Source organism: Salvia splendens, chromosome 21, assembly GCF_004379255.2.
Source record: "Salvia splendens isolate huo1 chromosome 21, SspV2, whole genome shotgun sequence".
Taxonomy (NCBI): Eukaryota; Viridiplantae; Streptophyta; class Magnoliopsida; order Lamiales; family Lamiaceae; genus Salvia; species Salvia splendens.
Window position 1 is genome coordinate 21,481,576 of NC_056052.1, and position 56,812 is coordinate 21,538,387.

Below are 56,812 nucleotides of genomic sequence, written 5' to 3' on the forward strand. Positions count from 1 at the left end.
CTTGCTGCATTTACTAATGCTAGAGCAATCTTTTCCAGAGGTTGATACCTGGTTTCTGGACCTCTTAATGCTCGGCTTGTAAAATAGATGGGAAGCTGCTTTAGGCCTTCTTCTCGTACAAGCACCGCGCTGATGGTTTGATCCGATGCCGCTAAGTATAAGAATATTACTTCGGCTTCGGTTGGAGCAGAGAGAATAGGAAGCTCGGCTAGATAACTTTTGAGCTCGTCAAAGGCCTTTTTCTGCTCGGCTCCCCACTCGAACTTTGGTGCCTTTTTCAACACCTTGAAGAACGGCAGTTGCTTTTCGGCTGCTTGGGAAAGGAATCGATTCAGTGCGGCTAGACATCCGGTTAGCCTTTGCACGTCATGTATGGACTTCGGCATTGCCATGTTCTGAACGACTTGAACTTTTGAGGGGTTTGCCTTGAGTCCGTCCTTTGAAACCCAACAACCCAGAAACTTTCCCGAATCTACCAAAAAGGTACACTTTTGGGGATTAAGTTTGAGGTTGGCTTTCTTGAGCACGTTGAGAGTGGACTTGAGGTTGTGCTCGTACTCCGAGGTGCTTTTGCTCTTGACGACTATATCGTCAACATACACTTCGACCTCCTTTCCAATCAGGTGCCGAAAAAGCTTGTCTACCATCCTTTGATAAGTGGCTCCGGCATTCTTTAAACCGAATGGCATCTTTTTATAAGCGAAAATGCCGAAATCAGTAATGAAGGCCGTTTTTGAAGCGTCAATCTCATCCATTAAAACCTGATGGTATCCTTTGTATAGATCAAGAAAACAAAAAATTTCAAAGCCTATCAGAGCTTCTACTTTTTTATCTATGTTCGGAAGGGGATAGCAATCTTTGGGACAGTGCTTATTTAGATCGGTGAAATCTATGCACATCCGCCATCCTCCTTCCTTTTTCTTGATCATGACAGGATTGGCCACCCACGAAGGATACTTCACTTCGAATAACACATCCGCCTTCAATAATTGACGGACTTCGTCATGGATGACTTGACTTCGTTCTGCCGCAAAGAGTCTTTGCTTCTGTTTTATCGGCCGGACCGAAGGATCAATATTTAAACGATGAGTGATTACCTCGGGGGGCACTCCGGTCATGTCCAACGGAGACCATGCAAAGACGTCTTTGTACTCCTTGAGGAGCTGGATGGTTTTTTCCCGAAGTAGGGGCGTTCCCGCGAAGCCGATCTTAACCGTTCTGGATGGATCGTCTTCGTACAGCTGAACTGTCATCGAATTCGGCTCCGGTATGACTTCGGTCATTGCCTCTGACTCCGGCTGCTGTGATTGCTATGCTTGGTGGTGCCGATCTGAATGCTCGGCACTTCTAAGCGCAATTTGCAGACACTCCTTTGCTCTCTTTTGGTCACCTCGGATGACCGCTATCCCTCCTTTAGTAGGGATCTTGATGGTGAGGTGATAAGTGGAGCAAATGGCCCGAACTGTGTTGAGCCAGTCTCTTCCCAGGATGACGTTGTACGGGGACCGAGCTTTCACCACGAAAAACTCAATCATCGTACTGGAGCTAGTAGGCGCTTTCCCCACCGTGATCGGAAGGCTGATAATACCTTCAGGGCGGGTGTCCTCCTGGGCGAAGCTCTTCAGGGGAAGCGGAGCCGGGCTGAGCCGAGCTGGGTCCACTTCTAGTTTGTCGAAGCACTCTTTAAAAAGAATGCTGACTGACGCTCCTGTATCCACAAACACCCTGTGGATCAGTTTGTTTGCCACTCCGGCTTGGATGACAATGGCGTCTTGGTGAGGAGAGATGGCCGGGACGGGATCAGCATCCGAGAACGTAATCACTTCGTCCTGCTTCAGCCTTTTATGCGTTGGCTCCTCTCGATTGGAGCCCCTGCGCTCTGACTTCAGGGACGACTTGGTCTTCCCGGCAGGGAGAGCGTCAATAGTCAGGATTACTCCATCATATTGCGGCTCGTCATCGTCTTCGGGATCCGGCTGCCTTTTCGGATCCTGAGGAGCGCAGTTCGCACCTCTCTGCTTCTTATTCTTCTTTGACTGCTTGCTTTGGTATTTTTTCAATGTCCCTGCCCTCACAAGAACATCGATACCTGCAGCCAAGTTTCTGCACTCCTCGGTATCGTGACCGTGGTCTTGATGGTAGGAGCAGTAGTTATCCTGGGGTCGGCGCGCGGCTGATTTCGTCATCCGCTTTGGCTTTTCGAACAGGTCAGAGTGCAGTTCGAAAATTTCCGCTCTCGGCTTGTTCAGCGGTACGAACTGAGCGGGCGGCTTCTCGGGATTGAGACGGGGTCCCAATCTGTCTTGCACCGGAGTCCTTTGAATCCTTTCAAAAGGAGTTCGGCGAGGATGTCCCTGATCGCCAAAAGGAGTTCGGCGAGGATGTCCCTGATCGCTATGATCGGGCTTCCTCCTGTCTCCTCGGGACGATGAGCTGTCTAACGACCGTTTGCGACGGTCTGCCTCATCGGCCCGGGAGTACTGGTCCGCAATGTCCCACATTCCCTGAGCTGTCTGCGGACCGCACTCAACGAGCTTCCTGTAGAGAGCTCCGGGCAGGATTCCATTTTGGAATGCCGAGATGACAAGCAGATCGTTGAGATCGTCTACTTGCAAGCATTCCTTGTGGAATCTTGTCATAAAGTCGCTGATTTTTTCGTCGCGACCTTGACGAATGGAAAGCAGCTGAGCCGAAGTGATTCGGGCTTCCGCTTTCTGAAAGAACCTCCTGTGGAAGGCATCCATTAGATCTCGGTAAGATCTGATGCTGCCCTGGGGGAGGCTATCGAACCACCTTCTCGCGTTCCCGATGAGCAGCTCGGGAAACAGCTTGCACATGTGGACCTCGTTGAGACCCTGGTTCGCCATGTTATATTGATAGCGCCCCAAGAAATCGTGAGGGTCCACGAGCCCGTCGTAAGTCATCGGCGGAGTTCGGTAGTTCTGTGGTAGGGGAGTTCGGGTGATGTCGTCCGAGAACGGAGTCTTCAGTGCTCCGTACACGGCGAATCCGATATCTCGTCGGTATGGAGGAGATTGAGTTCTCCTGTGATTCCGGTACCGAGGAGGAACAGGAATATGTCGGGGTTGAGGATTCTTCTTCCTGGAAGACACGGCACTACTGCGGTAGTGACTTTCATGTCTGGATGAGGAAGGAGAATCCTCCGTTTTCGTCTTCGGCTCTTGGCTCTTTTGCAGGAAGGCTAAGAACTCATCCTGCTTCTCAGCCAAGAACAGCTTGACAGCCTCATTCAAATCAGGCTGCTGGGAAGACTCAGTGGGACGATTTTTGGAGCGGCCTGTTCCTTCGCCATGAGAACTGGTGGTGGATTTATCCCTAGGCTGTTTCCCAGACCTATGGGATGGATTGGCTTCCTCCTGGTTCTCACGGGCAGGAATACGGGTACTCTGCGATCTGGTATGCATTTTTTGGGTGGAAAAAATGGATCAAAAATTCGCTTTATCACAAATTTTGTTCTCTGGTTCCCACAGACGGCGCCAGTGATGGATCCGCGAATTTCTGATGTTAGTAAATGCTGGTAGAGAAAGAAGACTACGACACAAAGAATTTACGTGGTTCGATTTACTGAAGTAAATCTACGTCCACGGGAAGAAGGGAGGGCAAGATTGTATTGCTTGATCTGGGATTACAGCTTACAACACAGACTTGCTATATGATATCGTATCTCTAGAGAGCTTAACCTTTTTTCTATCTGATCTAAGTTCTATTTATACATTGAACTAAGATCGTGGCTTGCATCACCACTAAGTCGTGGATGTCGTGTAGGTCATGGCCTAAGATCGTGGATGTAGTGTAGGTCATGGCCTACGATCGTGGCCTGAGTTGACACCACGTGGTAGTGGGTGTGTTGGAAGTTGTGGAAATCCAGTATGGGTCCAATAACTCCTTGTTCGGTCGAATGCCGAGACCGAACTGCTTTGGTTGCCGATCTGAGAGTAGAGCTTGATGCCGACCTGATAGCAGAGCTTGATTGGTTGGCTTTTACCGAGCAGTAGGCTGAGGCCGAACTCTAGCTTGATGCCGACCTGAGAGCAGAGCTTGATTGGTTGGCTTTTACCGAGCTGTAGGCTGAGGCCGAACTCCTTGGTAATGCCGAACTCATACTCTTCCTTGGGCTTTGGGCTGATGGGCCGTCATTGCTGTTGGGCTTGTTTGGTACGCACCCCATCAGTGACAGATATCAACCATCCTTAATTATCATGTAAATTCAATGTTCTGATAAAGTAAATTCAATGTTATAATGAAGTGTTTTATTGAATTTGTAAAATGATCTTGGTGAAAAAAATGAGTAATTTTGGAGAAAAAAATTCTAATCCTAATTTTACCTCCATAACTATCGACTTCTTTATATATAACCTCTAGGCTCTAATGCTAAGTACTACCTCCGTCCCATAATAGAAGTCATATTTGGTACGGGTACAAGTTTTAAGAAATATAAAGAAAAGTGAAGTTGAATAAGTTATTGGACTATAAGTTCCACGTATTAGTTTGGTACTATCTTTTTTGCTTGGACTTTCTTTTTTCTAAAAGAGTTATATTTATTTTTTTTAAATGGTAACCGAGAAATATACATTCTTAATTTATCTATTTTTTTTTAAAATACTCTGATAAATGAATAGTGTGCATATAATGCCACCATATATATACTCCATATATACAAGTGCTTCAAAATCACAATTTTTAAAATAATAACCACACGCAATCTTGTCGTTCTAATAATAACCAAAATGCCACCATATATATACTCCATATAATGCCACCATATATATACTCTAATTATTTGCATTATTTATTGTATCATCAATTCTGAATACGCTACTGATTAATAATGCATGTATTCTTGCAAAATCGACCTTTATCATAACATTAAAATAGTAAAACAAAAACTAAGTAAATTGAATTCATTTGTTTCTGCTATGTGCTTTAGCAAAAAAATAATTGTGAAATGGGAAATTAAATAAATATATTTCCACAGTATTCCTAATTTAGGTGGAGATTTAGTTTGCCGTCGCTTGCACTTCCACACAAATCAGAAAGAGAGACTAAAATAGGGAAAAAAAAGAACGAAAAAAATGAAGCATATGTAGTTTCCTTTCGGCAGGTGCAAGTGTTCCCAATTTGTCATTAATATTAATAAAATATATAAAAGGAGAAAATATAGCTATTTTAATAATTAGATCAAAATGCTCTTTCGGTATTCCAAATGAGAATACTTTTATTCTCAATCAATTATCAGATTCGTATTCTGTTTATGACTCTACTCTACCTCTCATTACTAATAAAACTTTGTATAAAGAAATACTAGATTTATTAACCCAAAAATATTATAATTATGGGTATACAGTCTGGTAATTAAATTGACGGTACTCGTTAAAAATAACTAAATTAAATTACGAGATAGTATTTGTTATGATATTAATTGTCGAATGCTTACGCGATATTTGATAAATAATTATGAAATCAGCAAAGATAAGAAAAGTACGTGTGTGCTGAGTATTGTTTAGATCACATCTAATTTATGAGCTCTCAGTTACATACCTAATTTCTTACTTTGAAACCACAAAATTTATAGTATTAATAATATTGAAAATGGTAGCATAGTTCTTAGATTGGATTGGAGGCATTTTGTCAATTATAAAGAATGTCAAACATAGTTCTTAGAGCATTTTGCAGCCTTATTGCATGAGAGTTTATTTATTTATTTATTTATTTATTTATTTATTTATTTTTTCGGATGCTCCTATTTCAGTAGTAAGCTAGGCTGCCTGCCACTCCCGACGGCTGAATGCTGCCTTATTACAAGCCGGATTTTGCAGCCACGTCGATTTTCTATTTTTGTCAAAATTTTATTTTTATTTATTTATAATATATTATTCTAACTATAAATACTAGGAGTACTACATTTTTCTTCTCATTTTACCATCCTCTTTCACGAGGAATGTAATTACGCTCAACTCCAACAAGATTTGATCGAAATAATTTAGATGCGTAACGATTGAAGTTTTTAATATAGAAATTTTAATCAAGCCAACGCTATTTTTATTGCAATAATTTTTAATTTTTGATATTTTAATCTATATTAGTTTTAAAATTTTAAAAATTAATATCGATTATTTAAGTTGTGATTGAAATAAGGCTGACGTTATTGCAAGTAGTCTGGTTAAATAAAAATTGCTAACGTAACAGGAAAAAAAGGAATTGGAGTCTGAAAATGAGGATGAATTTGAGGGTTTTATTGGTAATGCCTATTTAATAAACTTGATGGGTATATGATCTTCGCTCCAGCCTCCAAAGTCTCTAACAATATAGTATCTTGTTTAATAATATACACTTTAAATGTCGATCAAATTTATTAATGAACCATTTAAATACGTTGGGACAACATCAACCTAAATGAATAACGAATTTGTCACGCCCTCACCCAAAATCCTTTCATATAGTATTTGATAGTAATTCATCTTGAGGTATATAAGCACGCATCAATTTTGATTAATATGCATTATACGATCTATTATACTCCCTCCGTCTGCGTTACTTGAACGTTTCCTTTTCGGCACGGAGATTAAGGAATGAGTGATAGACAAAGTCAAATATTACGGCTGTAGGTGATAATTTTTATTAAAAATGGAAAGAGTGCAAATAACTTGGGACGCTCAGAAAGGAAATACGTGCAAGTAACACGGGACGGAGGGAGTACCATTTTCAATCTAAAATTCCGACATTCAGATAGATTATCTGACACAGAATATGTCTAGGTCCCCACATTTTCATTCCGAACCTACATAAAGTATTGAAACATTTGATATATTTCAGAATACATCATCCACTACATTAATTTCTATATTAGTAGCAAACTAACCCACCCCAATTGTGATTAGGATAACCTTCAAATTCACTAAAATTTTAACTTTAAATAAATTCTATCGTTGTTTAGGCCCTTGATTTTGATCTGGACTCAAAGAGAAAATCATTTTGACATACTGATGACTTCTAATACTACTACTTGTTAATTGTCATAACTTCAACAACTTTGTAATGGAATGATCAATATTGAGTCAAAATTTAACTATATCAAGATTGCTCTAACTTCCAACATATACTCTATATAATAGTGCATTTCCAATGATTTCTACATGTAAAAGAGTGGCACATTTTGTTTTGTGCAGAAGAAGCTTCTTTCCACTTCCAGTTATTAATAACAAATAATTAAGCTAATGTTTAGCATTAACTCGGTTGTAAGTAAAATACTCCTAAGAAACACACAAACCCAAAAAAGGGGAAAAGCACATAAAGATTGATTGATGAAAAGGTAAAGAGACAAGTCTGCAACAAGTGATTCTGTCCCCCTATGTGCCACGTTGGAATTTCTTTCTTTCACGTGGTAAAAGTGTAATTAACATTGATTAATCCTTGCTACTCTTTCATTAACAACATTAATCTTCACGGTTACATGCATTCAATACAGTCTATTTTCTAAAAAACTACTTATATTACTATAATAATTCATGTACTGATTAATAGTATTACTATCATATGTATAAATAATGGCATAATCCAATATTAATAAGTATTTTTCAGAGAAGAAATATGATACCGTGTGCATTTGATTAAACCAAACTATATACGTAAAGCATGTAAGGTAAACACATAGCTAATTATAATGAGATGATTAATTTAGGTTGGATAGGGATATGTGAAAGGAACATGTTCTCTTTCAGTTGAAACAGTTAAAGAAAGCCGCCAATTGGAAATAGGAATTGTGTGAGCAAGCAGCAGCAATAGATTGTTTCAGTTGGGAAGAGATCAAAAGATCCCTAACCAAACATATCTCAGGTGGCAATGCATCGAATTGCACGCCACCACGTGGACAACGCAACCTCAGATTCCCCTCCTTTCTCTCTCACATACCTATACAAATTTACTGTATTTGCATTTTCTCTATATTATGTCTATTTATCACATTATTTCCAAAAATGGTCCAAATCCATCGTCATCTTACTATAGTTCAAAAGGGCTCACCTTTCTAACCCGTGAGGCTAGATATTAATTAGTGTGTTTATGGTTAAAATCAGGGGCGGAGCCCGAGCCACGATGGGGCCAGGGGGGGCCCTTGGGCCCCTCAGCCATTTGGATAATACATGTATATAATATATGTATGTTTAACATATTACGTTCTAGTGTAGTTGGTTAGGGTGCCGCCCTTTTATCTGATGGATACTGGATTCGAATATCCCTTGCAAGCATTCTACTTTTTAGTGAACTGTTCCTCTTCTTTGGATTCATATTTTATTAGAATTTTTGTTGATTTTCTCATATTCACTTATATTTAATGGATTTTTTTCCATTAAAATTTTTTATTGATTTTTTAAATAGTAATTTTGTATAAATCATATTTAAATTGCATAATAAAAATAATTTTTATAATTTAAGAATAGATAATAATTCTTTGATTCTATAAATATTTTAAAATACTACTATATGTTATGAATAATATTAATTTTAATGTGATGCCATTTATATAAAAAAATTCTGAAATACTAGAAAAATAGCTTGGTTCTAATAAATCGTGCTACGCTCTAAAAAATCTGTTTACTAATTATTTTTTTCATCATCCATTTCTCACGTGTGGTTTTTTATATTGTTCGCGTTCGAGTCGTTTCCGTGTTGTTAGCAATTGAACACAATCAACAAATTTAATGGTAATTTGCCCCCCCCCCACCGTAAAATATCTGGCTCCGCCACTGGTTAAAATATAGGCCAAATAGCCAAAATAATCATGTAATTTGGTCAAATTGTAATCTATTCTGCAACTTTGAAAAATGACCAATTATATCATAACTTTGTTAGTTTTCCAATAGTCACATAGTCTAAAGAAAATTATGTATGATTTTGACAAACGAAAAATATCATGTGAACCGAACATTCAAATATTTAAACGACGTCATTTTATACATTTAGTCAATTATGTTTTAATTTTTACACATGTATGTATTACATTGATAAATTTAGAAACATAGCATGATTAAATTTTCTGCTATGGGACAATTGAGAAAGAATATCACAGTTATAATTGGTCATTTTTTAAAGTTGCATGGTAGACCAAAATTTGACCAAACTTCATGACTTTTATGGACCATTGCCTTAAAATATATTACAAGTTAACAATAATTTAGATCTCCTATGGGATATTAATTAGAAATGAGTCACTCATTATCCTAAACGACCTTAAAAATGAAAGGTTATCCACTCATTTAGAGAGAAATTAGGATCACCAATTTGTTGATGTGGGACAGGGAGGGTTTCAATAATATTTTCAGTATGATAATTAATCCTGCTTGTGCGCCGAGTGCACAAGTTTATCGCATTATAGAAAAAAGGCTTACCCTAACTTTCAATACTAATTTTGTACAATTAATTCAAGTTATTTTACTTCTTGGGATCGGGACATCAACAATCATTTGTATAAACTATAAACCAAGAGGTATAGAGACTAGATAGAGTAAAACCCCATCGCTTCTCTTTACGGGAAAATAAGATTCTACCAATGATTCCAATTTATGATTCTCTATACATAGGTTTCATCATATGCTGGTTAACTATAATTATGTTTATTTTGACAATAAGTATTCCAAATTCAACAATAATTACCTTACAATTCTAAACTAATTACTAACCCAAAATTACAAATTTCATAGCTGAGATTGAAAAGTAGCGTGGTGTAGAACTAATTGATCGAACCTTGTCACATAATATTCTATATATGTATAAATATAATGTGTACGTATTTTAAAAGAAAGGGCTTGCGAGGAAAGACTAGTAAAAAAAGCAAGATATAATAGGGAGCTAGGATCGAAATAATATTAATTTTATTAAAGATAAAGTGAGGGTGGTAGGGGTGGCCGCCTCCCCACATTGCTTTTTCATTATTTTAATCCCTATTCCATTTTTCTTCTCTTATCAAAACCCCCCCTCTCACAACTCCCAACCCCTCAATCTTCCTCTCCTTTCATTTCTCTGTGCCATTTCCTTCCTTTGGATCTTCTTATCAAGGTCCCTCTCTTTCTCCTTCCACCTCCCTCTCTGATCATCAACTTGTTGAGCTAATTGGGGTTTTCATCTTTATGCAGTTGTGTGATTCTTGATACTACACATTTTGATCAAGAATATTTGATCAGAAGTTCCAAGGGAAAGGAGATAATTAAAGGGAAATGGCACCAGTTTCTCTGCCTCCCGGTTTTCGATTTCACCCCACCGATGAAGAGCTCGTAGCCTACTACCTCAAGAGAAAGATCAATGGCCGAAAAATCGATCTTGAAATCATCCCAGAGGTTGATCTTTACAAGTGCGAGCCATGGGATCTTCCAGGTATGTATCTTAACATCATCAACTTGATATATCATCATAACTAGGAATTAACATGCATGTTAAAAGAATTAAAGGTTGAATTTTTAAATGAAGTAGCAATGAAGAAAGGTATAAAACATAAACAATATGCATGTCGGTTTGCAAACCCTAGCTTGTGGCGTACATGATTAATGAACTAATTGAATTGATATTAATTATCATTAAATATATATGGAATGCACATAAACACACACGCGCGCGCGCACACACACACACATGTTTAGGATTGCACATAAACACACACAATGTTTGCACTTTTGATAAATATCTTTCAAACTTGAGTCAAAATATAAGAATATTATTGAGATTTATTATAATATATGTTGCCACAGCATCTTCCATGCATGAAAATTAAATGATTGGGAATGGGGAAGCTTCATCATGGTCTCTACATCTTTTAATGTCTTATTGTTTACAAAGATATATGCAAATATTTTCTCTCCAAGTCATAAAGCAACAGTTGAAGCATAATCCCACTTTTGTACCTTTTTGGCTTCATCTTCTTTATTTAATCACACAAAATAAAGATTAACAAGTTGAAGACAAAAAGAGGTAGCTAAATACATTTAGTATGTTTGAAGCTAAACAATACAAGTAAAAAGATGTTTATCTATGAATTAATTTCTTCATTTGAAAGTATAACCAAATAGGAAGTTGGATAAAGAAATGTGTCATCTCATTTCAAGAAGATAGATTCCTATTCAACTCTCTTTCCACATTCAATCTGCTAGTTATTTCAAGCATAAAAGAAAAGAGTCAAAAGTAACATAGATCCTCAAAAATGAATATCTACTACTACTACTAGGTAATAAATTAATTAAACCACTTTTATATTGTACTTAAGGAAAAAAGTGGATGATGAATGAAAAACAGGAAAGTCATTGTTGCCAAGCAAAGACCTAGAATGGTATTTCTTCAGCCCCCGAGACCGTAAATACCCCAACGGATCAAGGACGAACCGGGCCACAAAAGCGGGGTATTGGAAAGCGACAGGCAAGGACAGGAAGGTAAATTCACAGACGAGATCGGTAGGGATGAAGAAAACCCTAGTTTATTACAGAGGCAGAGCTCCTCATGGAGCTCGAACCGATTGGGTCATGCACGAATATCGCTTGGATGATCGCGAATGCGACACTCCCTCTTCCGGCCTCCAGGTAAATATACATATCCATCACTATATATTGGTTCCATGACTTAGCTTGGCTACAATGTATAGTAATGCATCTTTGGCTTTTGTTGGAACAGGATGCCTATGCGCTTTGCCGTGTGTTCAAGAAGAGTTTAAACATACCAAAAGTGGGAGATAACTATGTTACTTCTTGCAGTGATCGATCCTCGAGCATCGACCCCAAGTACGAGGAACTTGATGCTTCCGAGTATCAATTTCCCTCATCCTCCACCCTTAACATGGTGGCCACATCAAGCTCTGATCCGTCTTGGTCGCAATACTTGTCGGAGGAGGCTTTTGCCTACACAAATAATCCATACCCTCCCAACTTTAACCCTCCCTCAAAGGTATACTAAACTTATTTTCACTATTTCTTATTTCACCCTTACTAAAAAGTGTTGTGTCGTTATCAGGTTGACATAGCACTTGAATGTGCCCGGCTGCAGCATAGGTTCACGCTGCCTCCTCTAGAGGTGCAGGATTATCCGCCAGCTGGTTTTCAGATGGATGCGTATTCGAATGCATTCCATGGAAATACAAACCAGCCGGCGGATATAGTGCAAGAGATTCTTTCAGTTGCTCAAGCTTCTCAACATCTTCAAAACCAAGAGACATTCACCGGAAACTATGCTCTCTCCGATGACTTCTCCTTTCTTCTCCAGGCTCCCGACATCGGCTCCTCTAGATATTTTGGAGAAGAACACAATCAAAGGTCAATTGATATTGGAGACAATGACCAAATGTTTCAGACAGGGAGAATGGTGGAGAATTTGAGATGGGTTGGAATGTCCAATAAAGATCTTGAAAAGGTAGGTCATTTCTCTCTCCTCTCTTTAAATGAAATTTGCAAGACCTAAACCTAACTCATTTGTATTTGATCATGACAGGCATTTGTGGATGATTTCAAGACAGTCCCAATAGAGAACATTTCCAATATGCCAAGAGAATATCATGATTTCCAAGGTGTGTTATCATCCCATTCAACATTTTAGCTTCATATCCATGAAAAACAATTAGTAGAATATTAATTTTTTTTAATTAGTAGAATAATAAATGTAAGTTGATTGATTTTAGGAGAAAGTAGCAACCACAACATGAACACATTCACTAGTGACAACTTGTTGGATGAGGGAGAGATGGAGGATTTCTCGAGCACCCCGGACATGGAGGTATACGCGAAGGTGGAGGTCAGTCACGGATTAATGGTCTCAACGCGACAACTGCCTAACACATTCTACCACAAAGTGGTGCCTTCCAAGACTCTGCAAGTCCAAATCAACCCTATTGTCATCCCTTTTTCCAAATCAACCCTATTGCTCACATCTCAAGATGAAGAAAATGGAGGTTCTAAAGGGAGGTTGTGTGGTGATGAGGTGATCAAGAATATTAGGTCTTATGTAAAATTTGCAGTGGCATTGTGTGCTGCTTGGCTTCGAATAGTTGCTTGAATTCGTTATGTCTACTGATAATTGTTAACATGAAATTAGGGGGTTAAGGTTTGTATACTTTTCAATTGAATTTTCCATCTTTTTTTAGGGGAGGGGGGTATCGGATATACGAATATTAAATTGGGGTGGGGGTTGGTTAATTGTAACTCAATGTAATTGATATACTTATAATTGTATAACTTCGAAGATCTCGTTCTTGAGTGATCTTTTATAAGGAATCCAGGCAAATTGTTCAATGTTTCTTTCCTTTTGAATTTTGATTTTTTTTTTTTTGTTGATATTCATTGCTTTGTGTGGAAGTAAAGCCTAATTCAACATGTTCCCCTTCAACTCTAATCAAGTACCTAAAAATAAAAATTAGTTGCAATGCGTCTTTAATATTCCCAGATATAGATTAAGATGTACTTGTAATTGTTTCTTAATATATGCGTAGCACTCATATTAATATAATAAAGTAAAAACATATACGTACATAATTTTCAGGTTAAATAGTTAATGTCTTCCTACCTTATATCAATCTCCAACTGCAATTTTGAAATAGATAGCTATATTTTCAAGAGTGTGGGCTAAAAGTGGGCCAATTTAAAACGCAGTAGTTGACCCAACTATATGATAAGGAAACTTGGAAGGATGAATTACATCGTCAAGGACTCAAGAGTATAGTAGAGAATAAAGTATCTCATATAATTGAAAGTGTTACTTAAATAATTTCATTCTATGTCCAAAATTGAGAAGCACATATTTGGCACTTTCAACTGCGAGAAAAATTGGTCCCCCATTATTAATTATTAAGTGCGTTCTATATTTTTTTCTTGCTTTCAAGAATACTGTATTATTATAATAAAGAAATAAACAAAAAATTGTATATATACTATTCAATTAGTTAAGTTGAAACTGATGAGGGGTTCTTTAACAAAATAAAAAATTGCATTTTCAAGATGGTAATTTTTTCAAGAGTTAACGATACAAATGGTCCCTAAACTGTGCGAATAAACTATACGTTTCGCACGCAAATGATCCCTGAACTTTAAAAATATCATGAGTAGTCCCTAAACTAAAGTATAATCACATCTATGACACTTTTTACTATTCATCACAATTTGCACCAAAAATGCCCCTCAAAGAATGTATGGATTTTTGGACTTTCATTTCTAAGTACTGGATCTGATATTTTTGTTAGAAATAATGAGATAAAATTCTCAAGCCGTGTACAAGCGGTACTTTAACTATTACAATCGAAAGAAAACTGATAACAAAAAGTGGAATGAAAATTACAACGGAAATAAAATAAAACAAACCAACAATAAGTTGAGTCGATGGAAGCCCTCTTTCCACAAGATAAATTACGCCCCGGCTAGTGCTCACGGAATGACGTATTGTCCCCAAAGATAAAACGACTTCCTCCTAGCGTGTAGAAGCACCTCAAACTCGCTAGCCACCGGCGAACTTGATGGAGTTCCGAGAATCGAGCTATGCAATGTTCCTATATGCGAACTAGGATGTATAGAGCTAGAGAGAAGAGATAATGATTTTGTTGGTGTATTCTCCACTCCAAGATCAAAGCCTATTTATAGGCTAGAGAAAGCACTTGAAAGGCCTTACAATCAAGATTATCTCTTAATGCATTTGGGGGTTACCTAAGATGAAAGGCCATAGGTCTTGGCCACATCAAAGGTCTCCCACATTTTCCACATGTTTTTTCCACAATCCCCCACATTGGTTAGAGCACTGCAAGCTCAAACCAACACAAGACGTGTATGCATGCATGCAGACTCTTTGCTCAATCCTCGAAAAATAATATTGCATTTGGAATAGTAGCTTGGGGCTTTGAACTTTCCATAGTCAACACTATCGGACATACCGGTGGCCTGGTAGACGTGATGCCTTGAACCATTCCTCCTTGGTGTATACCGAGACAATAATATTGACACAATATTATTTACAAACTCATCAGTTCTCACGTTTGTGCCTTTACTGGCCATGGAACACCACTTTGGATTCATAAGTGATTCACATGTTGAAGCGGCTCACACTTCTTCACTTACATAGGTGATTCTTTTCCTAGTCCATAGGTCAGTTGTGTCTAGTGTGGCTGAAGGAACAACAATTGAGTCAATGAATGCTATATTCTTTGAAAATGTTTACCCTTGCAAGAGACATGAAGATCATTCTAGTGAAAGAATGATGGATGAATCCACTAGTTCTAATCCTCTAAAAAAGGACGAGGTCAAGTCCTGAGGATGTAGAACTAAGACATGGTAAAAGAATTAAAGTTGCTAAGACATTTGGTCCTGACTTCATAATTTTTATGTTGGATGACAAACCAAAGTCGTTGGCGGAAGCACTGTCTGGCCCAGATGCGCCATTCTGGCAAGAAGAGATAAATAGTGAAATTGAATCAATTATAAAAATTTTAAATATATTACTTATAAAAAATTAAATTATATATTTAATTATTAAAATAACTTGTAGCTAAATATATTTATTTTATAATTAATATATTTAAGAATTTCATAGTAGGATTTTTTATTCAATAAGTGAAGTGAAAAATATTATTTCAGGTACTCAAACTTTAAGAAATTATCATATTCAATACTCAATAGAGAGATAGAGAAAATATCAAATCCAGCACCTATATATGAAAGTCTAAAAATGCCCTCCATGTCTTGGGGGACATTTTTGGCGCAAAATTGTGATGAATAGTGAAAAATTATCATAATATTTTTAAAGTTAGGTATCGTTTGCGTGCCAAACGCATAGTTTATGGACCATTTGCGTAGTTCACTCTTTTTTTTCAATATTCCATGATGCAATAGAAAGTGGAATTCCAGGTATTGAAATAGGCATGATGTTGAAGCTAAAATGTTAACTGCTTTTGGCTTTGCTTTTTTTGTCTCTGTGTCTTGCTTCTGCAAACAGCCACTGCACCCCTCCTTTTCCCAAGATTTTAGCTAAAATCTAAATACGCATGGTGTTCTACACTTATATATATTCTTTTATTTTGTTATGTTTAAGTTATTTGAGTTCTCCTTTCTGTTTGGCCTTTAATACTTGGTCATATACGAAGGTACACATCAGGGAATCTACAAGCCTGTGGTTTTGAGAGTGTTCAAATTTCTTTTACTAAAGAGAAAGCTATGATGTTTGAATCTTAGTTCTAGTTCCAACATACATATAGAGGAGCAGATCGATGCAGAAATGAATATTAGTAGGGACTAAATTTTAAAAGTAAAAATTAAATGATTTAGATTATTAATAGGGCTTTTATATAATTATATGTATAAAATATGAATAAATTTCAAAACAGAAAAGAATAAAAAAAGTGAATTTAATAGGGGCTTGCGACCTTGCCCCTTCCATGTTCATGTTCCCATTGGGGACATAATGTGTACAATTATATACTATTAATATAAGACTACTTAATATCCAAATAAATACATTATCATAATTAATAAGAATAAACTCAACATTACGTACATTAATTTGTTAAATCAGTGTGTAGATATCACATTGAACATCGAAGGATTTTTAATGTGTTATCATGTGCTGGAACTTTTAATGAATTCTGAATAATTTGTGAACTAATTTAACAAGCAAAATTCAAATTTGGGAAAACGTTCCCTGAAAGAGAACTGTTTTTTTACTAATATTATTAAAATTTAAACTATATTTTGTACAGATCAAATTTAAATAGTATAGGAATGAATCTAAATTATGGTAATTTTGTACAGAAAGGTGCGCATCACATGGTGATGGAGCAACAAACCAAACAAACAAAAAAAGAAATGAAAAAGATGACAGAAAGAAAGGCAAATTTGGGTTCACGGGTGTGTAATGGATTAACAATTCTCCCTCTGCCTTTTACTGATCCCAAACAATTCTCTCTTCAAATCACTATTCCTTTCTAATTTCTCTCTCTCTTTCAAACACTATCAGTGTGAAAAAGACGTTGAGTTTTATTGTTGAAAGGATGATGTTGCATTTGCAGATTTTGTTGTTTTCAAGCTGCTGTTTGTGGGTGTGCAGTTTTGTTGATGTTGAAGCAGCTACTCCAACTGTCAAAGTTGGGAACATTTCACAAGTAGTTGATGCAGCTTATTTTAGGATTTATTATGGACACACCTTCAAAGTCATCAAGAATAGTTTTGATGGCAACAGCTATCTTCTCATTCAGGTCTGTTTCTTGCATTCTCTTTTTCACAAAACAAATATGTTCAGTTTATACTACTACTACTACTAGTTTAATTTTTGGGTTGCAAATTACAATCATTTGAGCACAACCATCAGATTTTTTTTACCATATATTAATATTTCTTTCTTTCGAACTAAAGAACTTCATGTGCTTTGCTTTGATTTCAGTGGATAATGCGTCACATTATATTTTGTGAAAAAATTGCTGAATTAATGTTAGGAAAGCACATATAGGAATCCCAACCGAATTACTACTATACATTTCAAAAAACCAAATTCGTTATTGGGAACTTGTGGTTGTATAAACAAGAGGTTAGTTTGAAAAGATCGAAGCGCAACTTAGATAGTAAGACGTTTCCCTTTCATTCAATGGGTCGGAGATACGAGTGGAAATTGAGATATTATTGATATTTTCTTTAAGTGAAACAAAAAACAAGATGTTAGTTTGAAATAGTTGCAGCCGTTTAATTTGAAATTGTTCTTTTCACTTCTCAAACACCTATTTAATTTATTAAAAAAAAGAATTGTCATTTATTTTTTACAAAACAATAAAGATCCAATTAGTTGGTATGGGCCTTTGGCTTTGCTCATGAAATGGCCCAAACTGCTTCCAGAGAGTACTTCTATATTACTCCATCCATCCGACCCTTTTTGTTATTTTGGTCCGTTCTCCAAAATTAGTACTTTCTTTCTCTCACTTTTTATCAATTCTTCATTAAAACTCACATCATTCACAAATTCTATATTTTTTATGTTTTAATTTATGCAGAATAACACAAAGATGGCAAGTAAAACAAAATACTGCACGTCAAGGATAAAATCATTTGTGGTTCCATTAGCCAACTATTCAATAGACGCTGATTATTTTCCAGGTAAATTAATAATCATGCTTTTGATAAAAATGTTGATTCCATCCCATCCCATCATAACTTGATTCTCCTTTGTTTGTTGATGCAGTTTCATTTTTTGAGGTGAGCTGCATGATCATAGTATTCACAAGTAAGTAGTAATCATTCATATGGAAAAGTGAGTAAAATTGTGTATGCATGCAGCTTCTAGGATTACTTGGGAGCTTGAAGGGCATCACATCTTCAGACTATGTTGTCTCTGAATGTGTGCTCAAAGTGTATGAAGAGGGACAAGTGCAACTCATCAACAAAAGCCAAAGCCAGCAGTTTGCAGCTCATTTCATTATCAACACAGATCAGCCCCAAATCCAATCATGCAACTTGGCCACTTTTCTCTCCACTGCTGAGGACTCCCCTCTTCAGAGAGCTGAGTGGATCAAGTATCTTGCTGTCTTTGCCAATCTTGAATTCAGAGCCAATCAAGTCTATGATATTGTAACTCAAACTCCTCCATTTCCTTTCCTTTGCTTTGCTTTGCTTTGCTTTTGTTAGCTATCATAGTATAATTTTTATCTATGCAGATCAAGAAGAACTACATGTGCCTGAGTAAAGTTGCAACTAGCAAGAAAGCAGACTTCAAACCAATAGTGGCTTGGATGCAATACGACGATGTATGGTGATAGCTTCAATTCGTTTAAATTGAGCAACACGTTTGTTAATCTTGGTATCGTTTGCAGGGCGTTTGGTCTTTCACGGAAGAGGCCTTGAAGCTCAAGGTAGTTAGTTAAGTACTAGTAGTAATTTGGTGGTTAGCAGATAATGAAAATTGTTATTGATTGGATATTGGTGGTGCAGTATGTGGAGGATGCAGGTGGAGAAAATATAGATGAGTCCATCAACAAAGCCACCTACAACGTCTCCATACCAGATGAAGTAGAGGCGTTCCACGCCATCCTCTGCACCGTTGATGTGGTAATCGATGAGACCTTCACCTCCGATCCAGCGTCCTACACAGCCTCCACATTTCTTGACAGTCTCAACATCCAGGATCAGTCTTGCTTCGCCTTCATGTCCACTCAAAGCCTCTGGAGATACGACAAACGCCTTCGTAACTCCACCCTTGGTAACTAACTAACTAACATACATACATACATTAATTCTCTCTTGCTCCCATCATTAATGCTGATTCTTGTTCGTTCAAGATTGGTACGACGGAGCTATTTCACAGCCTCAGCTAGTTCTTGCCGATCTAATTCAAGCAATATCTCCATCGACAAACTACACCACCATTTATTTTAGAAATCTAGCCAAGGTCAGTATCCATTCAGAAACTATACATACTATAATTTCTTGTATTTAATAATTGTTATATATTGCAGGGAGAAGAAGTGATAAGCATTGGCCCTGAAATGTGTGACAGGGACACCTCACTTCCCATGGAACCTTCAACTCTCCCTTGCCAATGAAACTTCATTCTCTCTATTATGGCTACAACTTTGTTTTACTTTTAGATTAACTTACCACTTCACACAAATATAATATCTTCTCCTGATATTTGAAATGATGAATCTCTTCATTAGTGATCTTACAATCAATTTAGGTAGTGAATTTGGCTAATATCATATGATCAATACTTTCTTATTTGTATTCCTTTCTTTATTGAGTTTACACATGGGTTGCAATCTTTGTTTGCAGCAAATTGTAGAACATGTTAATTAAAGATGTCATCATCTTTTCTTCAAGCTGTTGATCTTAGTCCTGCTTTGCTAGTTTAAGCTCCAAATAACCTTCACATTGAAAACAACTCATTTTGTTATTCGTATAAAAGTTTCATTATAGATCTCAGATATGAATTAGTATTCTTACTTCTGCAATGTGGACTGAGACCTCCTGTGGTAAAGCAGACATTAAATCAGTTCAGTAATTAAGATTAGTAGTGATATAATTTCTTTCAAAAAATTTCAATTTAACTTGCCTTAGTGAGGGCTGTGGCTTAGGTTTCTGCTGCTGTGGAGGTTCATCCTTTTTAGTTGGCACATTCTTGGCCTGCATCAGTTTTCATCTCATAACTTTGTTTTCTCAACAAAAGCAAAATTAGTAACTTAACATCAAATGTGACTTCAATGTACCAAGCTCTTGAATTGAAGATTGTAAAATGTCTGAATATATCTCCTTTTCGCTTGTTTCTCGGCCTTGTAGAGCTGTCTCCAGAAGCTATAGACGCACCCCATATTCAACACTTTATTGGCATAAATCCTCCATGTATAGCTTTAGAAAACAAGACAACTCAACATCAGTGTCTAGTGCTTTTATCAAACACAGTTAGTGCCAATCATGCATCATACCATTCATTTATACGTTGCAGCCCTTGAAGCGAAATCCTGTTCCAAAACTCCGGTTCTTCCTTGCACTTTTGGAAGAAGTCAGCAATTTTGTTGCTAGACTCACCACCATTTTTGGGATCAATGTGAAAACCAGAGACTCCATCGACTATTATCTCAGCAGGGCCTCCTTGGTTGGTTGCAAAAGTCGGTAAGCCACAGTTCATGGCCTCGATCACTGTCAGCCCGAATGCCTCATACAGAGCTGGCTGCACGAAAGCCCCTTTTGTATCAGCAATGGCACGGTACAGCTCACCGTTCCTCTTTCTGTCGGTTTGAGCAGCTATCCACCTTATCTGCCCTTTGAGCTGGTGCTTCTCTATCAACATGTGCATCTTCCTTATCTCGGCCGCCTCTTCTCTGTCTTTGGATTTGGAAGGATCAAAGAAGCCACCAACAATAACTAGATTCACTAAGCTCCTAAGGCGCTTGTTGTTGCCATACCACTCCGTTAGTCCAGTGATGTTCTTCACTATGTCAAGCCTAGCCATGGAAAATATGATAGGCTTCTTCTTGTCTTCCAAATATCCACTGTTTGATTCAACAAGAAATTGATTAAATTTGTGATAAGAAGTTGGCAATGATGCTGAGATACAAAAATAGGAGATGATATGCAGACTAACATGTGCTCAGCATTGTCTACTTTGCTAAACAGAAGTTCGTCAATGGCTGCACGAAACATAGTGAATCGCTTCTGTTTCTCCGTATGAGGGAAGTACACGGTCTGATCGGCTCCAGGAGAAGAAATGTTGAACTTAGGATCAAATACATTGATACCTGACACCACTCTACACAGCCCTGGCAGTGTGAACGCGGTGTGGCTTTCGTACTGTCCTGGCCTATCTTTGCTGCAACGGGACAACGGATTTTTTAAGGTTAAAACTATGACATGTATCCAACAATGTAGAAATAAAGTGATCTAGGCAGTATACCTTCCAGCAATCTCCTGATATGTGCTTGCAATAATGAAATCTGCTGTGTTCATTGCAATTAGATCAGCTGAAAATTGGCATGAGAAGTGATACTTGGCATCCAACTCCTTCCATTTCATGTCCGAATCTTCGTACTTTGTCTTCTCCAAAGCATGCGCGATTGTTCCCTATTCGAAGATAAATGATGTCAGCAATCTTAGATTTTGATAACAATAGAAAAATGTTGTGTATTAGGCAAGTTACATACCAAGGTTGTGTCTAGTTTACTAGCCATGAGTGATGCCACCAGGTTTCCATCAGTGTAGTTTCCAATGATTAGGTCTGGTTTTCCATCCATGACTTCCATTATTTTGCTCGTGGCGTCCTGTTAAATCACGAAGAAAATTAAAACAAACAACAAGATAAGGCTAGAGTTTGTAAAAAAATGAATCATGTATGATCCAGCTGAAACCTGAGTAAACTTCTCGAGGTAAGGATATATATCGAATCGAGAAACCCATTGCTGAAGAACTCCGGCTTCTGTGTTGAATGGGACTCTGAGGATGTGGGAATGCTTTGTGTTCATGACCGGCTCCAACTCCACGTTGCATTTAGTCCCCTTGGCATCAGGGATGAGTCGCGTCACCTGCATCATCACCAACAACGCTATTGTTTCGGATTTTGTTGCTCAGATGTTCCATTTTGTTGGAATACAACTTACCACAAGAATCTGAGGTTTCACATTTAGGCCTTGCTGCTTAATTCTTAGAAGCATTTCTTCCTCCATTGCAACCACTTGATCCAACACATAAACCACCTGGCCACCGGTGTCGGGCAAGCCAAGAACATCAGCCTGCCCAAAGTATCCGTGAACAGAAAAGAGCACGACATTGAAGATTATAGGAAGCCTTCCAAAGAATTTCTCCATATGCAGTGGATCAGGAGCCTGAAGTATTTCCGAGAGTGAGTGCATTGTCTCCTCGACTCTCTGAGCATTATCGCCCCATCCTTTCTCGAATCCCCACTCTTTGAACCTGCATTCCAAACACACATCATTTCCTCATTCTGTATAGATGAGATTAAAAAAAGAAGGCTGATTCAAGCACCTCATCCCAAAGCTCTGATAAGGCGTGTCCTTAGGCAGAGAAGACAGCGCTGCTTCAGCTATTATCAACGCGCCTTGAAGCTTGGAAACCGTGTTGAGGTTCTCATTTATCATGAGTTTCTGCAAATTCATCACCATATACAATTTGTCAACAAACTTATAAGTACTATAAGCCTGAACATGATGAGATTGCGATGATCATACTTCTCCATGGTGGTCGAGCGTGAGCAAGTAATCAACGAGCGACTGTGCCTTCCAAGGGCTGCCATCCAGCTTTGAGGCCAGAAACTTGGAAATGTAGCTCACACCATTACCAACAGAGGAAGGCAGAGTCAGGTGAGGCAGAGTGACGTCAGTTGCTCCAAAATCTATCTCCAACGCGTTGTCATCACTCGCCCTGCAATGCATACACAAAATTCCATGAAGAAGACATACACTTTCTGGCCATGAAAATGGAAAACAATTATCATTACCAAGCCTCATCAACTGTCATCTCTTTGTATTTCAAGTAGTCCGTGGACGTGATGCCCTCCACAGACAGATCACTCGCACTGACTTTAACGTACTCCCAGAACCCTGGAGACGGCCTAATGGCAAAGGCAACACACGGAGGAACAACCGCTGCTTCCTGCAAACGAATCAGAATACGCGTAAACAAAAAAAGAAGAAATGAATGGAAGCAAGCATAGGAGGAAGAAGAGAGGTCATACTTGAGTTGTGCACAAGATGTAACCGAGCAATCCATCCATCAACTGGCTTCTTTCGGATTCATCATCGACGACTTGCTCCATCTCAGCCATGAGGTGGGGGAGCTTCATCAGCCGCTTCCCTTTCTCGATAAACTTTGCGAAGCACCTCTTCATGTGGTAGCGGCTCTGCCTCAGGGCCTCCGGCATGCTGTCAGCTACGGACTCCGATGTCTTCAATGCTGCTGCCATTTTTCGATGTTTCGTTCACACAATTTTCTGCCGTTTAAATATAGATCATCTCTGTTTGCTCATGTGATGGAATGGAAGCAAGAACATTCTTTTCAGAAATTGGAAAAGAAAAGAATCTTGGTTTTGGTATCATTCTTTTCTCTTAGTTTTAGACCAAAGACAGTAGTATATTACATATGCCAAATAAACAGAAAGAATTAAGAAAAGTTGTAGCTCATCAAGCGAGCAAAAGGCCTTTGCATTTGTTTGTCAATAATTTTATGAGGTGAAATCATATTTTCCATATCAGTGTCTAATTCAATGTATTTAATTTTTTTACGACAATGGAATATAAATAGTCACCAAAACTTGTGAACTCCCTTCAAAAAGTTTCAGCTACGAGATACCACACCAATTACGACAAATGTTTTAAGAAATGTTAAGAAAGGTGGATGGAAAAAAGTTAATGGAATAACAGTTTCACTTGTATATATTAGTTTTAAATGAAAAATGAGTGAAATGAGTTAGTGTAAGGTGAGACCCTACTACTATTTATGGTAAAAATGAACTGGGACTCCTATTCGCGGACAAATGGAGTAATTGTTTTAAACAATAAAAAATAAAATATTACTAATATTCTCATGATTACAATTTATTTCTATAAGAAAAATAATACTACTAAGTCATTGATACAAGTTGAAAAGATCGATGGGCTTTCTTGTTAATTAAGAAAAATAATACTACTTGGAAAAGATCAATCATTTGATCCTTGATTATGAATCTTTTACTTAGAAAATCCTAATAAAAATAATTTTTAGAAAAGCAGAAATTAAAAAAAAAAAAGACTTGCGTTTCGGACCAAGGTTATCATCCGAAACAAGCCCATTTGAGAATTTTGACAAAGAATTGTTACCGTTAACCCTCGCAATCGGCCAAGCCCCAAATTCTAAAATTAGGGTTTTGGCAAAATATTAGCCCCGCCTCCTTCTTCAACCCTATATATAAACATATCCCTCTTTCTCTTACCCATCACACAGATTTATAGTTCCGCCGCTAATAAACCTCCTTGTCTCTGAACGATTTCTTATTTCGAAAATTTCAATTTCTGTGCTAATTTTCGCTATCTTGTTTGGTTACGTTCGTCCAATTACCGATTGAAGTTTAATTGAAATTTTATTTTCTAAAGTTTTCTTCTGGTTTTCTAAACGATTTCTTTTGAGATGGAAGTGATGAGTATTTCCCCAGATGATTCGACGCTGAAATATCTGAGCGCTCCTTTCTTTTCTCCCTTTGTGGAGAAAATCCAAGCCAATACTCTGATCCATCTATTTCTATCAATACAATTTTTATTTGTTTTCTTTTGTTTACATATGAATTCTTAGTAATTAGTGAATTGCACAAATTGTTATTGATGGAGCTGATGAATTTTTCCCCAGATGATTCGACGCTGAAATAACTGAGCGCTCTTATATTTTCTCCTTCCGTGGAGAAAATCCAAGCCAATATTCTGATCCATAAATGCAATAATATTCATTGTTTTAAGATTAAATTTCGCGTTTTTTTCCAGTCTAATGGTTTCCATGTTTGAATATGTTTCTCTAGTTAATAAATTGCATATTTGTTGGATGGAATGGAAGTGATGAATTTTTCCCCAGATGATTTGACGTTGAAATAACTGAGCGCTCTTATATTTTTTCCTTCTCTGGAGAAAATTCAAGCCAATATTCTAATCCATCTCTTTACTTAAAATTCACTCCTTTGTCTATTTTATTCAAACGGATTTCTCTTTCTGGTGTAGTTATTTGAAAGAGCTAATTGACTAAACATTATTCACTGAAATTTTGGTTATCAACGATTTATTAAGTACTACTGAATAATTGGTCCAGCATACTCTTATTCTAATTAATATTGATATAAAATCCTAAACATTTGTACTACTATAACCCTATTAATTAAAACTGATTGTGGAGAGGGGTAAGTAGTGTATATCATTGAAGGATTAAGGATGTGACATGGATTTTTTTTTCTATTCATTCAAATTCAGAATTTGAGTACTCTAGTTTTGTTCACAAGATCTTAATGCAATGTCAATAATTTGCCGTTGATCAATTTTGAATGTTTAAATACTGTAAATGTCGAAAAGGATTTGTTAACCAAAAGTTTACTTTGACTTTCAACAAATTGAAGGAATGAGAATTCTAAATTATTGACACCGTTCCCTCTTTATTATTAATGGATCTGCTTACTTTAATTATACTCCATATGTTCTATAAAAATATGTTAACTTTTTATTTTCATGTCTCATAAAAATATGTGCATTTTATTTTTAGAAAGTTATATAAATTTAATAATGTAGGTCTTAAAGCATCCCACCATTGGTGCTCGTCAGTTAGGGCGGCATTCGTGCCGTTGTCGTGGCATGCAGGTGTCCGCTGCTGTGCTCTTGCCGATGGCATAGCCCTGCTCGATGCATAGAGCACGTCCATGCAACAGCAAGAGCATGAGTAGCCGACGTGGTATGCTCTTGTTGGCTGCTGGTTTATTATTATTTATTATTATTTTTTAAAAAATTCAAAAAAATCTGAAAATTTCAGATTTAATAAAAAAATATTTTCCCACTTCCTAATAAAATATATCTGTTTTTTCCACACTTTTAATTTATTTTTTCATTATTTTTACCCTAAAATTCATACTTTCATCTATAAATACTCTCATTTCAAACACAAAAAATGACATTACCAAACAACTCTCTCAATCTCAATTTTTAGGATTTTAATTATGTAACTTTTTATTTTTAGGATTTTAATTATGTAATTTTTTTAGTAATTTGTAATGGTATCTCGTATTTTTAATGCGTTTTAATATTGCAGAAATGTTTTTAGCAATTGAAGTATTTAAATTGAATAATGGAATTGTGAGACCCTTAAGCATGCTCTTGCGGAAGAGTATGAATGCGGGTGTTGTGCTCTTGCGAAAGATCAGAAAGTAAAAAATTAATAAATGTGGATCTGGGTCTACCTCCATGCTCTTTGGCAAGAGCATGGATGCGGATGCTCTCACTATCTACTAACACTACTTTAACTACCATTCTCCTCTCTTTCTCTCTCTCTCTCGCTCTCTCTCTTACTTTACCATATCGTTCTCCTCATGTATACTTTACCAATTTTCTCTTAATTTCCGTGCTATATCATTGCTCATATTTTTATACGACGGGGGGAGTAATATGCAAAAACAAGTGATTGTGCATGCAAAAAAGACGTATAAAGTAATTACTCAGGAACCGTGGTTTGTTGAAAAAATAATCGCGAGCGAGCCTTTATTCGGCTCCCTCCCAATCATGATGGAAGTAGCGTTAGGTTCTTCTTGGTTGCGTAGCTACGGCGGTGGCTTGGTTGTCATTGTATTGTTAATAATACTCTTGTTCTACTTATTCCGCTGAACTCATTCGGATTCATTTCGTGAATTGATGCAAAATATAGTAATCCGAAGTATGAGTGAGATATAGTTAGGTTTGGTGTAAAAAATTGGGTGATGATTGAGAGTATTTGTAAATGATTTGGATGAATTGAGGATGAAAAAACGGTCATAAAATGGCCATATTTCAGTAATTGTTATTTTTTTGAATTTTATCTAATATTTTGAATTTTTATAAATGAAAAAAATTCAATTAAGTGGATAAAAACGTCGTCTACTCGCCCACGGAGCGAATGGGCGTCACACCCCGCCCACAACCCGCCATGTGGGTTGGCTGCGTCTGCTCTTGCCGCTGAGCAAAGCTCGCGCAGGTGAGCATGCTCGTCGCGATGGCTACCGTTGGGCTTGCTCTAAAATCTATTGTTATGTAATATGATGAGGAACTATAAATTTCTAATATTTTCATATAATATTACTTACGAGTACTAGAAAAAGCTTCTATTTTTCAAAATTAAAATTGGAAGTATTACTCTCCCATCCCATAAAGTTTGTTTCAGTTTGACCTGACGCAGATTTTAAAAAATTTGTTGGACTTTGTATTACTTGGAAGTGTGTAATGAATAAGAGTCTTATATTGAGGAGATTGAGGAGTGTATGTAATGCCTATTTTGGGTAGATTTCAAGTGAAACAAACTTTGAGAGACAAATAAAAATTATAAAATTGGACAAACTTTGTGAGACGGAGGAATGGTATATATAAAGTATTTCTGATTTGTATAATACTTAAAAATTCGAGCTGAATCAAAATAAGACTATTAGTTTCGGATATATGAAAAAGATTTCCGGTAATACCATGAAACTAAAATCCGCACTATGCCACTATCAATATAGGAGTACTTTTTCTTTTATGAGTGAATTACAAAAATGGTTCCTAGACTATAGGTTTATCTCGCATGTAGTCCCTGAACTTTAAAAATATAGCCAGACATTCATGGACTAAGGGTTTATTTCGAAATTGGTCATTTTGGCTATTTTTTATCCAAAAATGCCCTTTTGAGCATTTGGACAATTTCGTCTTTTCACATTTTAACTGTTTCAACATGATATTATTTCAATGATATACTAAATCTGATATTATTTTAAAATTATCTTCTTCTTCCCTTTGCCATCATTCTCTTTGTTTTTTTATTTCAATATTTAAATTTCATATTTTTATAATAATAGAAGTCATAATCTCTACTAGTAATCACTTGGTGGGTTACTTACTTTTGTCTTGGAAATTCAATCTAGTTAACCGTATAGAATTACAAATTTGGCCTCGAATTGTCTGCGGCACGGCACCCTTTCTGAAATATTTTCCCTACCGGCCGTGAATCGATTTTGCAGTTCGAACTCATATTTTATTAAATAAATTCACTTTAAAAACTAAACACAGTGACACACTGCATTCTAGGAATATAGCCCAAATCAAAGATACTGGTTCTAGGTAAGGGTATAAATATAGCCGCGGGTTGGGGCGACGGCGGGGCGGTTTATAGTGTGTGCAACGTCCGCCCCAAGGCGGACGAACTTTGCGGGTCGGACGGCCATCCGGCGTCTTCAGGGCGAGGACGCGCCGGTCCGGCGGGGGCGGGGCGGAAGCGGGGCAGCCTATAGTGGGGGGCGGGGCGGGGCGGACGTTCTTCATTTTTTTATATATTTTTTTATAATTCAATTTAATTTACCTATAAATATACCCCATTTCACTCATTATTTTTACACCATTTCAATTCTTTACTCATACTTTCTCTCACTCAAATTTTTGGATTTCATTTGTATTTAAAATGGATAATTTCTGGAACGACGCATGGAATTTCCAGTACTTTAATACGACGAAAATTTAGTGTTTAATTTTAATTTCTTCACGTATAGCCGTTTTCTTCTAAGTACGTATAGTCCGATAAATTTAATTATAATTGAATTAACATAAATGAAAAAAAGATTGGGGACCATAGTGGTAGAAACAAATTTTTGGGCTATGGACAATAAATTTGGGGCTATGGAGAAAAAAAGTGGTAAAAAAGTGTCTGCCTTATAATGGACCCTCTAAGAGTGTCCACTATGGGACGCCCGCGGCTATAGCGAGAGCTTGTCGCGTGTTTGCTTTAAACACGCGAGAGGAAGACGCGTCTCTTCTTTAATACACGCGAGAGGAATATGCGTGTTTTACTTTAAACACGCATTAGGCTGATGCGTCTACACTTTTAAAACACGCGAGAGCTTCACGCGTGTTTAGTTAAAAGACGCGAGAAGCTCTCGCGTCTTTACCATGGCTGGAAACTTTTTTTTTCAGGGTCCAAATGGCGGATACATTTTGCCATAACGTCCCTTTTTGGAATTTTGCCGTTCAACTTCTGGAGAGTATAGAGCTGCAGCCTTCTCCACAATTTCTCTTCTTTCAGTAGCTAAACCGATTACTTGAAAGGTATTTCATGATTTCGCGTCGCTATTCTTGATTGTTACTTTTTTTTGTGTTTACTGCTGCTTCCTTCCAATTTTATTTGGTTTTATCTAGTGTTACGTGTTTAAAAATTGAATCTTTGCGATATGAAGATAGCCATTTTACGTGTATGGCCAGCATAAAATATGTTAATAGTTGCTCAGCAGACTAAATATAGAAAGTGCTCCTACCCCATTACTTATACAATCTTGACACATACTCATTTTTACCTTATTTTATATTGAGTTGTTTCTGAGGTTTATTTTTCTGTTTCTTCTTCTGGTAGCTTCTGTTGTTAATGGGAGAATGCCTTTTTCTTTAATGGGATTTTAATGGAGCAAATGTTGTTGTTTCCAATTGTTGTAAATGTTATTGGCTGACTGCTGTGTCTCTACCTGAATTTTGAGTTCATTTCAGAAGCCAACTGATTTATCAGCTTTTAGTTGGACAGATATTGGTGGCTGAATATGCCAAGACATTTTACCTCGGTTAGACCACTTTGTATATTCTCTTTTAAACATCGACAGCTTAAGGTAACATCAATCTCCTGACTATTTATCTGCCTGCTTATTTGATAGGTACACTGTTGATGACCCCGGAGAGGCGGAGAGCAATCTGGGCAATATAAGGTAACATTTTGTCTCGTGCACATGGCTTGACTTGAATGTTTCATCGCTTTGATTGGTTTATTTGGCCTTCTCTATTCATCAGTTATGATAATTGTACTGCAGATTTCGCCTTTCTCTTTCAACTAGCTACACCCTTTGAATGATCACAAGTAGACCAAATCTATTCATTATTGGCACCACATCTATGTGGAGTAGATAATTAGTGTTGCTTGCAAGATATTTCTGTTGTAGTGAGTTTGATTGACCTTTGACACAAAAGCTCAGAAAATATCTAAAATTTGTATTCCATTTTTTATCATATGCCATAGTTGAGTATGAGGTTCTTTTTTTAAATCAGCACTTGTAGTTTTATTAATCTGAAAACTGTTTACTTCCTAGATTAGTTTAACTGTTGTAATTATTTATGGATCACTTAAAAAGATAAAAACATGTTGTTTCAAGGAGTGGCTTGCGTATATTTTCTTGTTGCAATATAATGAAGCAAATTAGTGCGCACCAGAAGTGGTCGAGCCTGTCTCACCTGGCCGTTGTGGTTTGTATTTTATGCAGTCTGGTGTAGGAGAACAGATGAGCTTGTTGATGGGCCAAATGCCTCACACATAACTCCAATGACCTTAGATAGGTGGGAAGTGAGGCTGGAAGATATTTTCAGAGGATGCCCTTTTGATATGCTCGATGCTGCTCTAGCAGATACCGTTTCCAGGTTTCCCGTTGACATCCAGGTTCGATCACTTTGCCAGGACTTGTTTGTCTATGCTACCTCTTTTGACTACATTTTACTGTTTGCTGTCGTGCGTGTGAGCTAATGTGCGTGTACCTTGGCTGCGACTGAGACCGTCTAGACGAGATAGAGGCCAACGACTACAACAATTTCACAAGGAGGGCTTATGTTGGCAAACCACACAAGATTTTGGCTTTGCCACTTGCATATGCTAAGGCTCTTGTTCCTCCAAGAAGCTCTGCTAAAGATTTGATTGACAACTATATTATTATGTACATGACAAATCATGGCAATAATTAACCCTTTTTTTTGTTTTTACATAACGTTATGCTTGCTTGATTTCATTGTGTTTAATCTTGGATCGTTGCACAAGCAAAAAAAATTAATTAAACAATCGTGACCAAAAAAGGAGTCAAGTAAGCCTCTGAATTTTATATATTATCCTGCCTTTTCTATACTTAGAGCATCTCCAGTGGCGGCCTTTCGGTAGGACGTCGGGTCGGACGTGCGGAAGGGCGTTGGGGACGTCCGCCATTGGAGCGTTGAAGGTCGGATACGGACGTCCCGTGAGAACGTCGGCGCGACGGGCGGGCGGACGTCCGCCATTGTGGCGTCCAGTAGGACGTCCCGTTTTTAATTTTTTTTTTATTAGTATGTAATTTTTTTTTCGAATCATGTATGTTTTTTCCGATGAAGTTGTTAATTTTTCCCGTTCGTATTCTCGGTCAAATTTTATTTCCATAAATATAAATTGTTTTATTTGTAAATGTATGATTTTTTTTTTATTGCGGGATGTCCTAGTGGGAAGGGCGATGAGAAGGGCGGATTGTGCAGGGGATGTCCTAGTGACGTGGCAGTGGGATGGGAAGTCCTAGTGACGTGGTAGGAGGTGTTTTTGGGATGTCCTAGTGGATGCCCTAATGGACATCCGCCCACTGGAGATGCTCTTAGTCGCCAAATTTAATTACTGTTATATATTAACATATCTATTAGGTTATAACATAAAAGGTACTAATTAATAATGTGGGCATGCCTAATCAACTAGTGTTTGAGCTGAGTCTTTATTTATTATCTGTTATGAATTTAATAATTGGTAAAGGAGTGCCTAATTAATTTAAGTAAAATAATTGGCAAAGGATTGCGTGATTAACTAACTAATAAATAGGGGTTAATTTCTCAATTGGATACTAAACTATTACTAGTCTTGTATCAAATTAGAGTACTAAACTTTATTTTGTTTCAAAATAAAACTAATCTTATATTTTTATAGTATCATTTAAAATTTTAATAGTATATATTTTTAACTTAATTTGTTTATTTATATTACCAATATTTTACATAAGCTCTTTTATATCATTTAAATTTGACCCATCATTTTTCCTAGTAAGCCATATATAAAACCTAAAATTATCAGATAGAGAAGGTAATCTCTTATATATTTATGATTTATGAACAATGTTCAATATATTAAAGGAAACTACCGGCTTATATAAACATTTAACTAACTCAGTTGGTTTGCAAAGTAAAACTCTTACTATAATTTATCTCTGTCAAAATATTTGTTGATTGATCTTCAATGTTATTGAGGAGCACAACACCATACTACAATTTTTTCCATAGTAAAATCTCAACATGTTTGCTTTAATCACATTGAAATGAGTTTTTAGATAGTATATTTATTCCAGTCTTGTTAAGACATCTTATTATATTAATTATTACTATTAATTAGCAGCCATGGGGGATGTCTATGTTGTGGATTCATATATTATGGGCCCAATAATAGCAGAAGTTTATTAAAAGCAACTTATACAAATTCTGGGCCTTGGTTCATGAACAGTTTAAAGCCTATCCCTCAATGGGAAAACTAACGGTTAGAAAGGAAAATATGTAAGTAAGGAAAATAGGTAAGTAAGGAAAAAAAATTAATTAGGGAATGAGTATTATGGCAAATCTTGCCAATTTTATGTAACCCTTGGCCTATTTAAAGGAGGCGTACCTATTGTAATTCTCTGAACAAGTTGAATGAATAATACTCATATCTTTCAACATGGTACTAGAGCAAAGGCTCATAACAAAATCATCATAGCCTAATACCTTTCCCGACCAGGAAGGCGGTTATTTTCAACCTGCAACATGTCAGACGATGAAGAGAAACCAAATATGGAGGAGACACGATTAAAGATGAGTAAGAATGTTACTCTGGCCGTTAAACTCAACGGGATGAATTATCCCCTATGGAAACGGCTGATGAGAGTAGCCATCGTGGGAAGACGAGCAAACAGGTATATCACCGGTACACCGCAGCCGCCGGAACCTGGAATGAAGGGGTACACAGAATGGGAGGAAGCCGATATGACAGTGTTCTCATGGATAATTGACAACGTCGAAACAAAAATTGTTGTCGACTTTGCACATCACCAAACCGCGCAAGCTCTGTGGGAGAGCCTACAAACTACATTCGAAAGTACTGCAGATACATATCTGTTGTACGATCTAGAGGAAAAGGCAGGCCGAATCGTGCAAGGGGAACATGGGCTAGAAACATATTGGCGACATCTCCACGGAATCTGGGTCGAAATTGACCGATGCCAACATCAACCTGTGGATTGCTGCGACAAGGGGATAAGCCAACTTCGAACGTATGTAGCAACAAGACGACTGTTCAAATTCCTAACAGGCTTTAATGCAAGATATGACGGGATCCGAAGGGATATTCTCAAGGAAACCTCGTTGCCCTCAGCCGAGACCGCATACGGTCTGGTAAAACGAGAAGCTACGCGGTTGAAAATCATGCCGGCAGCAGACATCGATCTCCAGACCGGCGCAATCAACGATGGATCATCATCGGGCCAAGTCGGACACGGGTTCGCCGTCAGAAACCAGCCACCACCGCGACCAAAACAGCCACCACCACGAACCGCCGCGCAACAGCCCAATCGCCAAGGCGGTTTCAAACCCGACAAATCAAAATTTTGGTGCTCTCATTGCGGAAAACAAAAACATACTCGAGATACATGTTTCCTCCTCGTTGGATTTCCGGAATGGTGGGATGAAAATCAAAAGGCTAAAGCTCGATTAGCCATCGGAGTCGAAGATGGAGGCGGATTATTTCTGCAAGGAGCAGGGAATAGGGAGATGACTAACACCCGTGGGAGAGCAGGAGATACCGGTCCTCAACCGGGTGGAGGCGGCAGGCCCGGCGAGGCAGCCTTCGCGGAGAAGAAAGGAGGCTGGTCATATGGAGGTAACGGATTGGGGTTGAGAACCCCGATCCCCAATTTGATTTTCAGAATAAACCCCAAAGCATGAGTAATTTAATTTCTGGTCCTTATAGTTCAGAATATATGCAATATGACCCGGGAAAATTACAGTTAGGACCCCAGAAAAACTATATTCCACGTTTGACCCCAAAACTGTCTGAAAGTTCCGTCTTAAGCCCAAATCGTTTTGCACCCTTGGAAAATATACCTATTGCATGCATTGCCCAAAGTAAAATTGACCCTAAGGAGAGTGAATGGATTTTTGATTGTGGGGCAACTGATACTATGACCTACGATCTGAAAAAATTTTGTGAATTTAATGGGGCAACTAAAAGCCAAATTCAAACTGCCGATGGAGAGTTGACCGCTGTGGGTGGGAGTGGAACCATTGAAATATCCCCAACCATGAAGCTTACAAATTGCCTCTATGTGCCAAAATTATCTCATAAACTTATGTCTATCAGCCACGTGACGAAAGAATTAAATTGTACGTTACTAATGCATCCAAATTTCTATGTATTACAGGATATCAGGACGAGAAGGATAATTGGGCGTGGCACTGAGCGTCAAGGTCTTTATTATGTGGATGAGATTACTCAACAAGGTGGCACCGCGATGCTTGCTCACGGATCTGCAAATCGAGAAGCTTGGTTGTGGCACCGCAGATTGGGGCATCCATCCCCGGGGTATTTAAAATTGCTTTTTCCAAAGTTTTCCCATTTTAAGGATATTACTTGCGAATCTTGTGTTTTGGCAAAAAACCACAGACAATCCTTTAGATCAAGTGATACTCGTGTTAAGACTATTTTTTCTCTAGTGCATGCCGATGTTTGGGGTCCAGCTCCTATTGTTGGTGATCATGGTTTTAAATATTTTCTCATTTTTATGGATGACTGCACTAGATTGACTTGGGTATATTTTTTGAAGCATAAATCTGACGTTTTTGAAAAATTTACCCGTTTCTTTACGATGATCCAGACACAATTCCAAACCACGATCAAAATTCTTAGATCCGATAATGGTAGGGAATTTTTTAACAAAGACATGACTGATTTTTTTAAAGAAAATGGGTTAGTTCATCAAACTACTTGTCCTTACACTCCTGAACAAAATGGTGTAGCTAAACGAAAGAATAGGATAATCCTAGAGGTCACGAGAACCCTGTTTTTTGACTCAAATGTTCCTAAATTTTTATGGCCCGAAGCTGTTGCCACTGCTGTCTACCTGATTAATCGTTTGCCTACAAAAATTTTGGGTATGAAAACTCCTTTGCAGACTCTCGCATCCCTTACTGATATTCCCCACCTCTCATACTTCCGCTCAAAATCTTTGGTTGTTCCGTTTATGTGCATGTACCGAAACACGAAAGAGGAAAATTTTCTGCATGTGCAATAAAATGTGTTTTTTTGGGGTATGAGGTAAATCAGAAGGGCTATCGACGCTATCACCCGGGGTCTAGGAAGGTTATAACAACCATGAATTGTAATTTTCTAGAAAGTGAATACTTCTATCACACCCAACCTCGGGGTCAGGGGGGGAGTGCTGTTCAGGAGGAGTGTGATAAAATTGGACCCCTCAGTTTTCCGATGCCACATCCAAGTATCTCGAACGTGGAACCAACAGAACAAGCTAGTGTCACTGCCGAGTCAGTCACATCTGCTGTAGAGCCTCCTCAACTGCCTACGCCTGAATCGAGTCCTCCTCCAGTGATATCCGAGGTAATTCCTGAAACTAGCTCAGATAATACAGTTATTACTCCTGACACTTTTGGTGTAGACGAGAATGTGAATGCAGCAATTGATGGTGATACCGGCCGCTATATACTCCCCAACAGAACTACTCGTGGGGTCCCGGCTAAGAGATACAGTCCTGAGAGGATTAGTAGAAGCCGATATTCTATGGCGAATCTGGCTAAAGCAAATCTAACAGAGATGGCTAGGGCGTTTGAAGCAGCACTTTACGAAGAAGAAGAAATCCCATATACGGCCGAGGAGGCTATGAAAATTGCTCATTGGCGAGAAGCAATGCTAGTAGAAATGGAGGCTCTGATGAAGAACAATACATGGGAAGTATGTCTTAAACCTGATGGAGTTCGAACTGTGGGATGCAGATGGGTCTTCACTATCAAACAGAGGCCAGATGGGTCGATTGAAAGGTATAAGGCGAGACTTGTGGCCAAAGGATACACTCAGACTTATGGAGTTGATTATGCTGAAACATTCTCACCGGTAGCAAAAATGAGTACTATTCGAGTGCTCTTCTCAATAGCGGCAGTCAGGGAATGGCCACTACATCAGTTCGACGTGACAAACGCATTCTTACATGGGGAACTGAAGAAGCCCATTTACATGGAGCCACCACCTGGATTTGTTGGAGATTTCGAAGGAGGAAAGATTTGCAAACTAAAACGAACACTATATGGGCTAAAGCAGTCACCTAGAGCTTGGTTTGGGAGATTCTCTGAGGCAATGAAGAAGTATGGGTATGAACAAAGCAACTCTGATCATACATTATTCTTGAAGAAAATAGAAGGAAAGATTACATGCCTCATCATCTATGTAGATGACATGATTCTCACGGGAGATGATGAAGAGGAAATAAGCAAGCTAAGGAAGAATTTGTTTGCAGAGTTTGAAATGAAGGACTTGGGATTACTAAAGTACTTTCTGGGTATAGAAGTGCTAAGGTCAAAGAAGGGGATCTTCATCAGTCAGAGGAAATATGTACTTGACTTGTTAACCGAGACAGGACTACTGGACTGTAAGCCAGCAGATACTCCTATGGTTCAGAATCATGGTCTGCGGATAGTTGAAGGAGCTGAAGCCACTCACCGCACGAGATATCAACGTTTAGTTGGGAAATTGATATACCTATCCCACACTAGACCCGACATAGCTTATGCAGTTGGAGTAGTTAGTCAGTTTATGCATGCACCTCAAGTAGCTCACTGGGAAGCAACACTGAGGATTGTTCGATATCTGAAAGGGACAGCGAACCATGGGATTCTATTCGAGAATCATGGACATTTAGAGATTCATGGATTCACGGATGCTGATTGGGCAGGGAACCCAAATGACAGAAAATCAACTGCTGGATATTTTACCTTTGTGGGAGGAAATCTTGTCACGTGGAGAAGCAAAAAACAGAAAGTGGTAGCCTTGTCAAGTGCAGAAGCTGAATTTCGAGGGATTAAGAGTGGGTTGACTGAGATTCTGTGGCTGAGGAAATTGATGACTGAGTTGAACTTAAACTCACAGAAGTCATGTAAGTTGTTCTGTGATAATAAGGCGGCAATCAGTATATCTGAAAATCCAGTTCAGCATGATCGGACAAAACATGTCGAGGTGGATCGACATTTCATCAAGGACAATATAGAGACCAAGACGGTAGAACTTCCTTTTGTGAGATCTGAAGATCAGTTGGCGGATATACTCACGAAAGCTGTCGATGCAAGAAGCTTCCATGAGGTATTGGGCAAGTTAAGTATCGGTAATCCCATTACTTAACTTGAGGGGGAGTGTTAAAAAGGAAAATATGTAAGTAAGGAAAATAGGTAAGCAAGGAAAAAAAATTAATTAGGGAATGAGTATTATGACAAATTTTGCCAATTTTATGTAACCCTTGGCCTATTTAAAGGAGGCGTACCTATTGTAATTCTCTGAACAAGTTGAATGAATAATACTCATATCTTTCAATACTAACGAAGTCTAACAAATTACTTCAAAATTTAATCGAACATCGAATTTCAGCTTTGTAAACTTATCAGAAGGAAAAATTAAAATAAATCCAACATGAATCAAAGAAATATAATAGGAGTATTTCTTTTTAGAATTTGTTCGACGTTTATAATCAAATAAATAAACAAAATAGATATGTTAAAAAAATCAGCGGTTCGGTTCCAAACAATTTTTTGAATAACATTAATAGACTAATTCTCTCTGTTCTGTCTTCTAACTTATTTTGTTTATGTTGCATTTACGTTGAAGGATTCTATGAAATTACAATGATACTTCCACATATATATTATGTTTGACTTAGGGGAATGATTAAAACACCCCAACTAATCAAGAACCATAATGATAAGAATTGATTTCAGATTACTTTCCCCATTCCTTTCGTCATGGTATTAATTATGATGATTTTGGTAATTGTGCACTTTTAAAATAGTTCTCCCTCCGTCCTAAGGTAGATGTCAAACTTGGGAGATGACACAAGATTTTAGGAGATGTTATTTTGTGTGTTAAGTGATGAGAGAAAATATAATTTTATAATTGATGTGAGAGGAAACTTTTCCAAAAGAAGAAATGTGACCTCTTTTGTGGGACAAACTAAAAAGGAAAGTGTGACATCTACCTTGGGACGGAGGGAGGACCATGTTATTCTTTTCGTTTTCACTCAAAATTAAAATCGAATGATATTTTCGAATCTAAGACATTTTGTCATGACGCATTAATCAGTCTATGGCCAACATACACATATTTTAATATTCTAATTATAAATGAAATATAAAGGGAAAAAGTTATATAGTAAAAATTAGGCACAACTCGTTTCAAACATGCTTCTCAACTAAAATCGGCAAATAAAGCATAGAAAATCCAATAATCCATGTTTGTCATGTGTTAGCCTCAAAACATTATTAATTGCTGGAGGTATTGATTTGATCTTATCAAAATATATATTTTATCTGAACTTTGAATTTCAAAATCTTCCAACTTTAACTGAATAAGTTAAACCAATAGAATACTTTCAAATATCTATTCCCATTCCCTGCACGACAATATTATTGTAATTAAAAACAGCAACATGTGAATGAAGGAAATATAGTACTAGTTCATGTGCCACACCCTTTCGTCCACGTCATTATCAAATACAAATTTGTGGTTCATATTTTATATGATGGATTTTTGTATTTAATAATTTGATTCTTCTAGTCAAGAAAGTCCAGAGAAGCTTCAAACAATTCTTACCATCTAATTTATTAATGAGTTTCTGCAGTGTGTTTTGCATGTATTATTTTCTAAAGGTTTCAACTGCCTCGTCTTCATCTTGATCCACTCTCGAAAACGTGTATATCTTCTTTCATTATATCAAAACTCTGAATCATGCTTATTTTATTTGTTTTACATCGAATTATTTTTTATGTCTTCGGAATATCAGGTATTAAATTCGCCACGTCGTCTTGTATAGAGGTTGATTGCCGCATAAGTTTGTTTGGTATGTGTCAAATGGTACATGCGTCATATTCAAGAGAGAAAGCAATCGGAGGCTAGGTATTGTATTGAATTGGATTATATAGAGAACCCCTTTAAATAGAGTGGAGTAGCCAATGTACATAGTAAGATTATTAATACATAATATTCTCTCAATCATGTCAATATTCTCTCAATCACCTAATTTGTGCTATTGATTCTAATTGCAATCTGTTGCAATCTTTCCTTTCTAAAACCCCCCTCAAATTGAGTGGTGGGGTCTCCAATACTAAATTTGCGAAGGGCATCTTCAAAGGCTCTCGTATTCACCGCCTTTGTCAACATGTCAGCCAGCTGATCTTCTGAGCGAACAAATGGTAGCTCGACAATTCCCTTTCAATATTTTCTTTGATAAAATGTTTGTCCACTTTGACATGTTTGGTTCAATCGTGTTGAACCGGATTTTCTGAAATACTTATGGCGGCCTTGTTATCACAGTATAGTCGACACTCCTTTCTTGGAGAGAGACCAAGTTCTTTCATCAACCTTCTTAGCCACATTATCTCAGTTAGTCCACTTTTGATACCACGAAACTCGGCCTCGGCACTAGAAAGAGCCACCACTTTCTGTTTTTTACTTCTCCAAGTTACCAAGTTACCCCCAACAAAGGTAAAATACCCTGCGGTTGACCTCCTATCATTCAGATTTCCCGCCCAATCAGCATCCGTGTATCCATGGATTTCAAGGTTTCCATTTTTCGAAAATAACACTCCATGTCCTGTTGTCCCCTTCAGATATCGACAAATTCTAAGAGCTGCCTCCATATGATCTATCTGTGGTTTATGCATGAACTGACTCACAACCCCTACGGCGTAGGCAATGTTTGGCGTAGTATGCGATAGGTAGATGAGCTTCCCAACCAGTCGCTGATATCGACCTCGATCGGTCAACTCGGCTTTATCATTAATCTGCAATCCGTGATTAACTGCCATGGGCGTATCTGCCGGTTTACACTCTAGAAGCCATATTTCTGCAAGAATGTCCAGAATATATTTTCTCTGTCTAAAAAAGATCCCCCTCTGCGATCTCAACACCTCGATCCCAAGGAAGAACTTAAGATCCCCTAAGTCCTTCATCTCAAACTCCTGAAACAGGTTCCTCTTCAAATTCTCAATCTCTTCCAAGTCATCACCTGTGATAATCATGTCATCGACATATATGATTAAGCAAGTGATTTTATCTCCTCTCCTTTTCAGAAACGGAGTATGATCAGAGTTACTCTGTTTGTATCCATAACTAATCATTGCCCTGGTGAACTTCCCAAACCATACTCTCGGGGACTGTTTAAACCCATATAAAGTCTTCTTCAGCCTACATCCTTCTCCTATCCTGAAGTCTGCTGCGAATCCTGGAGGGGCCTCCATATACACCTCTTCTTCCTTTTTTAGCTCACCATGAAGAAAGGCATTCGTCACATCAAATTGATGCAGTGGCCAATCTTTATTTGCCGCCACAGACAATAAGACTCTAATTGTATTCATCTTGGCAACTGGAGAGAAAGTCTCTGAATAATCTACCCCATATGTCTGGGTATAGCCCTTTGCGACTAGCCGTGCTTTGTATCTCTCAATTGAGCCATCTGGTCTCCTCTTGATAGTGAAGACCCATCGACATCCTACAGGCTGCTTCCCCTTGGGTAAGATGAACGTTTCCCAAGTATTGTCCCGGATCAGTGCATCTATCTCCTTTTGCATTGCCTCCTTCCAGTGCGTATGCCGCATAGCCTCTTCCCATGACTGTGGAATCTCTTCCTCTTCATACAGTGCCTTCTCAAATGCTTGAGCCATTTCTGACAGATGACTCGTAACTAGGCAAGCCACAGAGTAGCGGGCCTTCCTGTTAATCCTCTCCAGGGTATATCTCTTTGGCGGAACTCCCCTGTTGGCCCGGTGGGGAAGAATGTACCCTCCTGTGTCGGGATCAATTCCTTCGACTTCTTCTGCCCCACTGATTTCCTCATTCGTGTTCATCACCAGTTGGCATGTTTCAGTTATTCAAAAGCATGCTTTAATTCAAGTTATGAGCATGATATATGTGATAATTACGCGAATAGAATTTGTCTTAATAATCTGCTAAATAGATCTAGTTCTCTGATTTATTTGTGCTTCCGCTGCCAACCCCATCAACCTCATCAAAAACTTCGATCTCTTATCATTGAGGAGTCCACAATTAATTATGAACATGATATAATGTACTCCCTTGGTTGTTAATAAGTTTGTTGTTAATAGAGACATTTCTGTTAAATACAGAGATTAAGAATAATTATGTGTTAAGTGGATGGTGAATAAAATAAGAGAGATAAAGAAATAATAATGTAAGAGAGAGTGTTACTTTTTGTAAAAAAAAAATAGAAATGACAATTATCTTGGAACTTTACAAAATAGAAAAATGACTGAATTAAGAGCATCCGCAGCGGTGAGCAGCGGCTCGTCCGTCCGTCCGTGCCAGCTGTGACATCTCTAACCCGAAACATGCATCATTTTGCATATTAACATATTTATTTTAATTAATTATATGTGTCATGGAATATTAAGTGGGTACCATATATAGTAATATTTAAGGTTATGATTGTTGAAAAGAAAAATATATATAATAATAAAATCAATTACGCATATTATGTAATATTGCTTTAAGTACTAAATAGTTATTCTAAATGCATGTATATGTATAATAATGTGTGCATGTATTTATATATGTATACGTACTAATAGCCTAACTAAATTTCTTTATGTATTTGTTTTAATATTATTTTACTATGACTTTTGTTTACACTTGTTTGTATAATTAATTATAGCTAAGATATATGTAATATTCTATTTTAACTTCAAGAATGTGAATCCATTTAACAAAAGGTGAGTATAGGGCGTGTAAAATTTTATTAAACTACACGTATATAATGTGTATGTAAAGTAGATAAGCGTGACCTTGTAAATTAGCTCTATTTGTATTTATTTATATAATCTAAAATAATAAGTTTATTTTTATATAAATATGTATAGGAGAGGGCACGTGTAATTCCATGAATTACTGCACGTTTTGTGTCCTGGTGGATTAGTTGAAACCATATACAAGTGGATTAATTAGCCGCCATTAGTATGCTCACATATATATACACATACGAGAGAAAAGGGTGTAAATTAGAAAACGAAAAGGGACGAACGGGAGAGCAGAAAGCACATGGTTTGAGAAGAATAGATTCATAAGATAAACGTATGCGTACATATTTTATGTTAAAATTGATCGCCAACTATGTACTTATATATATTTGCATATTTAACCGATCAAAATCTTGCAATTCATATTAATAGGATCGAGGGTGGTAAATTAGAAGACAGTCGGGAGTTTGAATTATTAATAATGTTTAGACAGGTTAAAATTTTGGTTAAACAATTTTTATAATAACTATGATGAGTCTAGAGGTATCTTGCATTTTATGGAGAATTTAGGAGTTTTTCTACTATATTTATAAATTATTTGAACCATATGACCATAAACTGTCGAAATTCTGGTAAATTGCTTTATTTTCGTACGTTTGATCAGAATTATTATGGGTACTTGAACTAGAGATAAAATCAAATATATAATTTTTAAATTAACTATATGGTTTTCAGGTGTTCTTGAAAATTTATGATGAATTAAAGAGTAGAATACTATTTATAAATATTGCTTAGAAAATGTTGCCAGAAACTGTCTGATTTTGGCAGTCTGTGGGAAAACGAGAATATCTCCCAAACTATTAGGAGTCTTTAAGTAAATCTTGTTGGATTGTAAATTAGACTTCTATGGTTATATGAATATGTTAAGCAAAACCTCTAAATATTTCCGAATGAATTATTAGCAGTAGTAAAAGTTGGTCCAGTGCAGTAAGGATTAGAAGCTAAAAGAATAAAAATGGAAATACTTTATGTTTTATATCTAGGATGTTAAAATAATGATAATGAAAAGAGTTTAGCTTATAGTAATATTTTTATTTATCAATTAATGTGTGTACATAGGTCTATGAAATTAAATGTGTACTAATTGTATAGGATCAAGGAACGTAGATCGGGAATCAAGAGCTAGTGTTCGACCAGATTACCTATCGTGATAAGGTGTGTATAAATCACACTTTTAGTTTTACATGTGTTATGTGGTTGATTGTTATATGTTGAATTGGAGTGAATTATTGGATTATATGGTGTGAAATTGATATGATTATGAATTATTTGATTTTGATGGTCGAATATGATATGAATATTTGATTGCTAAAATGGACATGTTTGTTTAGATATATTGGATAATTTGATGGAATATGATATGGATATGTTATTGGTGCAAAGGATATGTTTATGATACCGATTATGTCAATCGTTGGATATATGTTTATGATACCGATTATGTGAATCATCGGATTAAAGAGGATCTGTGACGGTTTTGCCTTGGATCTGAAATCACAGTGGATATATTGGGACCTTCGGGTCAAACATATTGGGACCTTCGGGTCAAATCACAGTGGGACCTTCAGGTCAAATCATAATGGGACGTACGGGTCAATCATAATGGAAATCTCGGGCAGATACCAGGCTTGACTGTAACAATATAATAAACTGAATAGAGTGGCATATGCATATGAATACGAAATGGTTTGTTTTAAAATTATGTTATATATTGTTTCTGATTATATGTATTGATAAAAGAATATGCTTGATGTTTGTATCATGTGAGATTTAAGGTGGAAATTTATATATACTGAGTTGTGGCTCATATAAACCACTAATTTTTTTTCAGGAATAAGAGCAGTAAAGTTTTGACTGACGTGGGTCATAGGAACTCCACGTGTTATCAGGTTCCGCGGCTGACGCATATTGGCAACCTTCTCCTCCTCATCATTTTGCATGTAGATAAATGTATAGTATATAGAGTGGTGAGAGGGTTCCACTACTGTGTAGAATGTTTTGAAATATGTACTGGATAAATGTTGAAATTTAAAATTATATAATATGGGTGTTCTATGATTTAGACACATGTATTGATTGCCTTTTTGATAATGGATTTATTTATTAAAAGAGTATACGTCAGAGGGGTTGAGGTGTGACACCAGGGGCGCGGCACCGCCTGCTCGCCACTGCGCTCTTGCCGTTGGCGCGGCGCGGCGCTGCTCTTAGCTAAGAGCACGTCCGTGCCAACGAGCTGCTGACGTGGCGCGTTCTGATTGGCCAACGACATTTCCGTTGGAAATTCATTTTTTCTTTTTAAAAATAAAAAATAATACCAAAAATTAAAAAAATATTTTCAGATTCCCAAAAATATGGCTGTTTTTTTTACCGTTTTCCTGGAATTTTTTTGATTTTTTTGATTTTTTATTCTCAAAATCATCGATAAATACACACATTCATCATCCATTTTTCACATCAAATCATCTCCCATCCATCTCTCATTCATATTTTTTCATACAACTTATCTACATCTTCATCTCTCACTCAAACCCTTTCAAATGTATTTCACCAATCTCATTGCGGAAGCGGAGCGCGAAGAACAAGAATACTATGAACAATATCGTGTCGCCTATGAAGCCTATGTCGCCGCGAATACCCCCGCCCCTCTTCCTCGACCAACTAGATCAACTCGCCGCTACATCCATCGTGACCGGGAGGGGGCCAACGAAAGGCTCGTTGCCGACTGTTTTTCCGACCAGCCGTGGTTTCCAGAAGATTACTTTCGGCGCCGTTTTCGCATGTCAAAATGCTTGTTTATGCGTATTGTCAACACATTATTCGCCCGTATTGAATACTTTCAAACAAGTACAGACGCAACCAGTCGGCAAAGTCTCTCGGTGTTGCAAAAGTGTACGTGTGCCATCCGACAACTTGCTACTGGGCAAACGGCTGACCTCTTCGATGAGTATTTGCATATCGGTGAGTCAACTAGAATCATTTGCCTTAAAAAATTTTGCGACGGCGTTCGTTCAGCTTTCGGTGAGGAATTCCTTCGGGCACCCACCACCGACGGTTGCTTCGTCTTCACGAAACAGTCCATGGTTTTCCCGGTATGCTTGGCAGCATTGACTGCATGTATTGGAGGTGGAAGAATTGCCCTACTGCTTGGAGGGGGCAACACTTAAGCAGCCACAAAGGCGGCGGTCCAACACTTATCCTTGAAGCAGTCGCCGACTACCGCCTATGGATTTAGCATGCATATTTTGGTATTGTCGGATCCAACAACGACTTGAACGTGCTCTATTCTTCACCGCTCTTCAATGATGTTTTGAATGGTGCAGCACCGGTGATCGACTTCACCGTCAACGGAAATGCATACCACATGGGTTACCATCTCGCCGATGGTATCTACCCAAGGTGGTTGACTTTCGTGAAGACGCTCAGCAACCCGCAAGACCCGAGACGGGTTCTTTTTGCGCAGCGTCAAGAGTCCCCTCGGAAAGACGTCGAAAGAGCTTTTGGGGTCCTTCAAGCCCGATTCAACATTGTGAAGGCCCCGTCTCGGCTGTGGTACGTGAAAAATATCGCACACTAGCTTTTATAGCTGACGAAGGACTGATGGCTGACGAAGGACCGATGGCGGCTAGCTTTTACGACGAGGATGAAGCCGGAAGCTCAACCGCGAGGTCTCCCCCATGCCGAGGTGTGCATACGACGGTGGGCGAGAAGATCGAAACACGGAACACAATGCGCGATACCCGAGCCCACATTGAGCTACAAGAAGACCTAATCGAACACATTTGGACGAAATTCGGCCACGAGTAGTGGGTTTTTTAATTTTATTAATTTTATTATGTAATTTTTAATTTTTAGGATTTTAATTATGTACTTTTTAATTTTTAGGATTTTAATTATGTAATTTTAATTTTTGTAATTTGTAATAGTATTTCGGATATTTTTAATGCATTTTAATTTTGTGGAAATGTTTTTATTTAAATTGAATAATAGAATGGTGGGACCCTTGAGTTTGTCCTTGTGGAAGAGCACGGATGTGGGTGTTGTGCTCTTGCCTAAAAGCAGGGAGTAAAAGTGGGTTCGGGCCCACATCCGTGTTTGTTGGCAAGAGCACGGATGGGGATGCTCTAATGGAGGAAGTAGAATTTGAAGTATCCTTTATTGAACAGTCAGACAAGCGTAAAGTCAAACGCCAATTGCTTAATTTCAGTTTCTTTGCAATTTCTATGCTGAATATATGAGAAATTATGAATAATACAAGTACTATATTTCTCCTCAGTTTCCTTGAAATCAACTCGAAATAATGCAGATATTCAATTATTTGACTAACAAACATATTGTGAATAATTCCATTCTCTGTCTCCTAGGAAGTTTTCTAATAGTAGGGCAATGTTATATTTCCTGGAAACTTTTACTACATTTCTTCTAAGAAAATCATTACTACTTTCTGTGTATAAGAAATATTGAAAACATAGTGAGTGGGAGCCAATAGTTTTTTTTCCTTGATCATATCCATAATATTTGTGTCTCATTGCCTGTTAATTTCCGTGACCCTTCTGTATACCTTTATTACTTATTTATATATTTAATTATTTAATTTAATCTGAAAGCTCTTGTAGGTCATTGATGTAATTTACAGTCTTTATCTATAAGAATTGTCATACCCTCTTACCCATGTTGTATTACATTTGATGTTAAGAGCATGCGCAGCGGTGGCGTCCCATGTTGTATTACATTTGATGTTAAGAGCATGCGCAGCGGTGGCGTCGGACGCCATCCGCCGCCGCTGCGCTCGCGCCGCTGGCACGGCGCTGCTCGATGTATCGAGCACGTCCGTGCCAGCGGACGCACACGTGGCGCGCTCCCATTCGTCAACGGCATAGCCGTCGTGTTTAAACATTTATTATTTTTTAAAAAAAAAATCGGTTTTTTTATTAAAAAAACCGATAAAAAATAAAAAAAAAATTCACTTCCCCAAAAAAATATATCCGTTTATAACCGTTTTTTACACCTTTTTAATTTTTTTTTCATTTTTTTACCCCAAAAATACACACTTTCATCTATAAATACCCCCAATTTCACCCCAAAAATTCACATCAAACTACACAACTCTCATCATCATTCTCCAATATTCATTCTCTCATATCCATTTTCATCTTCATTCTCTCATACCCTACAACATCACTATGTCCGGCCAAGACGATAACCCTTCGGGCTCCCACGGTTGGAACCCCGAATAGTTCGGTTCACTACCGTTTCCTAGTCCGGAAACGGAATATTCGGCCCCTCCTCTCACCCAAGATTCGGGCGTTCCGGGTGGCTACCGGCCATACCCAATCGACGATCAAGGTGCCTCCGATGGGCGCTACGGGTGGACACCGGAGCCTAGGCCTCGCGCCCCTTCCCAAATGCCGACTCCTCCATCTCGCGCCGGTGTCCGCACACCGTACTCACCGGCGGAGATGGAAAGATTGTTCAAGGCGTACTTGGAAATCTCCGAAGATGCGGTGGTTGGAACGAACCAATTCGGCGATCACTTTTGGTGGCGCGTCTCTAGCCGGTACAATGCAAACCGGCCGCCGGGAACGATCGAGCGCAACGAGAGTATGGTGCGCAACTGCATCGGCCGAGCCAACGAAGAAATTGGCAAGTTCAACGGCTATTTCATCCTGGAGTCCCGGAATGCCGGGAGCGGCTGAAGCGAGGTCGACATCATCACCGCCGCGCTGAGCACCTACCAATCCATGAACGGTAAGTCGTTCAAATATCTTAACGTTTGGCAGGAGACGCGGACGCACCCGAAGTATAAGGGAGGCATAACATCCTCCTCTAGCGGCTCCTCCAAACGATCAAGGTCGGTAGCCCTATCCGACTCCGGCTCGGAAAAAGTGGCTAGCCAACTCGCCGGAGCTAACTTGGGTAGCCCCGACGCCGGACCGAGCGGTTCCCAACGCCGCCCCTAAGGAAGGAAGAAGGCGGCGGCCAACCGTCGTCGCGGCTCGACTCCCGAAGCCGCTCCCGCTCCCTATGTGCCACCTCCACCCCCGAACAACTCGCTGTGGAAGCTCTTAAGCCAACTCAATATGGCCGATAGGTCATCTATGACCCCCACGCAACTTGAAACACACGAGACCATGATAAAAAGGTCTCCAAAAACAATTGGGGTTGATCCCGCCGGATGCGTAGTCTTATTAGGAGTTTAATTATGTAATTTTTAAATTTTATGATTTTAATTATGTAATTTTTAATTTTAAGGAGTTTAATTATGTAATTTTTAATTTTTAGGATTTTAATTATGTATTTTTTAATTTTATTTGTAATTTGTAATATTTATTGTGGTTTTTAAATGAATTTTAATATTATGGAAATGTTTTTGTTTAATTGAATTTTATATTAATTGTGCTCGTCCTTGCGGAAGAGCACAGTTGTGGGTGTTGTGCTCTTGCCAGAGAGCAGGTATGAATAGTACCGCCCGGGCCCACATCCGTGCCGCTGGCAAGAGCACGGTTGTGGATGCTCTAATGTTGATGGATATACTATATATTTAATCTTTTGTAATTATGGTTGTGCCTAGAAATATGTATCCATCCATTGGACGTCGGCGAGGTAAGGTATTTAATGATCCAAATAATAATCCTATTAGAAAAGTAAAAAAACTATATTTTTGGGTAAATCTTCAAGAGAGTTTCAAATCAGTCAAACTTACTCTAAAATATAATTCAGAAATATCCTAAAATAATAACGTCCAAGAAAATTTAATAAGTCTGCAATTATGAATTTGAGATTCGATATTTTCCAAAATTTTATTCTTGTTACATTTGTTAAGCTACAATTTTAATTGTCCACAAACACAAATGTGCAAGAAATCATATGCACGCAAACGTCGAACACAAACAAATTTACTCTTAAAGCAGAATGATGTGCTACCTATACATGATGTGAGCTCTTTATATTAGCAACACTCTCGTTTGACACATGTTTAGTGTTGTTCTTTTTTATTTATATATTTATTTTGATTCTAACGTTGAAAAATGTTATTGAAATTTTTAATTTCACAAAATTCATAAAAATCAAAACTGGATTTGCTCGTTTTCACTATAATTTCAAATAAATTCATAAAATAAAAAATCAAACTTTGATTTTTATGAATTTTTTTAAAATTTCAATAAATATTTTTAATATATTACAATTAAATTAAATATATAAATTAAAACGAACAACATTAAACGTGCATCAAATGAGAGTGGTGTTGACATAGGACATGTAGCATATCATTCCTCTGCTCTTAAATTATTCCTTCAAAATAAATATTGGTAACTTGGTATAGTTGCAAGGAGTAATATACAAGAAATGAAAATATACAGAATGGACAAAAAAAAACAGTCGTGCTTCACAGAATTTCCAGTCAAAAGCAAAATGAGTACTCTTTCAAAACTACTTTTAAAAGACATGAAATCAATTGGAAATGGGGAAGAAAAAAACATTCAACAATAACTAATTAAACTAGCTCTTAAAAAAGATACAATTGCCAGGAAAAAAAACGAAATATATTTGTCCTTTAATTGTGGTTTAATTGAATTATGTGTGGTGGGTCAGTCGCATGGAAAGGTGTGGCTAGACAGAAATTCCTTTATTCAATACAAATTCACGTTGGTCAACCTTTTTTTTATTTCGTTTTAAATTGCAACAACAAATTTTTTATATTTATATATCTTGTGTGTGGGAACGAGTAGAAAATGTAAAACCAATTAAGTTTTAAAAAAACAAAATAGAGGTAGTTACAAGAATCTTTGTCTTTTTTTAAAAAAATCTTGGTGTCAAATTAGTATGTATCAACGGAAAAAAAATTCAAAATGGGAGCATCTTTATTAGGAACAGCGTCTGACTACTTGTTTTAAACTAAAATGTGATGACAAATAATATCTATATATAATGTTCATGTCTTATTTTTATACTCCAATAGTTACGCAACTTGTAATTAAACATAAGAAATAAAAAGGGGAGATTACTAGAAAATGAAAATAGAGACATTGAAATAAAAGTAAGTAGTTATATGTATGTTGTGTAACACACTGATTTTTAGTTCCTTTATGTCTTTGTGTTTAACAAAAATATAATAGCTTGACAAGTTGTTCTAAAGAAAAGAGCACGGTGATCACATAGAGATAGTATGAATACGAGACAAATTAATTCATATCACTCACACTTTGATACAAAAGACTCCCCACTAAAAAAAACTTTGACAAAATTTTTAGGTCATGTTTGGCTGAAAGGATTCTTCTGAGAAAGTAATCTAATTCCTTAAATTTTAAATTCATTTATTTGTTTCATTTTTTAATTAAACTGGGAAAGTAATCAAAATCCCGAGAACAAGGAAAGTTAGTACAACTTTCAAGGATTCTAAATCCCAACTTTTCTTAGGTATTCTTTTTCCCAGTTTTAGGATTCTTACATACTTATTTAATGCAATATATTATTACTCCCTCCGTCCCACAATAATTGTCACACTTCATTTTTATCATAAATGGTAAGTATGTCTCACATTCCACTAACTCACTTCACTCACATTTTTATTATAAAACCAATATAAAAAACTGTGTCTCACATTCCACTAACTTTTTCAACCAACTTTTCTTTACATTTCTTAAAACTCATGCCCAAAATTAAGAGTGACAATTATTGTGGGACGGTGGGATTATTGTTGTTGTTGTTGTTGTTATGTTTTAAAAATAATAATTAATCATTTATTAACTAATTAATAATTATAATATAAATTATATAATAATAAATACTAATTATTATTTTATAAATTAATAATTGATCAATAAAATTGTAGTGAAATTTTAAATTATAAAATTTATTTAATTATAATATTCATAAATATTATTATAATAATAATAATAATATTAATTATTATAATCATTTATGATGATTATAATACTCCATGTAACTATAATTATAATTGTATTATGATCCATATTTAAATTACTCATTATAATAATAAATATAATTGTATAATTATTATCATTTGGAATTAATAAGTTACTAAAAAATTTATTATTTTTCTTCTTTATAAATAAAATAATAATAAGTATATTTTTGGTTTGGTGTTTAAATCAAATATAAAATTTAAAACTTTGATATTTTCCAAACACATGAAAATAAAGTTATTGGGAATTATATTCCCGGAATTTATTTTCCCAGGGATCATTTTCCTTATCAACTTTATTTTCCCGCCAATCAAACATGACCTTAAGGTATTATTATTTTTATGTGACATTATATTTTATTAATACATGCTAAATAGGGGTGTGCATTTTATTTTAGTTCAAAATCCAAACCGAACCGAACCAGAAAAACCGAAACCGAAAAATCGAAAACCGAACTTAAAAAACTGAAAAACCCGAACAAAATCGAAAAACCTGAAAAAAATAAATATAATATAAATATATATTTATATATGTGTATTTTATTTTATTTTATATATACTAATAGAATATTTATATATAATATAAAATTAATAATACATATAATATATATTATATAGTAGAATATATTAAAAGAATATATATATTATATATAATATAATATATTAAATTAATAGAATATATATATATATAATTCGGTTTTTCGGTTTTTCGGTTTTTTTCTTCGCCCGAACCGAACCGAACCGAAAAACCGAAATTTTTTTATTTTTAAAACCGAACCGAACCGAATTTCAAAATTTCGGTTTGGTTCGGTTCGGATATTCGATTTCCGGTTTTTTTGCTCACCCCTAATGCTAAATAAGATATTTTAGTGTATACAAAAACATTCGCAAGATTATATTGGTAGTATTATTCTTGGTATATGTGTTGGATCCGATTTATATATTAGTTGGGTATATATATGCTTCACAACTTCCGAAGAATATATTATTTGTTTAATATTAATAATAACAAAAGGTACATGTGGCGCACATAAGTTGGAGTGTTGGACAAAAACTAGGTTTCGAATTAACGTGAGAACACAAAACTATATTAAATATTTTAATCATTAATATCTATGGTGAATATATCTCATTGTTATATATGCTTAACCAGTTGGAATATCATAAGGTGATAGAGAGCATAATTTAATTTTTTGTTATAGTCAACTTTACTACTAATACAATTATTTTATGCAATGAATACAAGAAAATAAGTAGAAATAAACTAAGTTTATCTTATTGAAGAGAAATGTTCAAAGCAATAAAAATAACGAATAAAATTAGACCATCACAAACAAAGGGTCAAGCAAAAAAAAAATCAATAAAACCAACACCCATCAACCCATCCTAAACTCCCCAAAGTCACTATCTCCACACCCCCAACAAAGCAACAAAACACTAAGCCTAAAAAACAACTCATGCAATGTTCACCTTATTAGTCATCTCTTCCTGCAGCGCTGGAATTTGACCAACCCTTTCCATCCATGTTCCAAAAGGCAACACACTGGAATATGAAATTCATTTAACAAAAATAATAAAACTGAAACGAGGTACTTCCTCCGTCTCTTAAATTTTGTCACATTTTGATCGGACGCAGATTTTAAGAAATGTAATGAAAAGTGAATTAAAAAAATTAGTGGAATGTGGGTACTACTTTTACATATTAGTTTTATAATAAAATGTGAATGAAAATGAATTAGTGGAATGTGAGGTTCACTACCAAAAATGGTAAAAAAAAAATATGACAAACTTTGTGAAACGGACGAAAATAGAAATATGTGAGAATTTTTCATGGATGGGGGAAGTATCTATACATATATAAAGGGGGAGTTTTGAGAAAATTAACCAAAATGCCATTATGAATATTATAATAAAATTTGATAATTTGAAAAGTTTTTAGAGAAATAACATAAATAGTATTCAAATGTCAACCTTACGTTAGGTTTATTGAGAGGTTTTTTTTTTCAGTTTCAAAAATTCTGTGAATTCCTAGCCCTTTCTTCCTCCCACACATTTATGCCATTAATTTTGTATATTCCCCTATAAATTCTGGTATAGCTGAAGATAATGAGTATGGATGGGCGCTTGCAAAACTCTTGCTTAGGCATAATATGCAAATTCTTGAGCTACTATTATTGTGGAATATCTGTTACAACATGTAATCTGGCGGGGAGACGACTTGCAAGAATGGGCATACATGAAGTTTTTTTTAACTATTCTCAGTTAAAATATCGATCTAATTTTGAATTTATTATTTTCCTTCCCTTCGTGATTTGTTTCATATTTTGGCGAATTCATGACAGAAATTGCGGCTGAGTAGCATATTAATAGTATTATAAATGGCGAGGAAAAAGGGGAATTAATAGTATGAAATCATGGTTAACTCAATTTAGGTAAATTAACTATTTAATAGTTAATTTAGGTAAATTAATTATGTAGATGCTTATATTATTAACATATTTGACTAATACTACAATTTACTATTAATTACATTTAGAAAATACCTAAAATGGAATATAATAATAGTATGAAATTAAGATTAACTCAATTGTGTTGTTTTAGAAATTGCACAATTTTTGTGTACTCTTTTCTTTCGCCTCTCCTTATTTTTTACATGTTCTTTATTTTTGTTATGTATTTAATTAAAAACAAAATAAAATTTTATATAAGTTATAAAAATTTATTTATAAACTTAAATATTTTTATAAGTTCAAGAATGAGTGATAAAAAACCTAATAATTGAAAAATGGAATACAAAGTTTATTACATAAGCAATTTTAGAAATAATAGCACTTTTAAAAGTCTTAGTTGTGCCGTTTAACAACACTATAGTTTTTTCTATTTTAATTAAATCATTTTTGTTAGTATTGGTTTCTTTTCCTCTACTTTTAAGTTAATCATTTTTCTACTATTACATACTCCCTCTTCCGTCCCATAATAGATGACACTTGGGGATTAAAAGGGGAATTTTAGGAAAATTAACAAGAATGCCATTGTAATTATATTTAAATATATATAATAACTTTTGATGTATTAAACGTATGCATTATTATTTTAGCTTAGATCTAAAAGGCTCAAATTGAACATAAATGTAAAACGCATTATTATTTGACGTATTAGAGCTAAAAGGCTCCAAGTGAATATGAATATAGAAGGCCAATAGTTACATGAAAATAGAAAGCTAAAAGGCTCCAATTGAAAATGAAAACGTATGCATTATTGTTTGAGGAATTAGAGCTAAAACTTTTCATTTGCACCCATGACCAATCAAAACTGATTTGGCTCTATATAAATAAATGGATGCACCATTGAAATGGAGAACACCCAAGAACAAGCACAAGTATATAAACAAAAAAGATTAATGGCGAAAATCTAAAGTGAGCAGCGGCAGTCGGAAACAACCATGTTCACCCATCCCTCGACCGCTGGCGTCATTCCGAAGATAATTGAGATCGATTTGTTTTCTTTCATTTGTGTATGCATGTGCATAGCCCAGTTGTAAAGGCTTCTCTATTTTTGAATTAGCTTCAAACTATACATCGAGTGTATGTATTTTTAGCATTTTTCAAAGATAAATGAAGACAGACAGATAATTAAAACTCGTGATTGATAGTATTTGATTTAATTTATTTACGTTTAGTTGATTTAAATTACTTAATATTCATCTATATTGTAAGTCAGTTTAGCTGATTATAAATGTGATTAATTTTCTTTTATTATCTCTGAGCGAAATGTAGTCCATTTGGAACTTAATTATTAAATTGTACTATACTTAAATTATCTTAATTTTTGGTGTACTTATGCTTTCCATTTATAGGAATCTTAATATGTATATCAAAATTATTTTTGATGTACGTAAAATTTCTTTTTCGTTACAATATTTTTATTGAATTATTTGATAAGGATTTCTCTTTGGTGTGTAAGCAAAGATCTTTAGTATATTTAATGATTATGATTATATGATTTTTACATGTATTTTATTTTAATGTATAAAATATATATTTCTTTGTGTTGCTAATGTAATTTTTAATTCGCATATTATTAGTTTAATAAATTTATTATTTTATATTTTGTAATTTATTATTAATTTATGTCTATATCTATACATATATAAAAGGTGGGTTTTGAAAAAATTAATAAGATTGTCATTATAGATTTTGAATAGAATTAGGTAAATAAAAAGATTTTGTTTATTTGTATAATAACTGGGGAAATGAAAGGTTTTTATTTATTTTTAGAGTTTTAATTGTTATTTACTTAAATGTTAGTGAATCAAATCAAAATGCACATGCAATAACCGACTCCCTCATTAAGGTATTTACTTTATAGTACTATTTTGGTGTCTTATTATCAAGTCCCAAATTTTTATTTATTAAAAATTACTCCATCCGTCCCGGCTAAGACACATTCCTTAGCCAGAAGGGATTTTGTGAGTTATTGGTTAATGTGCTTAATTGGAAAGAGAAAAGATGAGTGGAGGTATTAAAATAGAGAGAGAAAGAAAGATGAATATTTTAATGAGAATGGAAAAAAGTGGTTGAATGTATTAATTAGAGAGAGAAAGATTCCAAAAAAGGAAATGTGTCATCTTAGTTGGACAAACTAAAAAGGAAAACGTGTTATCTTAAGTGGGACAGAGGGAGTACATTTTTTAATACACCCTCCGTTCTATAGAAATATGTCATTTTGGATCGGCACAGGTTTTGTCGATTTGTAATTTACAAATACTCAAATAAGATTAATTCTGTAATTCTATGTGCGTTGTTTATAATTTGTATAAATTTTTGTATTAACACTTTGTTCTTAGAAATTGTGTTTATTTGATGTTGATGTTGCGATTGTGTTGCGATTTTTCATTTTATATGTGAAATATTTGTATAATTAGCTTTTTTGTATAGTTGTCAGGAGCCATTACAGTAAATAATGTACGAAACCCGTGGCATTTAATGTACATGTGTACTACTAAATGATGTACTTGTTTAAGGATTTAATGTTTGGCGGGAGTTGAATCCATACCCTTTGGGTTTAACAATCCATGGGGCTAGGTTGTAGTACCCACTCAGAAACGAAACCATCACCAAGGGCAGGGAGTTTAATCGTTCCCCTAGGGGTTTAGCAATCCATGGGGCTAGGGTAGTAGTACCTCCATATACATTGAATTTCATTTTGTGAGTTTTAGATTTCATACAGTATATAATGTACGAAAATGTGCCTTTAATATACATGCGTTATACTCCCTCCGTCCCGCGTTACTTGAACGTTTCCTTTTCGGCACGAAGATTAAGGAATGAGTGATAGACAAAGTCAAATATTACGGCTGTAGGTGACAATTTTTACTAAAAATTGAAAGAGTGCAAATAGCTTGGGACGCCCAGAAAGGAAATACGTGCAAGTAACACGGGACGGAGGGAGTACTAAATGATGTACATGTGTAAGGATTTAATGTTTGGCAGTAGTTGAATCCATGCCCTTTGGGTTTAACAATCCATTGGGCTAGAGTATAGTACCACAACATGCATTGAATTTCATTTTTTTATATGTGTTTTGGATTTCATACGGTAAATAATGTACGAAAATTGGCCTTTGATGTACATGTTTAGTAGTAACTGATGTACATATGTAAGGATTTAATGTTTGGCGAGAGTTGAATCCATTTCTATGGGACGGAGAGAGCATATGAAGATGGACAATAAAGTTATAAAAGGGAAAAGACTTTAAAAGAGAGGAAGTGAAATGTTTTGAAATATGAATATATGATCCTAAATATT

The 56,812-nt window shown here is 36.4% G+C and overlaps 3 protein-coding genes, 3 non-coding genes and 1 pseudogene across 6 annotated transcripts; 6 read left to right on the forward strand and 1 right to left on the reverse strand.

Annotated features, from left to right (window-relative positions):
- Positions 1 to 10,001: 10,001 nt before the first annotated feature.
- On the forward strand, positions 10,002 to 13,129 carry LOC121783614 (NAC domain-containing protein 45-like). Its single transcript, XM_042181741.1, has 7 exons — positions 10,002 to 10,071; positions 10,149 to 10,386; positions 11,299 to 11,579; positions 11,671 to 11,940; positions 12,007 to 12,402; positions 12,481 to 12,556; positions 12,668 to 13,129. The coding sequence occupies exons 2-7, from the start codon at positions 10,230 to 10,232 to the stop codon at positions 13,039 to 13,041; spliced, it is 1,554 nt and encodes a 517-aa protein (XP_042037675.1). The 5' UTR covers positions 10,002 to 10,071; positions 10,149 to 10,229; the 3' UTR covers positions 13,042 to 13,129.
- Positions 13,130 to 16,891: 3,762 nt separating this feature from the next.
- LOC121785071 lies at positions 16,892 to 19,822 on the forward strand. Its single transcript, XM_042183409.1, has 9 exons — positions 16,892 to 17,215; positions 18,002 to 18,104; positions 18,190 to 18,203; positions 18,285 to 18,575; positions 18,662 to 18,751; positions 18,818 to 18,856; positions 18,936 to 19,203; positions 19,283 to 19,392; positions 19,460 to 19,822. The coding sequence occupies exons 1-9, from the start codon at positions 17,012 to 17,014 to the stop codon at positions 19,544 to 19,546; spliced, it is 1,206 nt and encodes a 401-aa protein (XP_042039343.1). The 5' UTR covers positions 16,892 to 17,011; the 3' UTR covers positions 19,547 to 19,822.
- Positions 19,613 to 23,430, reverse strand: LOC121785070 (sucrose synthase 7-like). Its single transcript, XM_042183408.1, has 14 exons — positions 23,188 to 23,430; positions 22,951 to 23,105; positions 22,682 to 22,874; positions 22,479 to 22,597; positions 22,094 to 22,406; positions 21,845 to 22,018; positions 21,641 to 21,757; positions 21,394 to 21,560; positions 21,085 to 21,309; positions 20,426 to 20,992; positions 20,210 to 20,348; positions 20,056 to 20,126; positions 19,947 to 19,970; positions 19,613 to 19,867 (listed from the first exon to the last, which is right to left on the reverse strand). The coding sequence occupies exons 1-14, from the start codon at positions 23,413 to 23,415 to the stop codon at positions 19,852 to 19,854; spliced, it is 2,508 nt and encodes an 835-aa protein (XP_042039342.1). The 5' UTR covers positions 23,416 to 23,430; the 3' UTR covers positions 19,613 to 19,851.
- A 1,184-nt stretch (positions 23,431 to 24,614) lies between these two features.
- On the forward strand, positions 24,615 to 24,719 carry LOC121785643. The gene has a single exon (XR_006047027.1). It is a non-coding gene; the product is annotated as a small nucleolar RNA Z103 (small nucleolar RNA).
- An 86-nt stretch (positions 24,720 to 24,805) lies between these two features.
- Positions 24,806 to 24,910, forward strand: LOC121785640. Its single transcript, XR_006047024.1, has one exon. It is a non-coding gene; the product is annotated as a small nucleolar RNA Z103 (small nucleolar RNA).
- Positions 24,911 to 25,024: 114 nt separating this feature from the next.
- LOC121785641 lies at positions 25,025 to 25,129 on the forward strand. Its single transcript, XR_006047025.1, has one exon. It is a non-coding gene; the product is annotated as a small nucleolar RNA Z103 (small nucleolar RNA).
- Positions 25,130 to 29,147: 4,018 nt separating this feature from the next.
- LOC121784375 lies at positions 29,148 to 31,210 on the forward strand (annotated as a pseudogene).
- The last annotated feature ends 25,602 nt before the right edge of the window (positions 31,211 to 56,812 follow it).

Bases quoted from the DNA above. Each gene is read 5' to 3' on its own strand.
- LOC121783614 (XM_042181741.1), top strand. From the start codon at position 10,230: ATGGCACCAGTTTCTCTGCCTCCCGGTTTTCGATTTCACCCCACCGAT. The intron at 12,403-12,480 runs GTAGGTCATTTC...TGATCATGACAG, and splicing joins CCAATAAAGATCTTGAAAAG to GCATTTGTGGATGATTTCAA. The intron at 12,557-12,667 runs GTGTGTTATCAT...GATTGATTTTAG, and splicing joins AGAATATCATGATTTCCAAG to GAGAAAGTAGCAACCACAAC.
- LOC121785071 (XM_042183409.1), top strand. From the start codon at position 17,012: ATGATGTTGCATTTGCAGATTTTGTTGTTTTCAAGCTGCTGTTTGTGG. The intron at 18,752-18,817 runs GTATGGTGATAG...TATCGTTTGCAG, and splicing joins CTTGGATGCAATACGACGAT to GGCGTTTGGTCTTTCACGGA. The intron at 18,857-18,935 runs GTAGTTAGTTAA...TTGGTGGTGCAG, and splicing joins AAGAGGCCTTGAAGCTCAAG to TATGTGGAGGATGCAGGTGG.
- LOC121785070 (XM_042183408.1), bottom strand. From the start codon at position 23,415: ATGGCAGCAGCATTGAAGACATCGGAGTCCGTAGCTGACAGCATGCCG. The intron at 21,310-21,393 runs GTATACTGCCTA...GTCCCGTTGCAG, and splicing joins TATCAGGAGATTGCTGGAAG to CAAAGATAGGCCAGGACAGT. The intron at 19,971-20,055 runs GCAAGTTAAATT...GCTTTACCACAG, and splicing joins AAGCCACAGCCCTCACTAAG to GAGGTCTCAGTCCACATTGC.